This window comes from Haliotis rufescens, unplaced genomic scaffold (genome assembly GCF_023055435.1).
Source record: "Haliotis rufescens isolate VD_foot unplaced genomic scaffold, xgHalRufe1.0.p SCAF_21, whole genome shotgun sequence".
Classification (NCBI taxonomy): Eukaryota; Metazoa; Mollusca; class Gastropoda; order Lepetellida; family Haliotidae; genus Haliotis; species Haliotis rufescens.
In genome coordinates this window covers 8,089,343-8,161,431 of record NW_025963902.1, presented here as the reverse complement: position 1 = coordinate 8,161,431, position 72,089 = coordinate 8,089,343, and the positions used below count along the sequence as shown (strand labels likewise).

The 72,089-nt window shown below is 39.7% G+C and overlaps 5 protein-coding genes and 1 long non-coding RNA gene across 6 annotated transcripts in view; 4 read left to right on the top strand and 2 right to left on the bottom strand.

Moving 5' to 3' along the window:
* Window positions 1–6,131: 6,131 nt before the first annotated feature.
* Window positions 6,132–9,748, top strand: LOC124111474. Its single transcript, XM_046471195.2, has 6 exons — window positions 6,132–6,163; window positions 6,552–6,706; window positions 8,021–8,056; window positions 8,627–8,803; window positions 9,056–9,114; window positions 9,644–9,748. Exons 2-6 carry the CDS (start codon window positions 6,562–6,564, stop codon window positions 9,647–9,649), a joined length of 423 nt encoding a protein of 140 aa, XP_046327151.2. The 5' UTR covers window positions 6,132–6,163; window positions 6,552–6,561; the 3' UTR covers window positions 9,650–9,748.
* Window positions 9,749–22,486: 12,738 nt separating this feature from the next.
* On the bottom strand, window positions 22,487–24,000 carry LOC124111475. The gene is made up of 4 exons (XR_007222558.1): window positions 23,955–24,000; window positions 23,244–23,396; window positions 22,754–22,812; window positions 22,487–22,584 (listed from the first exon to the last, which is right to left on the bottom strand). It is a non-coding gene; the product is annotated as an uncharacterized LOC124111475 (long non-coding RNA).
* Window positions 24,001–30,464: 6,464 nt separating this feature from the next.
* On the bottom strand, window positions 30,465–32,366 carry LOC125382949 (guanine nucleotide-binding protein subunit gamma 4-like). The gene is made up of 2 exons (XM_048401327.1): window positions 32,353–32,366; window positions 30,465–31,290 (listed from the first exon to the last, which is right to left on the bottom strand). The coding sequence occupies exons 1-2, from the start codon at window positions 32,364–32,366 to the stop codon at window positions 30,465–30,467; spliced, it is 840 nt and encodes a 279-aa protein (XP_048257284.1).
* Window positions 32,367–32,695: 329 nt separating this feature from the next.
* On the top strand, window positions 32,696–37,147 carry LOC124111476. Its single transcript, XM_048401057.1, has 6 exons — window positions 32,696–32,767; window positions 33,834–34,012; window positions 35,309–35,344; window positions 35,975–36,148; window positions 36,680–36,738; window positions 37,033–37,147. Exons 2-6 carry the CDS (start codon window positions 33,844–33,846, stop codon window positions 37,036–37,038), a joined length of 444 nt encoding a protein of 147 aa, XP_048257014.1. The 5' UTR covers window positions 32,696–32,767; window positions 33,834–33,843; the 3' UTR covers window positions 37,039–37,147.
* A 12,181-nt stretch (window positions 37,148–49,328) lies between these two features.
* Window positions 49,329–61,154, top strand: LOC124111477 (EGF-like domain-containing protein 2). The gene is made up of 11 exons (XM_046471199.2): window positions 49,329–49,356; window positions 49,935–49,988; window positions 51,289–51,414; window positions 52,789–52,920; window positions 53,560–53,783; window positions 54,907–55,058; window positions 55,470–55,606; window positions 56,966–57,050; window positions 58,061–58,235; window positions 58,724–58,838; window positions 59,565–61,154. Exons 2-11 carry the CDS (start codon window positions 49,943–49,945, stop codon window positions 59,792–59,794), a joined length of 1,422 nt encoding a protein of 473 aa, XP_046327155.2. The 5' UTR covers window positions 49,329–49,356; window positions 49,935–49,942; the 3' UTR covers window positions 59,795–61,154.
* Window positions 61,155–68,358: 7,204 nt separating this feature from the next.
* LOC124111456 overlaps window positions 68,359–72,089 on the top strand; it is a 19,579-nt gene continuing 15,848 nt past the window's right edge. The window contains exons 1-2 of the mRNA XM_048401207.1: window positions 68,359–68,391; window positions 69,277–69,402. The gene's annotated coding sequence lies outside the window, so the exon portion shown is untranslated. The remainder of the gene's footprint in view (window positions 68,392–69,276; window positions 69,403–72,089) is intronic.

The following is a 72,089-nucleotide window of genomic DNA, read 5'->3' as shown; positions in this document are numbered from 1 at the left end:
TGTTTATCTTTTTCTTGTCTTCTTCTTCTCCTTTTTCTTGTAGTTCTTAGTAATAGTAGTAGTTGTCCCTGGTAATATTTATTGTTTATCTTTTTCTTGTCTTCTTCTTCTCCTTTTTCTTGTAGTTCTTAGTAATAGTTGTAGTTGTCACTGGTAATATTTATTGTTTTTCTTTTTCTTGTCTTCTTCTTCTTCCTCTTCTTCATTCTTCTTCCTCTTCTTTTTCTGCATCTCCTTCTTAATATGATAATAGTGATGTAAGTACTGACAGTAGTAGTAGTTGTCAGTGGTAATATTTATTCTTTTTCTTTGTATTTTCTTCTTCTTCTTGTAGTATCACTGTAATATTTATTGTCATTTCCTTTAACGGCAGATTTGACTTGAATCGATCCCTTAACGTTTAACATGGTTAAGTTTATTGAACACCATTATTATGATAAAAAAATCACTTCACGTTCTGTTCATAGTTAGTTTATGCGTAGGTATTTGACATTCTGTCAACAAATGACTTGAATCTTTATAAAATATGTGGCATTTTATGTCTGCCTGAATATTACTTCTTTTCAAAATAATACACTCAAGTAAATGATGCGGTATGTTCCCATAAACTTGATGAGTAGAAGAAAACAGCGTAGAATTATTTATATTCCAGATCAAGGATGTTAATTCTTTATGATTTTAGTATACTAGGACGTGTATTTGTAACTATTATCGGAACTTAGACTTGGACATGTTTAGGTGAGGATAATTACAATTTATAAAGCATTGAATAATATGCGAATGTATCGACCAGTAAATTTTAGAATGTGCCAGGCAGTTTGGAAACGTAACAGTAACTTCAATCAAAGACTTTCACGGAAAATTAATATTCATGACTGTACAGTGTGTATATATGTAACTAAATAAATAATGTTTGAATGAATTGGACGGGTTCTTATAAAGTTTTGTAAAGTAGAAAAGGATGCACTAAAATCAGTATGTACTGTACCTTTCTACGTACATTGCTTCATTTTATGTGAAAAAGATGTTTTTTAGCTGAAATGACGTCAAAGTGACGTCTTCATTAGTATGTCTATTGTAGAGTTTAATAACCGACTTAGGCGTCAATGCAATCTGTTTTCTGATCGACAATTACATTACATAATATTTCACAATGACGTTGAAATTTCAGAAAAAAGCCAGTCGTTCTCATTAACAATATATTAAAGGAGGCGTGAGATTTGACATGTTTGACGAATGTGTGGTTGAAAACCTGTGTGGGAATGGCTCATTGATGTCACACTGTCTGAGATTACCAAGATATCCGAAGTGCAGTGAATCAGCAGTTTGCCAGCTGCAACACACGTTAATCTTTACACACTGACAGCGGAAAAACCCCAGGTGATTCACTGCGACACACGTCGGTTACTTATTGACAATGGAAAGAATATGTAGATGTGTAGAGATGGAACTGCATGTATAAGTTATCATGTTAAATGTATTCACATAGCGAAAAGTAGCAGTCGCATTCACCAAGCAGTAACAGTAGCAGTATGAGTTGTCATGTTAAATGTATTGACATAGCGAATAGTAGCAGTCGCATTCACCAAGCAGTAACAGTAGCAGTATGAGTTGTCGTGTTAAATGTATTGACATAGCGAATAGTAGCAGTCGCATTCACCAAGCAGTAACAGTAGCAGTATGAGTTGTCGTGTTAAATGTATTGACATAGCGAATAGTAGCAGTCGCATTCACCAAGCAGTAACAGTAGCAGTATGAGTTGTCGTGTTAAATGTATTGACATAGCGAATAGTAGCAGTCGCACTCATCAAGCAGTAACAGTAGCAGTATGAGTTGTCATGTTAAATGTATTGACATAGCGAATAGTAGCAGTCGCATTCACCAAGCAGTAATGGTAGCAGTATGAGTTGTCGTGTTAAATGTATTGACATAGCGAATAGTAGCAGTCGCATTCACCAAGCAGTAATAGTAGCAGTATGAGTTGTCATGTTAAATGTATTGACATAGCGAATAGTAGCAGTCGCATTCACCAAGCAGTAATAGAAGCAGTATAAGTTGTCACGTTAAATGTATTAACATAGCGAATTGTAGCAGTCGATTTCACCAAGCAGTAACAGTAGCAGTATGAGTTGTTTTGTTAAATGTATTGACATAGCGAATAGTAGCAGTCGCATTCGCCAAGCAGTAACAATAGTAGTATGAGTTGTCATGTTTATTGTATTGACATAGCGAATAGTAGCAGTCGCACTCATCAAGCAGTAATAGTAGCAGTATGAGTTGTCGTGTTAAATGTATTGACATAGCGAATAGTAGCAGTCGCATTCACCAAGCAGTAACAGTAGCAGTATGAGTTGTCATGTTAAATGTATTGACATAGCGAATAGTAGCAGTCGCATTCACCAAGCAGTAACAGTAGCAGTATGAGTTGTCATGTTAAATGTATTGACATAGCGAATAGTAGCAGTCGCATTCACCAAGCAGTAATAGTAGCAGTATGAGTTGTCGTGTTAAATGTATTGACATAGCGAATAGTAGCAGTCGCATTCACCAAGCAGTAACAGTAGCAGTATGAGTTGTCATGTTAAATGTATTGACATAGGGAATAGTAGCAGTCGCATTCACCAAGCAGTAACAGTAGCAGTATGAGTTGTCATGTTAAATGTATTGACATAGCGAATAGTAGCAGTCGCATTCACCAAGCAGTAACAGTAGCAGTATGAGTTGTCATGTTAAATGTATTGACATAGCGAATAGTAGCAGTCGCATTCACCAAGCAGTAATAGTAGCAGTATGAGTTGTCGTGTTAAATGTATTGACATAGCGAATAGTAGCAGTCGCATTCACCAAGCAGTAATGGTAGCAGTATGAGTTGTCGTGTTAAATGTATTGACATAGCGAATAGTAGCAGTCACATTCACCAAGCAGTAATAGTAGCAGTATGAGTTGTCATGTTAAATGTATTGACATAGCGAATAGTAGCAGTCGCATTCACCAAGCAGTAATGGTAGCAGTATGAGTTGTCATGTTAAATGTATTGACATAGCGAATAGTAGCAGTCGCATTCACCAAGCAGTAACAGTAGCAGTATGAGTTGTCATGTTAAATGTATTGACATAGCGAATAGTAGCAGTCGCATTCACCAAGCAGTAACAGTAGCAGTATGAGTTGTCATGTTAAATGTATTGACATAGCGAATAGTAGCAGTCGCATTCACCAAGCAGTAACAGTAGCAGTATGAGTTGTCATGTTAAATGTATTGACATAGCGAATAGTAGCAGTCGCATTCACCAAGCAGTAATGGTAGCAGTATGAGTTGTCGTGTTAAATGTATTGACATAGCGAATAGTAGCAGTCGCATTCACCAAGCAGTAACAGTAGCAGTATGAGTTGTCATGTTAAATGTATTGACATAGCGAATAGTAGCAGTCGCATTCACCAAGCAGTAATGGTAGCAGTATGAGTTGTCGTGTTAAATGTATTGACATAGCGAATAGTAGCAGTCGCATTCACCAAGCAGTAACAGTAGCAGTATGAGTTGTCATGTTAAATGTATTGACATAGCGAATAGTAGCAGTCGCATTCACCAAGCAGTAATAGTAGCAGTATGAGTTGTCATGTTAAATGTATTGACATAGCGAATAGTAGCAGTCGCATTCACCAAGCAGTAACAGTAGCAGTATGAGTTGTCGTGTTAAATGTATTGACATAGCGAATAGTAGCAGTCGCATTCACCAAGCAGTAATGGTAGCAGTATGAGTTGTCGTGTTAAATGTATTGACATAGCGAATAGTAGCAGTCGCATTCACCAAGCAGTAATAGTAGCAGTATGAGTTGTCATGTTAAATGTATTGACATAGCGAATAGTAGCAGTCGCATTCACCAAGCAGTAATAGAAGCAGTATAAGTTGTCACGTTAAATGTATTAACATAGCGAATTGTAGCAGTCGATTTCACCAAGCAGTAACAGTAGCAGTATGAGTTGTTTTGTTAAATGTATTGACATAGCGAATAGTAGCAGTCGCATTCGCCAAGCAGTAACAATAGTAGTATGAGTTGTCATGTTTATTGTATTGACATAGCGAATAGTAGCAGTCGATTTCACCAAGCAGTAACAGTAGCAGTATGAGTTGTCGTGTTAAATGTATTGACATAGCGAATAGTAGCAGTCGCATTCGCCAAGCAGTAACAATAGTAGTATGAGTTGTCATGTTTATTGTATTGACATAGCGAATAGTAGCAGGCGCACTCATCAAGCAGTAATAGTAGCAGTATGAGTTGTCATGTTAAATGTATTGACATAGCGAATAGTAGCAGTCGCATTCACCAAGCAGTAACAGTAGCAGTATGAGTTGTCGTGTTAAATGTATTGACATAGCGAATAGTAGCAGTCGCATTCACCAAGCAGTAACAGTAGCAGTATGAGTTGTCATGTTAATGTATTGACATAGCGAATAGTAGCAGTCGCATTCACCAAGCAGTAATAGTAGCAGTATGAGTTGTCATCTCCGGTTAGCGAGACGCAGAGTGAGTCATGAAAGCTTGGAAATAAATGTCCTATTCCTTTGCGTTTTTCTTTTCTTTCCGTTATTATAAGTGATAGTGTTTACACACTTGTCTGTAGTAGCGGCAGAGGTAACTATAAAAAAAGTCAGCAGTAAATACAAAAAGACAACGCCAGAGAACGAGTCTCGATCATACACCGAAACAGATAAAAAATTATATTCAAAATATATGAAAGAGATCTCTGGACAGTAACAACAACATATTTTGTTACATGTGCAGCTGAAGTGGTACCACCAGTAGGTACAGTTATTGTGGACTGAAGCATTGGATTAGAAGTGACTGATTAGGGTTTTATTTTCATAGGATAAGTTCCCTAAAATGGGATTCCTTTATTGATTATCATCAAGATGTACAATCTTATGTTGGAAATAATAATATCGTGCCATGCCATACACATTGTAATACAGGTACTATGGACCTGTGGGGCGGTCGGGTAGCCTAGTGGTTAAAGCGTTCGCTGTGTGTGAAGCCCGTTTCTGGTGTCCCCCGCCGTGATATTGCTGGAATATTGCTAAAAGCGGCGTAAAACCATACTCACTCACTCACTCACTATGGACCTGTATCATTTCAGTACAGAGACAAAGAAAGACTCAGTGACTCATTGGTTTGTGGTCGTAACAGTAGTAATAGTAGCAGTCGCCGAAGCAGCAGAAGTAGTAATAGTAGTGAGTGAGTGAGTGAGTGAGTGAGTGTGTGAGTGAGTGAGTGAGTGAGTGAGTGAGTGAGTGAGTGAGTGAGTGAGTGAGTGAGTGAGTGAGTGAGGTGAGTGAGGTTTATCGCCGCTTTTAACAGTATTCCAGTTATATCACGGCGTCTCAGCTTAAAGCCCGAAGTGATGCTGGTCTGAGACGTTACCTCTTAAGTGAAACCCACGAGCACGGGTATGGTGCTGACAAACCTAGAAACATAATTCGAACCAGGAACCAGGATTCGAACACACAATCACATGTTCCTGGTGTGCCTAGGGATGCAACTCTGTACAGCAAATTGCGGTGGCTTAGACGACATGGCCTGGGCCACCCGTGCCCCCAGTAGAAGCTTTAGTAGTAGTAATAGTAGTAGTAGTAGTAGTAGTAGTAGTAGTAGTAGTAGTAGTAGTAGTAGTAGTAGTAGTAGTAGTAGTAGTAGCAGTTAACTTCATAAAAAAAACAAACTAGCAGTGTTAATTAGCATCAGTAATATAGGTATTGGTATCAGTATCACTAGTAGAATAGATAACTGTTTACTTGTTATGGTCAATGTCAGTTCACAATCCATTCCTGACACAGTTTACAATTACAAACAGCAATGCTTGCCTCATCGATTTGAACAAAGCAGTCACTGTATATTTAGCATTTAACAGTTGATTTCTTTCTCATCGTACATAACAGATGACACACAAAAATAGAGTTTGAAGGGATGGTTTACTTGCGAAATTCGTTGTCATTAATCCATGAGGTCACAGTAATTTGTTTTATTGGCTGTAGCTCTTAACATAAAAAATAGCAGGTAATAAGGAAATGCTGATTTCCTTGCATCAATCAATGTGTCTAGTCAATCCTATATAAGGCCCAGCTTATCACATCAGCTCTCATCCCTGGTCTTACAGCTGGATATTCTGGTAAGAGTATTCTGGTACTTACTATTTCTCACTGAAATTTATGGACAAATTGTTCTTTTACATGGGTAACATTTTTGTACTTCTTCCAAAATGAAGAGGTGTATTCTAATATTTAAAAAGGTTATTCGTTCACAACACAGGCATGGAAGAATTCAATTATTAACTTGGTAAATAAGTTGGGGGGCGGGGGCCGCCAGAAATGGGCTTCACGCATTGTACCCATGTGGACAATCGAACCCGGATCTTCGGCGTGCCAAGCGAACGCGTTAACCACTAGGGAACCCCACCGTCCAATTATCAACTTAACCTTTGTTTATTGAACCTATGTTAACATAAAAATTCAGTCAATATTATGACGATATTTAACAGAATCATGTTATATTTGCAGAATCTCAACCATGGAATCTGTCTTGTCTCTCGTTCTACTGTGCGCATGCGCTTTTGTATGTTCCGGTGCTGTGTACAACCAGTACCCATCCTACGGGCAGCAATACAGGGGCCAGTACGTCCCTAACAACTACCAGAACAACCATTACCCTGCTGGTACGTGAAGCAACGTTTGACCTTATATAAGCATGCACTTGAAGTTCTGAATATCCGAATGTTAATACTGATTGATGCATTCAACTATGCAGCTGATGAGGTTTGTTGAACAATTCAACATCTAGCATAGTCTAGTCTGACTGGATTCAATATCAAAGGGAATATTTTTCAAAAATAAAGAGGGTAAACGTCCTTTTGTTTGCAGGCGCCTCTGTATGTTCTCGTGCTGTTTATAACCGATATCCACCCTACGGTCAGTACCCGGATGTGCAATACAGGGACCAATGCCTACCTAAGAGCTACCCAAGCAACTATTACCCATATACGTATCCTGCTGGTGATTTAAGATAAAACGTCAATGCCAGAGAATAACCAGTCTCGATTATCCGCCTTGATTAGGTCTTGATTTAGTCTTGATTATGTAATTTCTGTTAAGCATCAACTTGAATTACATAATATCCAAAGTAGAAAATTATAAAAGAAATTGTCAATAGCAGTATCAATTAATAAGACTTATCGAACATAGACAACTTCGCACCCACTTTCAAGGAGTATAATTTTGACGCATCAGTGACCATGATGATGCCCGATGCATCTTTTGATTTCTATGTTTCCATACTTGTTTAGGTGAACACTTAACTTGCCTTTGCATGTATTTACGACGTAGAATGGACTCTGCTTTTAGCAGAGATTTCTTATGAGGATAAAAGGGTTAGTTGTTAAAAAGAAGACAATGCTTTCGATACTTGTATGTGTGACAGAGGTACATCGTATATCTTTCCAACGTGGACAAAACAAGGACTGGTCGGCTCGGAGTCAGGATACTGTGTCTATTTTGGGTATCTATGTTAAACTGTGGCATGCCATAGCCTTACAAAACCGGCATTAGTCCGGACTCGTACACGCAACCACACACAGACGTGCAATCACATCGCTTTATAATTATGTGTGCAATAATATTGAACGTGACGTTAAACCCCACTTCAATTTTGACTCACTAGTGTACCAATAAGTAAAATAAAAATCACTATAATGAAACTTGTTTAAAAAAATAATCTATAAACCATTATAGGCAAATGAAATACATAAGAAGTTTGTTATCAGAATGGAATAATGAATTCTACGTTTATTGCAAAGGAAGTATCAATGCAGTGTTTTCTTTGAAAACCGATATGCATACGTCTGGTGCGTTTACGACTTGTTTAACCACCCCCTTCTATATTTTTTAAATGTATGCATTCAATATATACGTACACCTTCATGTACAACGTCTTATGAAACAGATTTGTTCATGTAGACTTGTATTCCTTCCAGATGTGTGGGGAGGACACTCTCAGGGACATTATAAAAGTGAGTCTTTATTATCACATATCATTCTGTATCTGACAAAAATTAATAGTTTAGGATTCTTATATTCTTATTGTTATACGCTAAGCTTATAAACTTGTAAAGTTACTCCCCGTTTCTGGCAGTAAACTTTAAAATATACGTATTTGTCTGTAAGGCTTTTTTACTTAGCTCACTTTATTTTGTAATCCTCTCTTATGAACGTGATTTCATTTTTCAGCACAGGTTATGGCATTTACTTTATTAATACTGGATGTATCATATAAATTATACATATTCGTCGTAAGTATTTGCTTTACAATGTGGGGCGGTCGGGTAGCCTCGTGGCTAAAGCGTTCGCTCGTCATGCCGAAGACTCGGGTTCGATTCCCGACATTGGTACAATGTGTGAAGCCCATTTCTGGTGTCCCCTGCCGTGATATTGCTTGAATATTGCTAAAAGCGACATACAACCATACTCAGCCACTGCTTTACAATGTACATATTCTTTCATTTTAGACATGATGTTCATTCTAATATAAATGGCTGACGAAGAAACATGACAATAACATAATAATGTTTTAATTTGACCAGGATACCGACGATCTGTGCCGTCCCATGGCAATGGATATCCGAGTTACAGACAGACCTACCCGTCTAATGGCTACCCTACCTATCCCTCACACCAACCTTCCTACCCATCAAAACACATCCCGTCCTACCCTGACCACGTGAACACCTACCCTGGACATCAAGACAGTTACCAACAAGGTACCTAAGCCTATTTCATATACAACAACTTCTCTATTGATGTCATACCACAAATGAACATCTCGGTCAACTTTATCAGTCACAATACATACATATTTAAACACAACGACTTTTAAGACATGTCCATTTCTGTTCATTTATATTTAATGAGGTTGCAGAGTGCAAATTAAGCAACGCTGGAAGTGGTCGTAAAATATACAATTGTGTCTCTTTCACTTTTCCATGTGCAATAAAACATTTGCATATTTGCAGGTCACCGACAGAACCAGTGGGGATCACAGACGCACAACCAGAAACATGGCGCTTACCATGTAGGTGTCTTATTCCTCCCTGTGAAAACAACAAAACGTGACAGAATGTTTAGAATACTCTGACAAATGATCTTCATCTTACCCAGTTACTTGGTGATTGTTTCGGTTATGACATACTGCAAGGAGCACGGGTGGCCCGGTCGTCTAAGGTGCCGCGATTCGCTATGCAGAGTTGCGTCCCTTTGGCACGCCAGAAACCTATGGTTGTCGGTTCGAATCCCGGTTCACCCCGATTATGTTTCTAGATTTGTCAGCACCATACCCGTGCTCGTGGGTTTCACTGAAGTGGCAAACGTCTGAGGCCTGCATCACTTCGGGCTTTCTTTCCACATTAACCTGCCTCGCGGTGATATGACTGGAATATTGTTACTCACTCACTCACTTACATACTGCAATAAATATATGTATTGTACACAGAGCCAATGAAAAGTTGCCATAATGTACTTGATAATGGATTTGAATAGAGGATCATGTACCCAATTATGGTATGCATTTAGAATGTTATAAACGTAACATTCTCTATTTTCAGGGATGAAGATAATACGGATATGGCATCCATGACATCCAGGCTTGAAATCCTCACTACATAATCTGCAATGTACAAGTCTTTCAAATAAATAACGTCAAATTATAATGTGTCTTTGTTTTGGAATGTTACTGGCTTTAACCTTTATTGCAATCATATGCGATGCAGATTTATCAGAAGTGAATAAAGGATTATATAGTGTGTATGATATGGACTCATTTAGATTTGAGTACAGGATATGATAAGGATCTGCATAATTCAATAAATGAGCAAAGCTCATGAAAGCTATCAGATGTATTTATATGAGTGGGAACTTGACCATGTCCATATCAATGTTTGAATGTGGACTTATACCAGTACTATACATATAGGAAAGGCTGAACTGTGTGAATAAACGCTGATGGTGGAGGTTTTCAGGAGGCACTGTTTAAGCACATGATAATAAAACGCAAAACCATTTCCATTATCATCAGAATTCTGCTTAAAGTTGAGTCCTTTGTATGACTCCGACTTATCAGTATCAGTTAGTGATGTTATCAGGTGTTATGTAAAATGTCAGCGTGTCCTTAAAAGGTGATGGAAAAGCAGGCGTTTACCTTAAAAATATACGGGAAATGCCCTCTCGGTGTCTACCATAATACGTTTTAAAAACCTCACTGAAGTATTGAACCCTGATCAAACAACTTTTGAGCATGAGTCGCATGACTTTGACATCTTCGCAGAAAGAGCATGCTCTATTGTACAAATGTAGACAAAGGTTGGAATATTACCAGACATAAAGGGAAAGTTGACTGACTAAAAGCTGAGGCATCCTACTTGACAATGTCATTCCGTCTTGTGAAACAGATAACCTTATTTAGCAATATCAGATCATAGAAAAGTTAAACTACTTGACCAAATTTCCATGTTTTCATTTTGCCAATCCGAGCAGAAAGTAATTTCCATCTGCATAGATGGGAACTCAATTGGTGCCTGCTTTCTTGCCTATCCCGTAATCCCACATAAAAGTTATCTGTGGGGAAGTCAAGGATTTCACATATTGTTTTCTCAGTGAACTTCAGATGACATATGCTTTCATTTTGACAAATTGTCCTAAACCTTTGAAGAGAGTGACGTAGCTCTACCAATGGTCACCAAATGCTGTAGACAATGCCCCATGCATCAATGAATGACGTTTTTACTTAAACATATAGTGTGGTATAGTGATGTACAGAGTTGAAAAATCAAATGTTCGACAGACATGTACTTGGCTTATTTGTTAAAACTTTTGCACAAAAGCAACTCTTTGACCCAAGCCATTTTGCTTTGGAGATGTAGATCAAAACAGAAGAAACATACAGAAACATAAGACAAAAATCACCGGACCTACTCACAATTAGAGAAAAAGAAAAGCTTTCATTCATTTTTAAATTCAACATTTCAGTGGTAGAAAGGGCCCTTCACATACCTCGTCCTTTTAAGATTAGAGGGAACCTTCGAAAAATGTTTTATAATTTAATGAAATTGCTCAAAAGTACAAACCCAAACTACCATTTAACGTACAGAGAAAACTGTCAATGACTTGATCCAATGTGAACGTTTCACAAAATGATTGCACAGTTGCCCTGAGACACACACCGTTCTGTGGAGTCAAGGGGCGGTCGGGTAGCCTAGTGGTTAAAGCGCTCGCTCGTCACGCCGAAGACCCAGATTCTATTCCCAACATATAATGTGTGAAGACCATTTCTGGTGTTCCCTGCCGTGATATTGCTGGAATATTGTTAAAAGCGCATTAAAATCATACTCACTAACTCACTGTGCACTCAACTGGGCGATCATGGTCAAGTCTTACAACATGTTGGTCAAATCTAAAATGCCACGTGTCCACTCCAGAGGTCATCCCTACATTACACTAATTTCAACGTGTCCACTGTAATCGTTATTCAAACGTCTTACATCAACATCAACATCTTCAATGTATTGCTCATCGGAGGACCGCCTCCGTGGTCTTGTGGTAGAGCGTCCGCCCGGAGAGCGGAAGGTCCGGAGTTCGATCCCCGGCCGCGTCATACCAAAAGACGTTAAAAGATGGTACTTGTTGTGACCCTGTCTGGCGCTCGGCATTAAGGGGCTAAAACAAGGACTGGTCGGCTCGGAGTCAGTATACTGTGTCTGAGTCGGGTATTCACGTTAAACTGCAGCGTGGTATCTCAGTGAGCTAGCACTTTAAATCGGCAACAGTCCGGACTAGTACAAGCAGCCATACACACACATACACGTGCATGCACGTCGCTATATACGTGCAATAATCTTGGACGCGACGTTAAACCCAATTTCACCTCACCTCACCTCACCTCACCTCACCTCACCTCACCTCACCTCACCTCACCTCATCGGACATATAACGCTTTCCGTTTGGTCCATTCCTACATATATCACTTTCAACGTGTCTACTACCTTTCACGGGAGAGGCTAAATGTTCTGTTCCTAACTATGATGGACTGCATTGATAGAGTTGCCCCATTCCTACGATGTCCATAAACGTCTGATAATGATGCTGTGCTTGGATCCCTCTGATCCCTGTGGAATGCTTCCTCCTAACGATGTCATCATCATTAACTCAGTTCTTTCTTCACGTTTGGGGAGAGGTGGAACTCTGGTGGTGCCAAATCTTGTGAATATGAACAATGGTTAATTACACCTTCAGGACCTTGTCTACGTTTCACCCATTTTAAATGCCATTCCTTTGTCTAAACTACCCCGTGTCCACTTTAGGGGCCATTCATACGTTTCACACATTGTACATGTACAAATGAAAGGTCTTAATTGTTAATCACTTTCTTCTGAGCCACTTAAAGGTTTCTGTTCGAAACAACTTATTCATGTCTCTGTCCTACAGTTTGAACATTCCTTGTATTATATGTTGTTTGTCCTAATACAGCTTGACTATGTACATCGGGTACAATGCATATGAATACTGAAGAAGACAGTTTAGTTTACATAAGGTGTGAACTGAATATTTGGCGTACGTCTTGACAGCATTCAAAGTGATTGTAAAGTTGTGATTCCAACTAAAGCTATATGGATAGGTTCAATGGCAGGAAGCAACACCAAACTCTGTGAGGACGCAATACCAGACTGGCATGAGGGAAACTTTGAAGTCTTGAGAATAATATTGAATCCCACATAAAATGATCTATGGGTAATAAAAACAAGAAAAAGACTCGAAAAAATTATTAGATTATTTGGAAGCTGGAAAAGATTAACAGGTAAAATCACAGTTATTAAGACTCTGGCTCTTTCAACATTAGTTCATATATTTTCAGCACTTCAAACCCACCCGATGATTTTATTGGAAGATTTAATTAACTTTTTTATACATTCATTTGGAATAACAAACCAGACAAAATAATAAGATCTACTTTGATAAGGAAATATGAAGAAGGTGGTCTGAGAATGATAGATACCCGTAAATTTATCGATTCATTGAAATTATCGACTTTGTCATTATTAAAGAACTTTCACACAAAACAGATATTTCTTTTGGGTGCAAATATTGATAAGGTTATTACTTTGACAAATCCCTTTCGGAGGGATATATTGAATATTTGGGGTAATTTCTACAGAAAACATAAAGTTAACAAGCAAAGTATTGACGAAATTTTACCAGAGCCAATATGGTTCAATCACCAATTTAAAAATAATTTCGTTTTAAAACATTGGTTTAATAAGGGTATTCATAGTTTAAAAGTTTTATGTAGCAACAACAGATTTTTAATATTTGAAGAATCACAAGACAAATTTCCTTTACTTGACTACAATAGAGAAATGCTAAATAGCCCAAAATCATTGGAAAAAAACCAATAAATTGCAGATTTTGTCTCACAGTTAATTCATACAAAAATAACATTTTGAGAGACTTGTTGATAATAACAAAGGGCTCCAGAATATTTTATAAGAAACTCATAGCCACAACTAACTTTCCTCTGATGTATGATAATTGGGAAAATGACCTTAATCAATTCATTTGATGAAATAATGTTTTCACTAATTGTAAAATGTGTACCAAAGATATTAAACTGATAAATTTCCAGTACAGATTCATAAATAGAGCTCTGTATACCAAAAAGGAATTATTGAAAATGAAGTTAATGGATGATGATGTATGCTCTTTTTGTGTCTCTGAATCTGAAAATTTATACCATGTTTATGTAGAATGCGTTTGTGTCAAGGAATTTTGATTAGAAACTCGAAACTTGTGTATGATATTCATATTACCATTCTAGATGAATCTTTTCAACCATACAACTCTTCTTGCAAAAACATACATTCACCAGTCAAGCATTAAGAAAACTCCATTATGCTTTCCTTTCCTCATAAAAATATTGAAAGATGGATGTAAAATAGAAAAATAAATATCGCAATGTAAAATAGTAGTATTAATACATTCGACAGAAAATGGAAAAATTATCAGCCTAATTAATATAACTTATCAGTCAATCCAATAATTGTATAAACCCATACCTGATCATGTTTTAAGATTCTATGAATTGCTCCACTTATATACCTCATGTACCAATGTTACATTTATGTCTACTGAATTGAAATGAAAATATTTTTAAAAAAGAAGAACAAAAAGAGTTGTGATTCCAAATGATAGCAGGCTTTTCCCAATTTGGCTTTTGGGCCATATTTGAATGTTGTTGTTGTCAACAGTAAAGAGTGAGTTGGGTTTAACGCCACTTTTAACAGTATTCCAGTTATATCGCGGCGTGTTAGCTTAATGTGGGAGGAAAGCCCGAAGTGATGCAGGTCTCAGACGTTTACCACTTCGGTGAAACCCACGAGCACGGGTATGGTGCTGACAAACCTAGAAACATAATCGGGGCGAACCGGGATTCGAACCCACAATCATAGGTTTCTGGCATGCCCAAGGGACGCAACTCTGCACAGCTAATCGCAGCGCCTTGGACGACTGGGCCACCCGTGCCCCCTCAACAGTAAAGAAGTCACTTGTGACTATATGACTAACGGGTTGGTAGCAGCATGTGTTTACAGCTGCCAAGTCCACGTTCTGCAACGCGTTCCTGTGATGGATAACTGGGATTAAACAGTTTTCGTATGGGAAAACGAACCTGATGGTGGATCCTGTGAATTGAAATTTGGCAGGACATTTCAGGACATTTTTGTCTACTGAAGTTTCAAGCAACCATTCACTTGTTTGCAACTTTCATATTCAGAAACATGTGGTCTTTTCTGATTAAGTGGAATCTGGTTTGCCCAAACGTATCAAGAACTCTAGTCGATCCTGTGTGCTCTTGAAGTTTGAAGACTCGACTATCGGCAACAGTTGCTGATGTATTTTGGTTTCTTTCAACGACACAGGGTATAGTTTTGTCATTGTGCAGTCTGAAGGGAAGTATGCTTCCTTAAAACCTCGAACCTTTACACTTTTCGACACATGTTGCTATTCGGATATATATATATATATGTCGTAAAATTTTCTCAACGTTTCTTACCCCTGTACAAACCGTGGGCCCCCAAAAGGTCCGTATTATATCATGTCCTCAGTTATTGAAGAAATATTGAAAATACAAGGAATTGATTGAATATTTTCTGTTGCCTGTGTCGGTTTTAGGCGACAACACTGCTGGTTACACTGGGTTACCTTTAGTGTATAACATGTCGCAATGCCGTTGCTATGACATGATAATTCACCGTCATGGTTTTTGAAGATACATTGAAGCAGTCAAGAGAGTTGACAGTTGTTGATGACTGAGCGTATGAAACTGTTGAAAGGACGACAAGGGAAATATACAGAAAAAAGAATATGTATGTGTTTGACGTCACACGTAGCTTTGAATATCCCCTTACAAAGACACAGCTGTTTCTCTTCTAAAATGCAGATATTCATAAAGTATTCCAGCTTCAGGTATAATTTATTTGTGTTTTTTACGCCACAATAAGCAATACTCCAGCTATATGGGGAATGCATGTACAGAATCGAGTCTTCCTCAGACACGCCGTTGGGGTACGATGTCACGCAAACCAGGTGTCGGAGCCTGACCACCCGAGTTGTTTAGTCTCTCTTTCGACCAGCATAGGTTTCTGGGGACTAATTCTAACCCGGAATCGCCACGGGATATTATACGTTATTATAGTAGCAGTTGCTTGGCGGTGGCTGTAGTAACAGTAGCAGTAGCTGTAAGCAGTAACAACCCTGACAAAATAGTAACGATGGCAGTACTATGCAGTCGCCTCCTATGTGGGCATCTAGAGGGAATGTATGAAATCTGGGGATTGTTCTAGTCAGCAACATTCACGATACATCACCGTGCCTTATCAATACATAACTGCAAACCAGTGACTGACTGTATGGGCGAAAATCAACCCTACTGGCCACGATGACGTCACCGTCTGAGGAGCTTAACTTCCCATCCTCGTCAGTGTGGGGGCATGAAAAGATATGTGTAGTTTCATATACGCCGTTGGAGTACATTGAACGCCATCATCCCAGTCACTGTGCCTGACCACACGATCGATCAAGTCGCCTCTTACGACCAGCATAGGTTGCTGGGGACCAATTCTTACCCGGAATCCACATGGGGATATAGTTTATTAATAATTTACGTCATTACTTTTGGATAGCTACATAAAAATGACAAAGCATAGCAAATAGACATCTCATAACTTAATTATTTGTTCTATATGTTTTCATTTTTCTCTTTCTGTATCCAATATGATATGCAACATTTCAATAAGCAGCATCAATATCCCAAGTTCCCCAAATGTTTGGCAAATCAAATCGTGTAATCTCCCGACGGTGGGACAAGTACCGTCAAACGAGACGTGGGCGTGGCAGGCCCAAAAATCGACACCTGGACAAGATCGTCTCATCACAATAACTGCACCAAGAAATAGATTGATATTTGTTCCTTTTATCAATAGAGAATTCCGTACACTAACACAAAGGCGAATTTCAACATCTATGGTCACAAACCGACTCTATGCAGCCCACAAAGCAAGGCGTCCTGTGAAGGGTGTGACCCTAGCAGCCTACAATAGGCGGCACAGATTGGGGTGGGCTCGACAACATCAGGGGAGGGCTGTGTGCCAGTAGCTTTACACAATGTTTATAGACATATCAAAGTTCTGCCTCCGTTGGCAGAAAACATTGCTTGACTATGATGGGTATAGGGGCTGTAGTGTCATGGAGTGGGGCGGAATCACACATAACAGGCGAACTGATTTGGATATTGTGAACAGACGTTTGACTTGCCAACGATATGTAGACGAAATTTTGCGTCCTGACGATAGAATTATTGTCAGAAATTTTGGACTACAAGTTGACAATGCCAGACTACATCGTGCCCAGATCAACGATTATCTCCGATGAGAATGCATACGGACATTGGCCTGACCCGCTAAGTCCCCCGATATGCCCCGAATAAAGCATCTGTGGGATGGTGGGCATGCCAGATCTACACGCCCGAAATTAATTTTACAGATATTTATCGTCATTACATTTCACTATCATTTCATTAGTTCCCCTTTTGTTGTCGGTAGTATATACATTATGAAGGAGATTTATAGAAATAGGAGAATACATGGATCAAAAAGAGCATTTATCTTATAATATTTGCGTTTCGTGGCATATCTACTGATAGTGTAACTGATAATTACAAAACTGAAAATGAAATTACAAACAGCAATGTTTGTCTCATCGATACAACGAACACTATACTAGGTCCCTGGCACAAAGCGATCGTACCGCTACAAGTATTGTCAGCGCGTATGCTATTGTATAGTGTTGCAATGGTTCCGCTGGCTTTGTGCAAGTGGTCCCTTGTCTATAAAGAAGTTTATTTTTTTCAGGAACACGTTATTTAATTTGACAGGTGACACTCAAACAAAGAACTTGATGGATACAAAATTCGCTGTCAAGGCAAGCGTGACGTCACCAGGGAGTGTTCATTATTGGAACTTCCTGTAGGTGGTAGCAAGTAAATATAAATAAAAATGTATTTCACCATATTTTCAAATGCCGATTACAATAAACTGAAATGAAATATAGACGCCAGATATGTGTTCTGGTAATCATTATCATCACTGAGGCTGGGAAAATATCAGTAACATATTTTAACACACATTGCAATTTAGAAAGTGATCAAATGTAACAAATGTACAGAATCGCCTAATTGCCAGCACACAAAGTCAGTGATCTAGCCCCCTCAGCCATCGAGGCTTTAACAAAATGAAAGTCCGACAACTGGTCGACTGGATCACTGGGTGGGTTAGATAGCTGACTTTATGTGCTGGCGGTTAGGTGCCTCACTCTGGCAATGTGGGTTCGAGTCCCGGATGGGACTCAACCCAAAAAGGTACGAGAATCTGTACTTTACAACGAAAGTGTTATCCCAAATGTAACATTTGTTACAGTAACATATTGCTGAAATGTATGCATTTATTATACATGCATACCTTCGTGTATAACGTCTTATCTAACAGAATGTGTACTATGTAGTGTTGTCTTACTGTCAGATGTATGGGGAGGACCCACCCAGGGACATTATGGAAGTAAGCGTTAATATACGAGTACCGTGTTATCAGCTTATCTTATAAATGTGAAAGGCTATTTCAATTTGAATTTGTTTTAAATTATATTTATTGACAGTAACAATATTACATGCGTATTATTTGCAGCGATTGTTTTCCAATATACCTTGTCCTTTATTTCAAAGTTGATTCGATGACTGACGATGTTCCATTACAAAAACATTAAGAATTTATTAATTTGACCAGGATACCGACGAGCTGTTCCGTCCCATGTCAATGGATACCCGAGTTACAGACAGACCTACCCGTCTACTGGCTACTTACAACCTTCCTACCCGTCAAAACACACCCCGTCTTACCCTGAGCGCTTGAACGTCTACCCCGGACATCAAGACCGTTATCATCCAGGTACCTCAGCATTTCATTCTATTATAACTACTTTGATTGCTGAGTTAAACCATATTAACATACAGTAAGGTACGGTTATAACGAACACAAAGGGACTACTAATTTTAGTTCGTTATAACCGTAGTTCGTTATAAGCATATATACAGCATAACTAAAGCAAATAGTTGGGACCCAAAAAGTAAGTTCGTTATATCCGTCGGTTCGTTATAAGCGTGTTCGTTATAACCGTAGTTTACTGTATCTGTCAACATATACGAAATAAACATATCTGTCAATATATACGGAAGATATAGCCAATACATCATTCTCCTGACACAAAAATTATATAAAGAATGGTCGATTCGGTTCATTCATATATTACATACATAGGCGTACTAAATTATCTTTGCTAGAAGTGATAGCACATTTTTCATTGAACTCGCTCAATAACGCACCTGGGTATTTGCAGGTCAGCAATGGAATCAGTGGGGATCCCAGTCTGGCAACCAGAAATGTGGCTCATACCGGGTGAGTGTTTATTCATACTGTGAAAATGAAAAGTCATAAGTAAACAAATACTCTGATATTTAAAACACCACAATGGATAAAAGGATATGTCGTGCTTAACGGTCTCGAAACAAAAACAACGTCTAATCGACATGCATCGTTAAGCGGGTCATGTGTTATTAACGTGATCAACTTGTTAGGCACACCATGCTTTCATTTCATTTTAGATAGTTTGGTTATGATGTAATATAATGAAATATAATATAATTTATTATTTTTTGCAGGGATGTACCCGATGCTGTGACTATGACCTCCAGGCTTGAAATCCTTTCCCACAACATTGTGCAATGTACAAATCTTTTCAAATAAAATAATGATTATGAAATGGCCTTGTTATTTTGATTATTCTGCAGCATTGCAGGGAGGATCAAAGATTATCCTCGCCGCAAATAGCTGTTAGATTGCTGATGCGGGTTTAAGCAATAATTACTAACTCACTCAACGATTTTCGGAATATTATCAAGTAATAAAACTGACGTTGATCATACATCACAAACACCATGTCATCTTAAACTGTGAATGTCTACTTTCAGAGAGAGATGCATCTTTTCTACTCTAATTGATAATCTTGATGTTGAAATGTATGTTAAAATAGAGATGATGGAAGACAACGATATGTTAGCATTCTTTCTTGGTGCAGGTAACCATTACATTGATGAAATAGCGTGGCATTTCACTATTATTTAAATATTTATATCAAATTAAACATATCCTAAACAACGTGTGGTAACCTTACAAATAAAGACATTCATTCATTCATTCATTCATTCATTCATTCATTCATTCATTCACTTGTGTAACACTTGACATCATTAAGAGGCACTTGAGGTAGAGTCTAATCAGCCTTGATTTCAAATTCTACTGCTTGTCAGCTTTCCTGTACAGCAGGTGCAATATTATCTCAGAACTAACAAATACCTGCTTCATACATATGGCTAAAAAAACCTCGACTGTTTATGTTTTGCATATGATTTACATATGCATTTCAACTTCACGAGGACACACTGAGTAATACCTACGATGTACAAAAATACGCTCATAGAGATATGTCTACACATGAAGCATGAAAAGCATATACGATAGGTATGATAATCATTTCAAAATCATCTTTGAGCAAAAGTCAAAGCAACTCGCGTTTTCGCCTCCTTCCGCCCGGTTAACGGAAGGTCCGGGGCTCGATCCCCGGCCGTGTCATACCAAAAGAATTTAAAAGATGGTACTTGTTGTTACCCTGTCTGGCGCTCGGCATTAAGGGGCTAAAACAATTACTGGTCTGTTCGGAGTCAGTATACTGTGTCTGAGTTGGGTATTCATGTTAAACTGTGGCATGGCATCTCACCGGGCTAGCACTAAAAAATCGGCATCAGTCCGGACTAGTATAAGCAGCCACACACACACGTCGCGATATAAGTGCAATAATCTTGGACGCGACGTTAAACCCCATTTCACCTCACCTCACCAACAATGCTATTAAGATCCTGAGAATCTCAGATATAACCGCAACACTACATGCGAGAATAAAGACACGTACTTTAATTAATGGATTATGATGGGTGGGAACTGATGAGCACTAAGATGTGAAAATCACTGCTATAGTTGACGCGTGGACTGTGTGAGATGTAAACTTGACCTCTGCAGTCGAAACTAGGAAGTTTCAGCACATTTTAAAGAAAGAAATCGCCAGTGGACACGTAGACTGCACTGTAATATGTAAGAATGGACTCTTGGCCCCCTCAACACACTTCTCTCAGGAAGCGCTGCCTAGTCAAACCCACCCAAAATGGGTAGACTGCATAACCCAGATTGTCCGAAGGGCTCTATTCCTGGCAGCAAACCCGGGTACTCTCCCAATGTCAGTCAACAGATTGGGAGGTACCAAACCTAAGGCACCGAGACCAATGGGGAGTCGGACAACTTGGTACTTGGGATGGAAGCGTGACATTTCTAAAGCGAGGTCCACATTTTTGCCATGTTTTTTTTTCTGAATCTTGTCAATCATAGTAGTGTCAAAAGGGACAAAAAATTCAATGATATAAATGTTTTCATTGGATTTATCAAAAAGAAAAAGATCTCTTGACCTGGATAGGTCTGAGGCTGTATAAGGACCTATTCCGAAGAATTTTGTATTTATCATTTTTCATGACGCCCTCAACATATTTTTTGCATCAATCAGATAGCCTCTCCTTGAAAAACTTAGTCTGGACCGATTTGATATGGCACTTCGCTTAGTTGACACTCATTTCTGTACCATCCAGCAGTACAGAACAACACTGCCATTGTGAGTATGTCCCACATCCTTAACTCATATACGAATACTGTGGAGTGCCTTGTTTTCATCATGAATCTTGACATGCTTCACAAGAGGATCATCAGACAAATAAAAGTATTCAAAAGTGCCCCAAACAATTCTAACATAAAGAGCCCCAACATTAAGCAAACCACGCCCTCCCATTATAATTGGTAAATATAAGAGATTGACCGAATAATAATAATAATAATTATTATTATTATTATCATTGTTGTTGTTGTTGCTTGAATAGTGCTAAAAGCGGCGCATTAAATTGTTTTGGTATCCTGCTCCATTTCACGGTGTCTTAGAGGAGTTATTTCAATCTAAGAAGCATGTATGTATGTATGTATGTATGTATGTATGTATGTATGTACGTACATACGTACGTACGCACGCACGCACGCACGCACGCAAGCACGCACGCACACAAGCATGTACGTATGTATGTATGTACGTCCTGACAATGCCCTGCCCTGACACAGTGACCTCTAGGTTCAGGTCGTCGGTCTCAGAGAAGTAAAGTATTAGGTGACAGGTGAATTAATGTCACACGCCGACTCACTTAGCTGTACCATAACTCACATCCTTCACGCAAGGCTTTCGCACTCGCGATAACATGAAGTTCCATTCTTAAAACCATAGGTTACATGGGCATTTGACCTCAGATGACAGCCTACACAACACCGACATCACATTTTGCGTGTTGAAGTCAAAGGTGACAGGCATTTCGGATATAAATCTGTCAAGGAATGTCACAAATAATTATCACGGAACTGTAATTTTGCTTTTAGTGAATTATAGATAGTATAAAAATAACATATGTAATTTTTTAAAACAGCTATCGAATAAAAGTGAATATATATTAATTCATGGTCATCTGCATTGATCGGGACAACCTCATTGTGTCAGAAAAACAAAGGCTCTTATAGACTATACACGCATTGCAGTTGTCAAGGATTACTGATTGTATTATGTGGACAATATATTTTGCCGCGATGTTTTATTAAATCTGTCAGTATCCTGTCAATCCGAGTAGGATCCACACAACAAAGTCAGTTGATAATCTTACAAAGTTTATTCACAAGAATTGTAATTGCACAATGTAGTAAGGATTTCAAGCCGAGAAGTCATGCACGCAGTGTCAGTCATCTTGAGCTCTTCATCCCTGCAAAAGGAGAACGTAATATTTCATAACAATCTATATGGCATTACATACAAAATTAACCAAGTAAAGGTATGGTACATAAATATTAAATTACACGGTTGTACATATATGTACTGTATTGTGGCAAAATTTGTTTTCATGTCATGTTAATGGTATGAATAACACCTACCCGGTAAGACCCATATCCCTGGCTGCCGGAATGGGATCCCCACTGGTTCCATCGGTGACCTGCAAATACAGCAAACTACTGTTATAAGGAACATGCTTATAACGAACTGACGGATATAACGAACTTACTTTTTAGTCCCGACTATTTGCGGTAATTATGCTGAATATATGCTTATAACGAACTACGGTTATAACGAACTAAAAATAATAGTCCCTTTGAGTAAACCGTAGTTTACTGTAGTCATATGCCTTACTATGTCATATATTCCATGTGACCAGAGGTGAAATTGGGACAAAGACAGAGACACAATTGGATATTAATAGCACTTTAATTACTTCTCGCTGTTTTCCGTTCATGTAAAACCAGGCATCTGGTCATAGCTACATGACATTTACACATGTGTATAACAGAAATGTTAATATTAAGTATTACAACATTAATATTATTCATAGTATTATCAAATTATTATACATTGTGTAAATTGAGGTACCTTGTTGATAACGGTCATGATGTCCGGGGTAGGTGTTTAAGTGCTCAGGGTAGGAAGGTAGGTGTAGAGGATAGGTAGGGTAGTGACGCGACGGGTAGGTTTGTCTGTAGCTCGGGTAGCCATTGACATGGGACGGCACAGATTGTCTGTATCCTGTTCAAATGAAAGCATTTATTATGTTATTGTTGATAGATGAGAGACAAACGGTATACGCTATTGATGTTGCAGTTATGTATAAACCTACAGGTGAGATGAAATGGGGTTTAACGTCGCGTCCAAGATTATTGCACTTATATAGCGACATGCATGCACGTGTTTTGTGTGTGTGGCTGCTTGTACTAGTCCGGACTGATGCCGATTCATAGTGCTAGCTGACGGAGATACCATGCCGCAGGTTAACATGAATACCCCACTCGGACACAGCATACTGTCTCCGAGCCGACCAGTACTAGTCCTTGTTTTAGCCCCTTAATGCCGAGCGCCAGACAGGGTAACAACAAGTACCATTTTAAAACGAACCCCGGACCTTCTGCTCACCGGGCCGACGCTCTACCACTAGACCACGGAGGCGGTGTATGAACCTACAGAAAAGGTATAACAATAAAACATAATTTACAAAACCAATTCACCCAGTAGAAAGAAACAAATAGCTGGTAATATCTTACGTCATGTTTATCAGAGAGACGGTGATTTTGGAAACAAAAGACTTACTTCTATAATGTCCCTGAGCGCATCCTCCCCACAGATCTGGAAGGAATACAAGACGTGCATGTAAACAATCTAATCTGATAATATATAAGACGTTATATATTAAATTGAATAGAAACATTTAATTATGATCTTGCTGACAATACACAATGCTTTTATTCTCAGAACATTTGCAGAATATCAGATAATAAGAACATAGCAGGTTACATGTTACAGTGCAATACGCACACAGTCACACTAAATATGCCCCATCGACTGGATCATCTTATAGTAAACTAGTCCCCAAGATTGTGGGGGGCACGTGTGGCCCAGTCGTCAAAGGCGCCACGATTTGCTGCGCAGAGTTGCGTCCCTTGGGCACGCCAGAAATCTATGATTTTGGGTTCGAATCCCGGTTCGCCCCGAATATGTTTTTAGGTTTGCCAGCACCATACCCGTGCTCGTGGGTTTCACCGAAGTGGTAAACGTCCGATACCTGCATCACTTCGGGCTTTCCTCCCACATTAAGCTGACACGCCGTGATATAACTGTAATACTGTTAAAAGCGGCGTTAACCCAAACTCACTCACTCACCCCACGATTGCGATATCAACTATGATGAATTCCCTCATTTTCTGAGCAAACCTTAAAACTACCCTGGTTCATTGTAAAAAAATAGTGATATAATGATTGCGTCCAGGTAAGTAGTATTTTCAACAATGATTGAAATAAGGTTAAGTATTTCTTAACTTACCAGTAGGATACCTGTCTGGGTAATAGTTGCCGGGGTAGTTGTTAGGGACGTACTGATTCCTGTATTGCACATTCGGGTACTGCTCGTGGGGTGGATATCGGTTGTAAACAGCACCAGAACATACCAGGACGAATGCGCAAATCAGAGCAAGCGACACGATAGACACCATGGTTGAGATTCTTCGAATAACAATTGACTCAAACACACATTGTTGACAAGTGTAATATGTAATTTCGTTTTAAACGCATCAATTATATATATATATATATGTATGTATATATATCATTATTAACAATTTGACACAGCATATTGTTCTAAGCGTAAAAAATTGGATAGGCCTTGATCATGTAGGATCGAGCAAGATATTCTGGCATGAAAGTTGTTAACCCAATATTTATGAGCAATCATAGACGGATAAGCTAATAATAAAAGAATAAACAATACAAAACTATAATATTGTAATCATTATTTTGGAGAAACATTGTAGGTTTTTTTTGGCAATAGAGTCAAAGTGATTGGAAATAATCAATAATAACACACAGTCAGCAATCTATGTAAGATTCAAGGCATCATGTAAACCAAAATACGATTTCCACTTTCTGCTATTAGTACAAAGCTTATTATTAATTTTTTGCTGACAGATATTCTAAATAAATAGCATCTTTTAATACTTGTTTAAAAACGTCCATTGAGGGTTTCATTTTCTTTAAACAAGAAATAAAAATGAGTCTCTTAGCTAACATAATAATATGATTATTTGCAGATTTTGCAATTATTTTACCAAACCATACATTAAATCTTGTAAAAAGTATATGACAAGTTCCAACAGAATTAAAAAAAGACTCCAAGTTCTGACCGGGTTGTTAACGACATCAAACATGGCCATCATTTTACGAAAAGAAACCCCGAATTTGCACACTGATAGGTTAACTGAAGGACTTACTCATGTAGGGGCACCCACAAGAATAGTAATAGGTAGGCGAATGGTGATATATACTACATGTGAATTTTAAGTTGAATAGTGAGAATATACTACTGATTGTTTTAAGATTGAGAAGATAATACCAATCTCAACATAGAATAATTATTTGCTGGCGTAATGGGACTGAGGATACAAAGGCATCAATTCGATAAGGTAGATGTGTAATGCTTAACATTACACTGCAATTTCTATATTCTATGAAGAAAACAATATGATCTTACCGAATATCCAGTTATGAGTCTGACACCGGGGATGTAGATCTAATGTGAGATAGTAACGAATCAATGGTTCTTATGTAGAAGTGAATAGACCCATGATGAATCGTTTGACGCATTGAAATGGCCATTTGCTTTTGACCTACACAACTCACTACAAGCTACAGCCAATAAACGGCCCTGACTGGTTGGTCACCTCGCGTCTGAAGGGCATGTGAGAACAATGAATCTGCATGTCGTTAAGGTATATGATCATTTGTTATTGTAGTGAGAGCTTTTACATCAGCCTAAAATAATCTCATTTGTTTCGGTTAATTTCGTTTTCATGGTTTATATTAAAAGTAATGTTTTCATATTTATTTTCTTACAACTTACCACTATGCTTGTTAATTAACCCTTCAACTACATGTACTTCTGCTTATGTTCGTCCTTAGATGCGAATGGATAGATACTAGTCAGCGTTTAGTGACTGTTATTAACACTTCGTTCTAAACCTTTAAAATGAAAATATAATAGTTCTATATCCTAAACAAACAAACAAACATTTTACAAGTACATATGTAACTGTCAACCGCTATTGCAACTTCAACAAGTTATGTTGCATTAATAGTTGTTCTTCCCGTCACTGATTGCAATGTTTTCAAGTTATGTTGCATAAATAGTTGTTCTTCCCGTCACTGATGGCAATGATTTCAAGTTATGTTGCATTAATAGTTGTTCTTCCCGTCACTGATGGCAATGTTTCCAAGTTATGTTGCATTAATAGTTGTGCTTCCCGTCACTGATGGCAATGTTTTCTATTGTTACTTTCTATAATAAAACTTCTCTAATGCTGTTTTCAATTTCAGTGTTACAGATCCAGGAATATTTTTCGATAACTGAAAAACCTCACGTAACTTAGTTATGTAGTTGTATTAAACATACTGGAGACAAGTAGCCATAGTATAGAATCTTTGCGAAACCATACGACAGACTTCCCAGGATGGTACAGAAAGATCTCATATCCTAACTGTATGAGGGGCGGTCCGGTAGCCTAGTGGTTAAAGCGTTAGCTCGTCACGCCGAAGACCCGGGTTCGATTCCCGACATGGGTACAATGTGTGAAGCCCATTTCTGGTGTCCCCCGCCGTGATATTGCTGAAATATTGTTAAAAGCGGCGTAAAACCATACACACTCACTCACTAAATGTATAAAAGAGATGATCATTGATTGCTCTCATCTTGTCAATGGAATTCCTGTACTTTTTTAACAATTCGTTTTCGAACACATTATGAGTGTAGTAATACTATTAGTAGCAACAGTAATATTTTTGTGATATTGTCATCACAAGTGGAAATTCATATTGATGTTTATGAAAAAAATTATAAGTATGTTTTGCACTACTTGAAGAACTGATTAGGCACCAAGGCTTACCATTTCTTCTTTGACGATTGTTTTATTGTTACAGCTACTGCTACGACTAATGCATTTGTTGTTATACTGCAAACACGATTGTAACAATGTAGCATGTACAATATGTCATATACATACTATGCGGATCCATATACTTACATGTAGTTTATTTCGTCTGGCACTACATGCCCGTAATTGACATCATGTACTGTATTAAGAAAACCACAATGTCATAACACGTGGGTTATCTTGGTACTCTTCCTTCAACCGTGACGTCATGAGAACAAATCATCAAAGGCTTTATACATTCATTTATCAACACTTGCCAAATCCCTTGACTTCCTTATGATAAAATGGAAGACAACGATATATCGTTCTCAAATTCAACTTCATTGTGAAATATGACATAATATTGTTGATGAAGAGATTTCAGCGTATGTTGATTGTAAAAACTACAATACCAGTCCTGGTCCCATACAACCAACAAATATCTCTATGTGACTATGGACTAATCGGATATAGAATAGGGGAAGTCGTTTGACCCTGATATTCAAGAATCGTATATAGAATATGGGGAGTAGTTTAAGCCTGATACTCAAGAATCGGATATAGAATAGGGGGAGTAGTTTGAGCCTGATGCTCAAGAATTGGATGGAGGACACAGGGATTATTCTGAAAATAAGTTATAGGTTAAGAAAAGTAAAGTGATTTAAGAGAGACACCTGGAGTCCAAATAAAGTTAAATATAAAACTGTAATTAAATTTCTGGTATTAAAACATCTGACACACAATATTGGTGATTGTTCTTAACCTGACATTTCAGAATAGAAAATGAGGAAGAGATCTTTTCTGTAATCATTTTAATTCAAAACAAGGGGGTTCATTTGGGCCCAGTAGGGGAGTTAGCTGAGCCTAGAGGGAGTGTTTTGAGCCTGGCTAGGGGAGTCATGTGAGCCTTGGCCAATATGACTGTAGAGTCTTTTGAACCTAGGCTCATGAGTCTAGAGTCAAATTTAGTCATTTCAGCCTACCACACCGGCATCGTACAATTCCAGGACGTCATGTCAGTCAATACACTCCTTATTACTATTACAAGAGATAAGGAGAAACTGGGAAATCTACCTACATTACAAACTTTTATTGACAAAAACATATTGACGATTAGGGCACAATTGTTGTCTATTAAATGAAGATCTATTCATATGCAGTCTGTTAAATGATCCTTCTTGTTCTACCACTTGAAAAGTTACCATATTTATTTTGAATGTTGTAATTATGACACCATGCGATGTAATTTCTTTCAGACATTATTAAGAGACATTAGGTTCAGAAGTACTTTTTTTTATTGATCTTGACATTTTTTAATCGGGATTAATCTCCTTCACATGAATAACCTGTACCTTTTAAAAGTTGTTGTCATCCTCAACAGACTCCGAAAGGGTGCTGGAATGTAGGCAAACAAGAACACTGACAAAGACGAAATAAAAAGTATAAGTAACCAACAATATCAGAATTAATCTTCAATACATCTTTTTCTTTTCCTTGTTTTCTTTTCATCTTGCAATTTAATGGCCTGGACTTTCTGGAGTAGTTTGTGTTGGGTGAGTATTAGACATTTGCATTTTTTGTTTGTTTGTCTCGTCACGATATGGCTTAAATATTGCCGATGTGACATTAAACTTTAACTCACTGTTTGTTTGTTTAACTTCTTAATATACTTTATTACACTATACATGGGAATAGAGCAAGGTGTTTTCCTCTACATAGCTGCATATGAACACATATGCATCTTCATTTAATGTACTGCAATTGTGCCTTAAGATACAGTACTATATATTTTATAAACGTTTGCAAAGTAGGGAGTGGATTTTCAAGTTTCACGTTATCTCCTATTATAAATGAACGTTTTGATTGACATGACCTACTGGGGTTGTCATACGCCGACGCTTGCATTGAGGGGGAGTTTAAAGAAAACAACTTGTCTCTTTATCAACAATAGTTTATTAAATTCAGAATGAGACATCCTTCCGTCATTCTATTGCAGTTTATCTCAAGGAGGTACAGACTTTGACACGTGTTCATGTATGAATGAAGCATTTAATTATATGCTGTCCTTGACGTCAAAGTGACAGGACGAGCGCCAACATAGTGACATGGTGGTTGCTTTTTTACATAATTACAGTTGAAAGTACATATGTAGACACTTACATGTACGTCATAAGTTATTTCATCAATATTTATACTGGCGCTTGTGATGACTACTGTAAAAGTGTTATATTTATTTATTGTTATTTTTCAAGATGACAATTAATTTCCTATCTACATTAAAGCAATCAAGAAAACCATGATATCCTTAGTGTTGTGACACAAGTGTCTACGATACAGAACACGATGCCCATTGCATATTAACGTGAGGTTGTATAGTAACAGCATGAAATACAAGATGTGTTCCGTAAATTACCAATACACTGGATTTCAGGGCCAGTAGCAGTAGCAGTAGTAGTAGCGACAGAAACAGAAACAACAGGAGTAGCAGTCGTTGCAGTGATCACAGTAGCAGTAGCAGTAGCGACAGAAACAGAAACAACAGGAGTAGCAGTCGTTGCAGTGATCACGGTAGCAGTAGCAGTAGCAGTAGCGACAGAAACAGAGACAACAGGAGTAGCAGTCGTTGCAGTGATCACAGTAGCAGTAGCAGTAGCAGTAGCGACAGAAACAGAGACAACAGGAGTAGCAGTCGTTGCAGTGATCACAGTAGCAGTAGCAGTAGCGACAGAAACAGAGACAACAGGAGTAGCAGTTGTTGCAGTGATCACAGTAGCAGTAGCAGTAGCGACAGAAACAGAAACAATAGGAGTAGCAGTCGTTGCAGTGATCACGGTAGCAGTAGCAGTAGCGACAGAAACAGAAGCAGTAGGAGTAGCAGTCGTTGCAGTGATCACGGTAGCAGTATCAGTAGCGACAGAAACAGAAACAGTAGGAGTAGCAGTCGTTGCAGTGATCACGGTAGCAGTAGCAGTAGCAGTAGCGACAGAAACAGAAACAACAGGAGTAGCAGTCGTTGCAGTGATCACGGTAGCAGTAGCAGTAGCGACAGAAACAGAAACAGTAGGAGAAGCAGTCGTTGCAGTGATCACGGTAGCAGTAGCAGTAGCGACAGAAACAGTAGGAGTAGCAGTCGTTGCAGTGATCACGGTAGCAGGAAGCAGTAGCGACAGAAACAGAAACAATAGGAGTAGCAGTCGTTGCAGTGATCACGGTAGCAGTAGCAGTAGCGACAGAAACAGTAGGAGTAGCAGTCGTTGCAGTGATCACGGTAGCAGTAGCAGTAATGACAGACACAGAAACAATAGGAGTAGCAGTCGTTGCAGTGATCACGGTAGCAGAAGCAGTAGCGACAGAAACAGAAGCAGTAGGAGTAGCAGTCGTTGCAGTGATCACGGTAGCAGTAGCAGTAGCGACAGAAACAGAAACAACAGGAGTAGCAGTCGTTGCAGTGATCACGGTAGCAGTAGCAGAAGCGACAGAAACAGAAGCAGTAGGAGTAGCAGTCGTTGCAGTGATCACGGTAGCAGTAGCAGTAGCGACAGAAACAGAAACAATAGGAGTAGCAGTCGTTGCAGTGATCACGGTAGCAGTAGCAGTAGCGACAGAAACAGTAGGAGTAGCAGTCGTTGCAGTGATCACGGTAGCAGTAGCAGTAGCGACAGAAACAGAAGCAGTAGGAGTAGCAGTCGTTGCAGTGATCACGGTGGCAGTAGCAGAAGCGACAGAAACAGAAACAATAGGAGTAGCAGTCGTTGCAGTGATCACGGTAGCAGTAGCAGAAGCGACAGAAACAGAAACAATAGGAGTAGCAGTCGTTGCAGTGATCACGGTAGCAGTAGCAGTAGCGACAGAAACAGAAACAATAGGAGGAGCAGTCGTTGCAGTGATCACGGTAGCAGTAGCAGTAGCGACAGAAACAGTAGGAGTAGCAGTCGTTGCAGTGATCACGGTAGCAGTAGCAGTAGAAGCTGCACCATCATGAACACATGTGAAAACAATTACAATAAGGATTGGAAATGAACAAATCTTATACGCTTACAATGATTAACACCCATGGTCGATGATGAAAATGTAATACACGATCAGCCTAATTTATCACTTGCATAAATACAAACAATCGAAAATAACATACCCTTGGTTACTCCGATAAAAAACACTTATCAATTTGTTTACGGTAGTGGTTTAAAATGGGTGTTCCAACTATCCAAGACGTTTGATAAAAGCAAATATAAAATGCGTCAAAATGTGCATACAGTAATAATGCTCTTCGTACTAATAGAACAAGTGGAAGCATTAGTTATAGCAGCAACGCGTGGTGACAACGAGAAACAGCAGGAGCAATATTATGTGTTGTAATGGCCTTAGCAATGCAAAGTGGTTCATGTAGTAGTAGTAGTAGTAGTAGTAGTAGTAGTAGTAGTAGTAGTAGTAGTAGTAGTAGCAGTAGTAGTAGTAGTAGTAGCAGCAGCAGTAGTAGTAGGAGTAGCAGCAGTAGTAGTAGTTTCACTAATAAGTTATCAGTTCATGCTAGGAACTGTAGTGGCAGTAGTGGCAGTAGTAGTAGTAGTAGTAGTAGTTGATTGGTTGGTTGGTTTGTTGTTTAACGCCGTACTCAGCATTATTCCAGCTATATGACGGCTGTCTGTAAATCATCGAGTTAGGACCAGACAATCCAGTGATTAATATAATAAGCACCAATCCACGCAACTGGGATCGATGACATGAACCAACCAAGTCAACGAGCCAGACCTCCCGATCCCGTTAGACGCCTCCTACGACAAGCACAGTCGCCTTTTACAGAAAGCATGGGTTGCTGAAGACCTATTCTAACCCTGATCTTCACGGGTCAATAGTAGTAGTAGTAGTAGTAGCAGCAGCAGCAGTAGTAGTAGTAGTAGTAGTAGTAGTAGTAGTAGTAGTAGTAGTAGTAGTAGTAGTGCTATTTCTGCTACTACGACTACTACACCAACAGTTCCAAGGATAATCTGACGACCTATGATAGAAATGTATCGAAATGAGGTAAAGCTCACAACAACGTGACCATTATTTTGATAAGGATGATTGGTGATTATATTAATAATAACAAAACTAGAAACATAAACACAAATGTTGTCAGTCACCTTGTGCAATAAAAAAAGACATATTTTAAGAGTCATTGTTTTGACAGATGCTCCAAATGTCATGAAGGCGACACAGGGTTATACCCCGTGACGGATGAATGACTTAAACAATTCCTTGCCACCGGATGTCTGTCAGCTGTGGTGTTACCAACCAGTCACAGCCGTTTATTGGCTGTAGCTTGTGACGAAGTAGAAATATAGTGATAAGGAAATGCTAATTTCCATACGTCAAACGATGTTTTTATACGTCTATTCACTTCTATATAAGGCCCAGTCTCTCACCTCAGAGCAACATCAACGGTTCAGACGCACATCTGCTGTTCAGGTAAGACAATATGTTTCTATCTGCACACTAGAATGAACTGTGTAAAGTATAGCATCAGCCATGGCGAGCTCTCTTATAAAAGGGTGAGGTGAGGTGAAATGGGGTTTAATATCGCGTCCAAGATTATTGCACTTATATAGCGACGTGCATGTACGTGTGTGTGTTTGTGTGGCTGCTTGTACTAGTCCGCACTGATGCCGATTTATAGTGCTAGCTCACTGAGATGCCATGCCGCAGTTTAACATGAATACCCCACTCAGACACAGTATACTGACTCCGAGCCGACCAGTCCTTGTTTTAGCCCCTTAATGCCGAGCGCCAGACAGGATAACAACAAGTACCATCTTTTAACGTCTTTTGGTATGACGCGGCCGGGGATCGAACCCCGGACCTTACGCTGTTCGGGCGGACGCTCTACCAGTAGACCACGGAGGTGGTCCTTATAATAGGGGCATTACGGTAGCTTATATAACTCACTGATTGGTAAAGACGTGTTTGCCGTGTCGCAGACCCTGGTCCAGTACCCTATCTTGGTTCAGTGTACGAAGCTCGTTTTGGTGTTCCCTATTGGGACACTATTACTTTTCATGGAAATAGCATCACATACATATATGACGTAATACTTCCTTTAACATATTAATAGGCAAGGTTTAGTCCATACAAAAGTTTCTCTTTGTGTCTAAGGGGCGGTCGGGTAGCCTAGTGGTTAAAGCGTCAGCTCGTCACGCCGAAGACCCGGGTTCGATTCCCGACATGGGTACAATGGTTGAAGCCCATTTCTGGTGTCCCCCGCCGTGATATTGCTGGAATATTGATAAAAGTGGCGTTAAACCAAACTCACTCACTCACTCACTGACTTTGTGTGCAAAGTGAGCAGTTAGGACGAAACCATGTTCAATATTTTAGTCTATTTTTCTGCTTCCATAAAGATTGCAACACATGTACAGTCGTACAGGAGGTCTCAAACGTAAAAAGAAAGCTATCAATTCCTTTTTTATCAAATTTACGTGTACGTGTATTACGTCATTTTACAGATATCATTTTAAGAAATATGTTGTTCTTTCAGAATCTCAATCATGGAGTCTATCTTGTCCCTTGCTCTGTTGTGCGCATGCTCCTTGGTATGTTCCGGTGCTGTCTATAACCGTTATCCATCCTACGGGCAGTACCCGGATGTACAATACAGAGATCAATACTACCCTAACAACTACCCTGGTAACCAGAACCCAGACAGGTATCCTACTGGTACGTAAAGCAATAATCAGCCTCACTTTATGACCTTTGTGAAACGAAATAATTAAATTACTTTGTAGCCATATGATCGTATTAATTCAGAATCGACTTTAAACAGTGTCGGGAGTTTAGTGGAGTATGGGTATTCATAAAATGAGTGTTGAACTTGATGGACGTCAGGCCGTGGCTCGTCATTCACATACCTACAGCTGGCTGCTCTGCGATCACGTACTGAAGTAGCTACATATACTAGTGTGGGACAGGGCCGAAGATCTACAAACTCAAAGGAGTCAAGCTGCCGAACGCGGTCACTATCCAACTAGGGGGCACGGGTGGCCCAGTCGTCTAAGGCGCCGCGATTCGCTGTGCAGAGTTGCGTCTTTGGGAATGCCAGAAACCTATGGTTGTAGGTTCGAATCCCGGTTCGCCCCGATTATGTTTCTAGGTTTGTCAGCACCACACCCGTGCTCGTGGGTTTCACCGAAGTGGTAAACGTCTGAGACCTGCATCACTTCGGGCTTTCCTCCCACATTAAACTGACACGCCGCGATATAACTGGAATACTGTTAAAAGCGGCGTGAAACCAAACTCACTCACTCACTCACTATCCAACTACTCTTGCTTAACTTTAACTGATGTGTCACCTGGTGTGTGACCGCGTGTCATTATGGGCCTCATCTCATGTATTTAGGGGGCACAGGTGGCCCAGTCGTCTAAGGCGCCGCAATTCGCTGTGCAGAGTTGCGTCCCTTGGGCACTGTTGACTTTGGGTTCGAATCCGGGTTCGCCCCGAATATGTTTCTAGGTTTGTCACCACCATACCCATTCTCGTTGGTTTCACCGTAGTGGTAAACGTCTAAGTCCTGCATCCCTTCGGGCTTTCCTCCCACATTAAGCTGACACGCCGTGACATAACTGGCTTAATGTTAAAAGCGGCGTTAAACCAAACTCACTCACTCAGTCACTCACTCTCATTTATTAATATATTTATGTTATAAACGTCTTTTAATTACGGGTGTGATGACTTAAATCGAGCGGAATCATAGACAGTAAATAATTTTCGAGAGAGTGTCGTAAATAATATGCAGCTGTAATATATCTGCGTGAGGGACAAGTTGGATGTTTTCCAATGCTACTTATTCAACATCTTCCCGAGGCAAGAGACTGTAAAATTCCAGTTTCCACATGTCCAGTTAACTCCCTTTGTCTCGGGAAGATGCTTTTTCAAATGTTTAACACTTAGTAGTCTACCAATGACACATATCATCTAAAGAAGCAGATTGTGTACATGTCTTGTGTTACTTCCAGATCTGTGGGGAGGACGTTCTCAGGGACATGACAGAAGTAAGACCCAAGTATCTCAACCACGATCAGACAAACGTGATATATTTCCCTCTATACACTCATACTCATTTAAACCTCATTACCTTGGCCGCCTCCGGGGTCTAGTGGTAGAGTGTCCGCCCGGAGAGCGTCATACCAAAAGACGTTAAAGGATGGTACTTGTTGTTACGCTGCCTAGCGCTCGATATTAAGGAGCTAAACAAGGACTGGTCCGCTAGGAGTCAGTATTCTGCTTCAGACTGGGTATTCATGTTAAACTGGGGCATGGCATCACAGTGGGCTAGCACTATAAAATCGGCATAAGTGTGGACTAGTACAAGCAGCCACACACACACATGCATGCACGTCGCTGTGTAAGTGCAATAATCTTGGACGCGAAGTTAAACCCCATTTCACCCTACCTCACCTTAATACCCTCCATTTACTGAATGAGATGAGAAATTTATTCTTTCATATTTAATAAAAAAAAGGGTAAATACCATGCGAAAACATACGTATTATTGTGCAGGAATTCCTTCTGAAATATGCTTAGTATCGTGTTGAATAAATGATGTTGATGTCACCATCGATGGCTTCTATTATGTGCTTGTTACATACCATATATCATAATGAATGCTTTCATTTGACCAGGATACCGTCGATCTGTGCCGTCCCATGTCAATGGATACCCGAGTTACAAACAAACCTACCCGTCCAATGACTACCCTACGTATCCTTCACACCTACCATCCTACCCGTCAACACACACCCAAACCTACCCTGAACATGTGAACACCTACCCAGCGCATCAAGACGGTTACCAAGGTATGTGACAAATACAATGGACAATACCTTCTAGCACAGTAATTAGAAACATATCCATCATCATCATCATCATCATCATCATCATCAATTAATCTTTTTCGGTTTATGCATTCATCATTGGGAATCACAACCAAATACTACCCGTGAAGATCCGGGGTAGAATAGGTCTTCAGCAACCCATACTTGCCGTAAAAAGCGACTATGCTTGTCGTAAAAGGCGACTAACGGGATCGGGTGGTCAGGCTCGCTGACTTGGTTCATACATGTCATCGATCCCAATTGCGTGGATCGATGCTCATGATGTCAATCACTGGATTGTCTGGTCAACACGAATATTATTCTACAGACCGCCGTCATATAGCTGGAATATTGCTGAGTGCGGCGTTAAACAACAAACAAACAAACAAAAACACAACGAAATGCATTATTTTTACAGGAGTGCGAAATAATCGGTACTTGATGTGCTCGTAAAATACCAAATTTATTTTTTCTCACGCTGTATTGCACAATAATGTATGTGGATATTTGCAGGTCAGAGATGGAACCAGTGGGGAGCCCAGTCCGGCACCCAGAAATATGGCTCTTACCGGGTAGGTTTCTTATCCTTCATTGGAAATAAGTCAATCAGAATTTAAAACTTATTCAAATCTTACCTCTTACACCAACTTAATTTGGAGGTGTCCGTCAAGACATAACATGAATTAATTGATGAACATTTTATATAATAGCTTGGGTATTGGTACAAAATGATAACAATAACATCGAGTATTTGATATATGCAATAAAATGACAAACGTGTATATAGTTAATAGTGTTCAACTGACAAGCCACAATATTCTTTCTTTTCCATTTTATATGAAACAGCTTACGTTCTTTATTTGCAGGGATAAAGATATAATTGATGCTCATCCGTGACCTCCAAACTTGAAATCCTCGCTACAGATTATGCAATGTACAAGTCTTTGTGAATAAAGTTTATATTAAGATGTGCTGTTGTTATGTAGACTTTTACTTCAGACAGATATGGTAAGACAAACACCTTGTAACTGTCAACATATTTAACATTACTTGACTGACATGATGCATTCGCGATTCAGCAGCCCGCACGTCTAACTATACGACGGGATGGATTTCAACTGCTATGTCAATTTACATGTCACCTTTAATTTGTACAACATTAAAAAAACAGTCAACAATGACAATGTAAGAGACACATACGAGTACATACCTCGACGGAAGACACAAAGTTTTTTGTTTGTTTGTTTATTTGCTTGTTTGTTGTTGACCACCACCACCACCACCCCATCACAAAACCCCCACCCTCACCCCCGACCTCACCCCCACCCCCACACTCAGCAATGTTCCCGCAATCAGTGGGATCATGCCGTCCGGGGCGGTCGGGTAGCCTAGTGGTTAAAGCGTTCGCTCGTCACGCCGAAGACCCGGGTTCGATTCCCGACATGGATACAACGTGTGAAGCCCATTTCTGGTGTCCCCCGCCGTGATATTGCTGGAATATTGCTAAAAGCGGCGTAAAGCCATACTCACTCACTCACTCATGCCGTCCTTTACCCTTATTGCACGTGTGGTATCGGCTGGTCATGCAGCAGGAGCTTTTCACTTTTTCGCATTTTCTACAAATAAAACGTGCCGTGGACGTATAAAGTTTTCTTTGAAGAGCATTGTTGTGTTTGAACGATGTGTTTTGCATTGATTTAGTTTGAACTTAATTTTGTTGCATTTTCATTTTATATATATCGTCAGTTTATATATATTGCTCATATAACATGGAACGTTAACGACTGAATAATCAGTCTCGAATATTGACCGAAACAATCCCATTGTATTGAAAATGTGAATGGATCATTGAAAATCTCAAATAACACCAGGTGTTCACAAATACGGTAAACATGTCCGACTCTACCTGTTCCACCCGCTCTGTCCTGCTCTACGAGCCACCCACACACTTTACAAAAATAGGGTGAGTGTTTCCCTGTTACCCAACGCGGCACCACCCAGCAATTATACCCTTCCCGTGCCAAGGCGATCGTGTGAATCAAAATGGCTTGGTGTAATTTGGCGAAGCGTCGTACAATTACCCTGACCACAGCCTTCTTGCCAACTGTTTCTAAACAGGGATGTGATCGAGATTCTTTGGAACGCATTGTGCATTGTTACTTGTTGGTCGTTACCGGTGGGGACGAAGCGTCCGCCTAATCCAGTTTCGAATCCTTGAAACAACGTCTATCCACTTAATTAATAGTTGGGAACCTTTGATTACTCAAATATTGGTTTAAGCTGCGTAAAATCAGAGGACCTTACTTAAGCCTCATTCTTTTTCAAATACAAAAAATGCAATGTTCTGCTGTAAGGTGAGACGGACGCTCTTCCCAAGTGTCCTATGTCCTATGTCCTATGTCCTATGTGGGATAGGTGAAGAACTCTATAACTCGACGTTCTATTTAAGACGATATCACTTTATGGTCACAGAAATTCTAGTCTCTAGGGATTGGTTGGTTGGTTTGTTGTTTAACGCCGCACTCAGCAATATTCCAGCTATATGACGGCGGTCTGTAAATAATCGAGTCTGGACCAGACAATCCAGTGATTAATATCATGAGCATCGATCCACGCAATTGGGATCGATGACATGCATCAACCGGGTCTCTAGGGAGTATACAAGCTGCCTGTTAGACGTTAGAAGGTTAACAACCACATTGCCATCTCATGCTACCGGGTACCCACTCACTGCTGGGTGAACAGAGGCCCATATTCGAACATAGACACTTGCCCAAGGAGACGCCACATATGTTACAAGTGCTTCAGTGTAGGGCCCGACCGAAGCCCTAGAAACTCTCAGGAGCCAAGTTGCCGAAACGCGGTCACCCATTCAAGGGCTCTCCGCGACTGACGTTGCTTAACTTCACCTGATTTGCGCCTAACAGGCAACTTAGGTTTTGTACTCCCCAGGCCAGGGAGCTGAAAATGAAAATCTAGCGCACGCTGATCATGATCCATTGATAACAAGTAGTAAATACTCATATCCTCCGCCAATACCGCCATTTTAGCCTAAATCAAAGTCGCTGCCATGGAAACTCGAATTTTTTTTCTCGAAAAACCCAAACTATCAAAAGGCACCATTTCACCATTAGTCCTATCCATGTGCCAAGTTTGGTTAAGATATCTCTCATGGTTTTTTAGTTCTGCTCCGGAAACGACACTTGATGGACGGAAGGACGCACGGACAACACCCATTTCTATACCCGCTTCCCACTTCGTGGCGGAGGATAATAATATAGCACTCTTTAGGGTGTGGATTTGGCGAATTATAAATATGCACATTACAGTTACGATCTGTAAAGGAAAAACTGCTTCCCTGCGTCTGAGATCAAATAATCGTGGGTTTGATGTACACATTCGCCCTGACCAAGGTCACTGGTTTGTCAACACCGTGCTCGTTGTTGTCAGAGACATCATGTTTGGTTTTCGCCCGACGTTAAGCTATATCTATTACTGAAATACTCTTCAGGGTGCCATAGGAGTCAGCTGTAATGAATCGTAAAGAAACCTCTTCGGGTACAGGACTTACACAAATAACGGGTGACTATCAATATCTGAGGTTGTGCTTCATTGATATCCCAGTGTCCATTCAAGGCGTGTTCCCACAATCGACAATACAACTTCAATCTAAACACACTCATGGGGGTATATCAATATTGTGTTTCCAAATTGCTATCTGATTAAGAATGCATGTCTCTTTTTTATCCCACGAAAGGTGGATCAATAAAAATGGCAGTATACTTTTGGCGTGGGTGTGAATACAACTCACATATTATGACTGAGATGTTTAGGGGCAGACCGTTTGATATTCGGAGGGTGGGGGTGAGGTTGGGGTGGTGGTGGTGGGGGGGGATGAGGTTGTGGGGGTGGGATGGTGTGGATGAGGTGGTGGGGTTGGGGTGGTGGGGGTGGGGTGGTGGAGGTGAGGTTGTGGGGATGGGGTGGTGGGGATGGGTGTTTGGGGTGGGGTGGTGGGGATGAGTTGGTGGGGGTGAGGTTGTGGGGTTGGGGTGGTGGGGATGAGGTGGTTGGGGTGGGATGGTGGGGATGAGGTTGTGGGGGTTGGGTGGTGGGGGTGAGGTTGTGGGGGTGGGGTGGTGGGGGTGAGGTGGTGGGGGTTGGGGTGAGGATGGGTATATACAACTTATAATTTGATCTCGAGAATAGTGGAAATATTGTTAGCCTGATTCCGATCAGCTCCCCAGCTACCGAGAAACTACTTTTGAAAGACACGAGATGAAGTGAGGTTTAACGTTGCGTTCATGCATATTGCATTTATGTAACGACGCGCATGCATGTGTGGCTGTTTGTTCTAGTCAGTAATTAAGTCGGTTTTATAGTGCTAGCCCACTGAGAAACTATGCTTCAGTTTTGTTTTGCATTTTTAAACATATTTTATTCATGAAAAGAATTGGGCACAATTTATCACAACTCAGAACGACATCTCACATAGATTTACATCTAAACTTATAAAAAATGAATACAATCAACGACAGAAAGGGAAAAGAAGATATAGAGAAACGTTTGTAAACTAACATTGGTGACTCAAACTGTTTTGTTTTCTTTATATATATATATATGTAAATGTTGGTTCCTAAAGATGTGTCCGTTCACATTAGGTGAATCTGCATTGCCAACTAGCATCAAGTCAATATTACATCACACAGTTACAATAGTGAGTGACCCGTGAATATGCGGGGTAGAATAGGTCTTCAGCCACCCAAGCTTGCCGCAAAAGGTCTTTTTGTAACAGGCGACTATGCTTGCCGTAAGGGGCGACCAACGGGATCGGGTGGTTAGGCTCGCTGATTTGGTTGATGCTCATGATGTAAATCACTGGATTGTCTTGTCCAGACTTTATTATTGACAGTCCGATGTCATATAGCTGGACTATTGCTGAATGCGGCGTTAAACAACAACAGACAAACAAACATTCCAGAATGCCTTCACATATTTACACGACAGAAATAGATTTGTCCTATTTTCACTTTCATTCTCACAATAAGTGCATATATTTTTGTCATGTTTTTCATCAGTTGCAGTTCAATTTTAGAAAAGGCTATTGATCCAATCGGTAGTATTTCAGTAAAATCCTTTATTGTACGTGGAATGAAACAACATGTAGGCTAGATAGGTCTTATTTCGCAGCCAAATCTTCAGAAACATATCCGTATGAACCAAAATCACTGTGCGTAGTTAAGACGCTTTAATTTTATGCAGACATTCCAAAGGGTAAGCTTTCGGTAAACGGGCTTTCCAAATTAAAGGATTCCGGTCAACTGGGTTTTAATATACTAAAGTAATTCCAACATGTGTTGCGAGGGAAAGTGATAAACAAAGCGAGCTCACAAACACTCCCATCTTCAGAGAATGTGAGAAAATATATTCGGGCCACCCACACCCACACCCGCCATCGGTACAACGATCTTTCTCTACGGGAATCAGTTTGATGAATAATGAACAACAAAATGTGAACTGTGACATGTCTATTTTATGTTGAGCATTATCTCAAGTGATTCCGGATTTCAAACAATGGCATAACTGTATATCGAGCTCATTCTCTCCTTGCCTGAAGCCGTAACTAATGGGATCTGAACCCTCTACACTCGATATAATGGCCATGTTGACGGTAGATGTAGACAAACTAACAGGTGCAAACATCACCATTTTGCATTAGATGTAGACAAACAAGCGGGTGCAAACCTCACCATGTTACATTAGATGTAGACAAACAAGTAGGTGCAAACATCGCCATCTTCCATTAGATGTAGACAAACAAGTAGGTGCAAACATCACAATGTTACATTAGATGTAGACAAACAAGTAGGTGCAAACATCGCCATGCTACATTAGATGTTGACAAACAAGTAGGTGCAAATCTCAACATGTTACACTAGATGTAGACAAACAAGTAGGTGCAAACATCGCCATCTTCCATTAGATGTAGACAAACAAGCAGGTGCAAACATCACAATGTTACACTAGATGTAGACAAACAAGCAGGTGCAAACATCACAATGTTGCATTAGATGTAGACAAACAAGCAGGTGCAAACATCACCATGTTACACTAGATGTAGACAAACAAGCAGGTGCAAACATCACAATGTTGCATTAGATGTAGACAAACAAGCAGGTGCAAACATCACAGTATTGTATTAAATGTAGACAAACAAGCAGGTGCAAACATCACAATGTTGCATTACATGAAGACAAACAAGCAGGTGCAAACATCACAATGTTGCATTAGATGTAGACAAACAAACAGGTGCAAACATCGCAATGTTACATTAGATGAAGACAAACAAGTAGGTGCAAACATCACAATGTTGCATTAGATGTAGACAAACAAGCAGGTGCAAACATCACAGTATTGCATTAGATGTAGACAAACAAGCAGGTGCAACCATCAATATGTTGCATTAGATGAGGTCAACAAGCAGGGGCAAACATCGCCATGCTACATTAGATGTTGACAAACAAGTAGGTGCAAACATCAGCATGTATCACTAGATGTAGACAAACAAGCAGGTGCAAACATCACAATGTTGCATTAGATGTAGACAAACAAGCAGGTGCAAACATCACAGTATTGTATTAAATGTAGACAAACAAGCAGGTGCAAACGTCACAATGTTGCATTACATGAAGACAAACAAGCAGGTGCAAACATCACAATGTTACACTAGATGTAGACAATCAAGCAGGTGCAAACATCACAATGTTGCATTAGATGTAGACAAACAAGCAGGTGCAAACAACACAATGTTACATTAGATGTAGACAAACAAGCAGGTGCAAACATCACAATGTGACATTAGATGTAGACAAACAAGCAGGTGCAAACATCACAGTATTGCATTAGATGTAGACAAACAAACAGGTGCAAACATCGCAATGTTACATTAGATGAAGACAAACAAGTAGGTGCAAACATCACAATGTTGCATTAGATGTAGACAAACAAGCAGGTGCAAACATCACAGTATTGCATTAGATGTAGACAAACAAGCAGGTGCAACCATCAATATGTTGCATTAGATGAAGACAAACAAGCAGGGGCAAACATCGCCATGCTACATTAGATGTTGACAAACAAGTAGGTGCAAACATCAGCATGTATCACTAGATGTAGACAAACAAGCAGGTGCAAACATCACCATGTTACACTAGATGTAGACAAACAAGTAGGTGCAAACATCGCCATCTTCTATTAGATGTAGACAAACAAGTAGGTGCAAACATCACAATGTTGCATTGGATGTAGACAATCAAGCAGGTGCAAACATCACAATGTTGCATTAGATGTAACATGTTGAGGTTTGCACCTACTTGTTTGTCAACATCTAATGTAGCATGGCGATGTTGCATTAGATGTAGACAATCAAGCAGGTGCAAACATCACAATGTTGAATTAGATGTAGACAAAAGAGCAGGGGTAAACATCGCACTGTTACATTAGATGTAGACGAACAAGCAGGTGCAACCATCAAAATGTTACATTAGATGTAGACAAACAAGTAGGTGCAACCATCGCCATGCTATATAAGATGTTGACAAACAAGTAGGTGCAAACATCGCACTGTTACATTAGATGTAGACAATAAAGCAGGTGCAACCATCACAATGTTGCATTAGATGTAAACAAACAAGCAGGTGCAAACATCACCATGTTACATTAGATGTTGACAAACAAGTAGGTGCAAACCTCTACATGTTACAATAGATGTAGACAAACAAGTAGGTGCAAACATCGCCATCTTCCATTAGATGTAGACAAACAAGTAGGTGCAAACATCACCATGTTACATTAGATGTAGACAAACAAGGAGGTGCAAGATCCAAATGCTGCATTAAATGTAGACAATCAAGCAGGTGCAAACATCAAAATGTTGCATTAGATGTAAACAAACAAGCAGGTGCAAACATCACCATGTTACATTAGATGTAGACAAACAAGCAGGTGCAAACATCGCCATGCTACACTAGATGTAGACAAACAAGGAGGTGCAAGATCCCAATGCTGCATTAAATGTAGACAAACAAGCAGGTGCAAACATCACCATGTTACACTAGATGTAGACAAACAAGGAGGTGCAAGATCCCAATGCTGCATTAAATGTAGACAAACAAGCAGGTGCAAACATCACAATGTTAAATTAGATGTAGACAATCAAGCAGGTGCAACCATCACAATGTTGCATTAGATGTAGACAAACAAGCAGGTGCAAACATCACAATGTTAAATTAGATGTAGACAAACAAGGAGGTGCAAGATCCCAATGCTGCATTAAATGTAGACAAACAAGCAGGTGCAAACATCACCATGTTACACTAGATGTAGACAAACAAGGAGGTGCAAGATCCCAATGCTGCATTAAATGTAGACAAACAAGCAGGTGCAAACATCACAATGTTACATTAGATGTAGACAATCAAGCAGGTGCAACCATCACAATGTTGCATTAGATGTAGACAAACAAGCAGGTGCAAACACCGCAATGTTACATTAGATGTAGACAAACAAGTAGGTGTAAACATCGCCATGCTACATTAGATGTTGACAAACAAGTAGGTGCAAACCTCAACATGTTACACTAGATGTAGACAAACAAGTAGGTGCAAACATCGCCATCTTCCATTAGATGTAGACAAACAAGCAGGTGCAAACATCACAATGTTGCATTAGATGTAGACAAACAAGTAGGTGCAAACATCACATTATTGTATTTGATGTAGACAAACAAGTAGGTGCAAACATCACAATGTTGCATTAGATGTAGACAAACAAGCAGGTGCAAGCATCACCATGTTGCATTAGATGTAGACAAACAAGCAGGTGCAAACATCACCATGTTACATTAGATGTAGACAAACAAGCAGGTGCAAACATCACAATGTTGCATTAGATGTAGACAAACAAGCAGGTGCAAGCATCACAGTATTGTATTAGATGTAGACAAACAAGCAGGTGCAAACATCACCATGTTACACTAGATGTAGACAAACAAGCAGGTGCAAACATCACAGAATTGCATTAGATGTAGACAAACAAGCAGGTGCAAACATCGCAATGTTACATTAGATGAAGACAAACAAGTAGGTGCAAACATCACAATGTTACACTAGATGTAGACAAACAAGTAGGTGCAAACATCGCCATCTTCCATTAGATGTAGACAAACAAGCAGGTGCAAACATCACAATGTTACACTAGATGTAGACAAACAAGTAGGTGCAAACATCGCCATGTTACATTAGATGTAGACAGACAAGCAGGTGCAAACCTCACCATGCTATATTAGATGTAGACAAACAAGTAGCTGCAAACCTCGCCATGCTATATTAGATGTAGACAAACAAATAGGTGCAAACATCACCGTGCTATATTATATGTAGACAAACAAACAGGTTCAAGCCTCACCATGCTATATTATATGTAGACAAACAAGCAGGTGCAAACATCACCATGCCATATTATATGTAGACAAACAAATAGGTGCAAACATCACCATGCTATTTTAGATGTAGACAAACAAATAGGTGCAAACATCACCATGCTATATTATATGTAAAGAAACAAGCAGGTGCAAACCTCGCCATGTTACGTCAGATGTAGACAAACAAATAGGTGCAAACATCACCATGCTATATTATATGTAGACAAACAACCAGGTGCAAACCTCGCCATGCTATATTAGATGTAGACAAACAAATAGGTGCAAACATCACCGTGCTATATTAGATGTAGACAAACAAGCAGGTGCAAACATCACCATGCTATATTAGATGTAGAAAAACAAGCAGGTTCAAGCCTCACCATGCTCTATTATATGTAGACAAACAAGCAGGTGCAAACATCACCATGCTATATTAGATGTAGACAAACAAATGGGTGCAAACATCACCGTGCTATATTATATGTAAACAAACAAACAGGTGCAAACATCACCATGCCATATTATATGTAGACAAACAAATAGGTGCAAACATCACCATGCTATATTAGATGTAGACAAACAAGCAGGTGCAAACCTCGCCATGCTATATTATATGTAGACAAACAAGCAGGTGCAAACATCACAATGCTATATTCATCTAATAATATGTTTAGATTAAATTCAGGGAGTATCATGGTGATTTTGAGTTATAGAACGCCACATTGTAAATATTCAGCTATATTGAGGTAACCAGTTAATACTGGCGTCCGGGCCATACAGACAAGTGGTTAATATTATGAGCAACATCCGACGCCTGGGAACGATGACACATAATCAACCAAGTCCACCCGAGTATGACCACCCGATCCACTTTAATCACCCCTTACGACCAGATTTCTTATGATTATGGTGGGCAGGGGGGTAGCCTAGTGGTTAAAGCGTTCGCTCGTCACGCAGAAGACCCGGGTTCGATTCCCACATGGGTACAATGTGTGAAGCCCATTTCTGGTTTCCCCCGCCGTGATATTGCTGGAAAATTGCTAAAAGCGGCGTAAAACTATACTCACTCACATATTATTAGGGTAAGGGTTTTGTCAATTATATTTACTTGCATTTTCTTAGAACATCACGTGTTGCTAATGTTTTAAAACATCAGAGTTATAAATGAATGCTGAAGACCTGTACAACATAGAGTAAACATAATTACTCGTCACATTTTTGTGGTCAACTATTTGTGACAATGTGGTTTCACATTTACGGTGTCACGGTTGAGGTGGGAAAACGTCACGTTATTTGAGTTTTATGCGCTGGCGTACATTGTGGACGGTAAGACCGCCCGCCAGGCAGCGCACCAACTTATTAATCAAATCACGTTAGCTCGGACACTGGTTGACAGAATTATAAGTGGTCACCGAACATATAAATCACGTGGGTCACTGGGCCAAAGAGGTCACTTTGTGACTTGACCTGCGTGAAAAATATTACTAGATCATAACAACAACGTATTTTTGATCTGGTAGAATAATCAGACCTGAATATTTTATAAGCTACGAAGTGTGCTCATATATGGCTCTTTCGTCACAATATTTCAGTTTACAGCTAGTGAGTAAGTCTTAGCTTGTCTCTGTCTATCGTTATTTTCCTATATTTATAACGGATCGACCATTTGAGATTGGGAGTGGGGTGTGGGGGTGTGTTGGCGTGCATGCTGGAATTGTGTATGGATTTTATATGTTCTTTCAGCTACAGCTGCTAAACCATTATATATGTTTTTCATTAAAACTACAAGCCTAAATATTTAAAAAAAATAGAAACCTCTTCCAAAATGAACACACAATGCCAGCGAGAAAGTGGTCAAATGTAACAAGTGTTATATTTGAGACAATACTTTCTAAGTAAAGTACAGATTCTAGTACTTATTTGGGATACGTACCATCCGGGTTTCTTGTTTTTCTTGTATCTACAACTAGATACTTGGTACTAAGTGTCCAGTTGATGCTATCAGATATTTGCTACTAAGTGTCCAGTTGATGCTACTAGATTTTTGCTACTAAGTGTCTAGTTGTTTCTACCAGATATTTGCTACTAAGTGTCCAGTTGATTCCACTAGATATTTGCTACTAAGTCTCCAGTTGATGCCACTGGACAATTGCTACTAAGTGTCCAATTCATATCATTAATAAGAAGATATCATTCCGTACCAGTAACCCTAAGTTTTATTTGATTCTGGTAAAAGCAGGATACAACAAACAAACATAACACTACATTCGCCCACAACAATGAACCTTCAGTACTGGAACACACACGATGCAAATATGATAATTGGGATTAAATATTCTGGATATAAACTTTAATTCCCGAGGCCATTTACCTTCCACCAATGTATAAACAGTAAACGGTTCTTATAAATGGTAATATTATTTATAGGCAAAGGGCGTAACTTCTCTTTGACTACATCGTGTCTTTACATGTTTTAGCATACGTAGACGCCAAAATATCAATCAAACATTTTTATAACGTTTTTATCACGATCGAATTTATTTCAAATATATCTTTCCAACGACAGGGATTTATATACAATATATCAATTATGTATAAGACAACTATGGCGTCATATTGGCTTAAGTTCTCCTATTTGAATTATTAGCTTTCTATTTCTGTTGGAAGGGGGGGGGGGGGGGGGGGGGTGGGGAGGTCGCCTGGTGGTTGAACGTTGATTGATCAAGGGTTCGATTGCCAGCATCGATACAATGTGCGTACCTCATTTCTGATGTCCCCTGCCGTCATATGGCTGGCATATTTCTAAAAGCGCTGTAAAACAATACCCTTTCATTCATTCTAAGTTTAATTGTTGGCATGCGTCCTTTTCGCCCGGTGTGAAACGTTCCAGACTGTTCCTACCAACTCTCTCCCTAACGCCAAATCCATTAAGTTTGTAGCTTAGAAAAAAATCACTATCAATATCATGTTGGTCACACAAGAAATTAAAAAGTGCAATATCATTTGACAGTGTTTTCTCGTTACGCCTGTAAACTGTAAATTTGCGGTAGAAGGAAGCTAGAAGATTTCTGTTTGGTAAATAAAATGTTTAAAACATTTCTCCATCATAGAAAATCTCCAATAAAAGTAGTCTATTGTACGATTCCTACTATATCACGAGCATGTGTTTATGGTGCACTATCCAATAGTGATGATACCAGGTGTTATATTATTAAATTCTTAATAGGCATTTAAACAAAATTTACATTGGTTGTTCATGTGGAATTGTTGAATTCGCCGCCATACATGTATCTTTAGAAAATCTGTCTCTGACACCTATCACAACCTGGTTTTTATGTACATACATGCGTATCCAACTGTGAAGTGTGTTAATTGGACGCCAAGGTTGTGATGAATCATGTGCCTGAAATGAAAGAAATGCCATTCAGCATCCATCGATTTTTGAAAGAGGTCAAATTCATAAATATCTTGATAAACAAGAATACCTAACAGAGGGCGTTGGTTTCAAAATATGTGGGCGCGATTCGCTAAGATATTATTGATGCGCTGCAAGACATCTCATACAGAAATGGTCTGTAAATATTAGAATATTCACCGCATGCTGCGAATGTGCTCCACCAATGGTGTTAGATGCGGTGCCATATGTATATATATAAGGTGGCATTACCCGCCATAAAGTGCAGCTTCTGGTCCCTGTCTTGGTGAAGAGGTAAGATGTTTTACACAATTAGAGATACGGCTTGAACCGCTAATGATTCATTATGTTGTCAAATATTTTCACACGAATTCTAAATATATAGCAATTAATTTGTATGTCACATTACATTGGTTCAAATGCCAGGACGTTCTTGATATACAGTTTGCATGAAACTGTTTCAGCTGCTTTTAAATTTGTGTCAGTTTCAGACACATGATATAAGAATAGTCATTACCTGTAATAACGGAACACACTTTTGTTAACTATCAGCTAAATGATTTAAAAAATAAATTCAAATACTTTTAAACGAATTTTAAATATATATTCATGTTCATTTTTATGTCGTGTTACATTTGTCATTATTTCAAATGTCAGTATTTACTTGATAAACTGTTTGCGCGAAACTTAAATTTGCTCAGATAGTGTCTATTGCAGACAAATTATATATGGATGTACATTACGTATAATAATGGAACACACTTTTGTTAACTAAGAATTGTTTAATAATCGGTTTGTATTCCACTGAATTTTCTTCAATGGCTTGCACGTTCAGATATGCAGTTCATATGAGAAAAGCATTTTATTTTCAGATCTCATCATGACCTGTCTTAGAATTTTGGTGCTGATAGCTTCAATTGGATTTGGTAAGTATTGTTCATCTATTGGAAAATGTGGTTAAACTTTGGGAATACATGATGACTTCACAAAAAGTGAAAATAGTTACACGTTAAGCGTTATGGTAACGGAATCACCAGAAGGACTTTTATAGGACGTTCAAACAAAATAATTTGTTCGAGTTGTGATATTGCTCTGGCGCAATGTTTAGTGCAAATTGTACAAGAGGAAACCATTGATTAACATTCGTGTGTCTTTGCTCTTTGTACTTTTTTTGTTAGTTTAATTTTTAATAACAGTCAGCTATATATATTCCAGCTATATCAGTTTGGCCAGAGAGTGAGGAGTGATTGATATTATGTGCAACGTTACAATCTGTGAAGTCACCTCTCAGGTGAAACGGAGGTTACCGGGGACCTACTTTTGTCCAGAGAGTCAGAGAACGAATTTTGCTGTAATCACTTAGTTTTTAGCCAAATTGAGTGAGGGGGTTCTATCGGCATGACATATACCTGGTGTCATCAGTGATCCAGTCATTTATTTTTTGCTGCCTCGTTTGCCTTTTACGCCTCGGCGGATGACCAATACTGGTATTCTCTGGTTGATGACAAAAAGGTTCTGTTTGTTTGTTTGTTTGTTTGTTTGTTCTTCAACGCCGCACTCAGCAATATTCAGCTATAGTCGTCTTTTGAGGCAAGCGTGGGTTGCTGAAGACCCATTCTACCCCGGATCGTCACGGGTCGATGACGAGGTCTTCAGCAACCCATGCCAGCCGTAAAACGAGACTATGCTTGTCGTTAGAGGAGACTAATGGGATCGGGTGGTCAGACTCGCTGACTCAGTTGATGCATGTCATCGTATCCCACTTGCTTGGATCGATGCCCATGTAGACAATCACTGGATTGTCTGGTCCAGGCGCGACCTTTTACAGACGGCCATCATTTTGCTGGATTGTTGCTGAATGCGGCGTTAAAAACAAATAAACAAACAAACAAATGTTTCGGTCTGAATGAATCTACATGTAATTGTTTGGAAGTAGTGTCATGCTTATATTGTCTTATATTGTAGTGGAACTGAATCAAGTTTGACTTCATTTCAAGTTAATTAGACAAGTACAATAATATTTTGTCCCTTAGTATTCAAAAAGGATGAGGAATTCCCTATCAAATGTTGAGTAGTATATATCATTCAGTTGCCTTTAAATTTCTACAGAATGCATATGTATGTAGACCATCATTCATTTCTGTGTATATAATAACACTAGAAACTCCATTTAAAACATACAAGAAGTTCGAATGACCATTTAACCTTATTTTCATTGCATTTTAGCTCATGCAACGTTTGACTGTCGACGCCCTAACCAGGCCTGCATGAATGGCGGTAGCTGCACCTTCACTTCCGCCGACTGCACTTGCGACCCCGCATACGGTGGATATGACTGCGGTCTGACACTAGGTAATATAACATGTATATGAGCATAAAACTGGCTAGAAAGGTATTTTTGAGTGGTGTGATCATTTGGTCCAAAGCGTTTAAAGTTCACATTCTTAGATACTCTCAATATAACAACTACAAAAGGTTAATATTATCCAAATTTTAAAATGGTCTATAACTTCCAGAAATATACATTAATATTTCGCATATCAAATCATAATTTGCCCATTGAAACAAATGACCGTGTCTGTTCACTGTGCAAGCTATCTGCTGCTGGAGACATATTTCGACATTTTTTAAGGTGTGAAGCTCTCTCCAACAACGACTTCCTATTATCTAAAATATTTGTTGTATCTTGCGAAATATATGTAAATTACGCGAAACATTATCCCCTAAAATATATCCATTTAATGTACATTTGTATACATCATTACGTTAAAGTGTCTCAATCACTTGAGATCTGCCTTCTTGATCTATATTGAATACATAGTGTATGTTGTATGTAACACTTAACATATTGACTGGTCTATGGTAAAACTCCCGTGTTGACCTATTTCGAGACGAGCGGTATATTCAGATAATGATTATGTATGGACAATAGAGTTGTCACACACACACACACACACACACACATACTCACACATTCAAACACTCACACACACACACACACACACACACACACACACACACACACACACACACACACACACACACAACAAAAAACAAACCACACACACACAAACAAAAAACAAACCACACTAAAAAACACACACCGGACTCACACACTCAAACACTCACACACACACAAACACACACACACACACACACACACAACAAAACAAAAACACACACACACACAAACAAAAAACAAAACACACACACTCAAACACTCACACACACAAACACACACACAAACACACACACTCAAACACACACACACACACACAAACACACACACACACTCAAACACTCACACACTCAAACACTCTCTCTCACACACACACACACACACACAAACACACTCACACACTCAAACACTCACACACACACACACACACATACACACACACACACAAACACACACTCACACACTCAAACACTCACACATATATGGCGCTATGTTAACTCTTTACGCTTATTCAGTATTCGCCTCATGAAGGGACAAGGTGTAGCCGTGAACCCTTGTTACAAACAAGATAGACGTTGTTATCCATAAACTGTTTCAGGTCTTCTGGCATCACTAACTCGACTTTATGAGATATGCCCGAGATGGTAGAGATCTAATATGGCCCTGGAACCCTTAATGATGGACATTTACCTTCCATGACATTAATTAGTATAAATCTAGAGCTAATTATTTCTTCAGTTCAATTCGTTTTGAATTTTCTTTGTCAGCTGACGTTGACCAAAACAGCTGTACCTCATCTACATGTCTCAATGGAGGTACCTGCTTTGACGACGGTGTCCTCGGCGCCAAATGTTACTGCGACAGCGAATACTACGGAGATACGTGTGAAAAGAATCGATGTAAGCACTTCATACAGACCTCTTGTCTACATTTGCCTGGAAAGTAAGACAAAATGTTAATGAAACAATTTGACCAAAAACAATTGAGGCTTTTAGTCTAGACTTTGTTCAGAGATCCATCGAGACCTACATGTAATTTTAAAATTTGAGAAGAATATTTTCTCCTGCCCGCCTAGTTTTGTTTCAGTAACGAAAACTTCAAAGTAATCATAAATCATAATGAGGCAAAGTAACCTTTGATTTCAAATAAAAAAGCAACAACTTTACGATCACCTCCTGTACGGTTTTGTGGAGACAACTATAAACCAAATTTCAGCTTTGTTCCAAGTCTGTACTGAATGAAGTCCACGGGTGTGTAGTAATTCGATCCTTATAAAAGGCAAGTTCAGATGTGTGGACAGTACGCCAGTCTCTTGTAGGAATAACTTGTTCTTATTATCTATATAATCAGGAACTTATGATTTGAACTAATAATTATTGCCTTAGATACTTATGCAAGTCTAACCAAATATGTAAATAAAAGGATGCTCGAAGGTAATCTGTTAAATCCTTTTATGAACAGTTGAATAATTCGGCAAACCAGTATCCCATCCCTGAATCCCAGTAATGCTTATCTTGTATCACATATTTTTTTTACAGTTTCCCTGACCTGCGTTGCGGACTTGATGGTTATAGGGATAAACCCTTACAGTGCTAGTGGTTACGAGGCTTTCGTGGAGGACAAGAAAGGCATCACTGGCTGTGACTCCCAGTCAGTGCCGACTCCGGTAGACACGTTCGACAAGATCCCTGACAGCTGGGAGGGGCATTACATCCAAGTAGAGCATGACAGTGCAGCCTGCGGCCCCAGTGTGCCAGTCATTGTAAGTTCATGTAATTCGTATGGCAACACAGGAACTAGCATGTGTGAGTGGGTATTATTTTACGCCGCTTTCAGCAAAAGTCACGGCGGGGGACCTCTACACCTGGCTTCATGCATTCTACCTATGTAGCGAATGCTTTAATCATAAGTCTATGCCCACCACCCAACTTTTAGACACTGACATAAGTATGGTAGTGATAAATTCCCAATCCAACTGATTGTGAAATGAGAAACACAAACTTCGGAGTCGCTATTTGCTGTACGGAGTTACGACCCTTATCTGTGCCTGTATTCGTTAATCTTGTGTTCAAACCCCGATCATCACAATACACAGACGAGGAAAACGTCTACTATGTCTCTTTGAGCAAGTGGCATTGTTCGATTGAGTGAGTGAGTGAGTTGGGTTTAACGCCGCTTTTAACAATATTCCAGTTATATCACGGCGTGCCAGCTTAATGTGGGAGAAACGCCCGAAGTGATGCAGGTCTCAGACGTTTACCACTTCGGTGAAACCAGCGAGCACGGGTATGGTGCTGACAAACCTAGAAACATAATCGGGGCGAACCGGGATTCGAACCCACAATCATAGGTTTCTGGCGTGCCCAAGGAACGCAACTCTGCACAGCGAATTGCGGCGCCTTAGACGACTGGGCCACCCGTGCCCCCGGCATTGTTGGAAATAGGCCTCTGTTCATCCAGTAGTGAATGGGTACCCGGTAGGATGAGATAATAATATGACTGCTAACATGTGAGCGTAGCTCAAGCAGCTTAGGTTATGTACTCCCGAGGGAGCTGAGAATGAAAATCGAGTGAACATTGACCGGAGTAATAAGGTAGCGCTGCGAGCATACACAAAATGTTAGGTCTTATAGATGGACTAGTATTACTATTATATACAATTGCTGTACATTGGGTGTTCTTTGACCTACGGCTGATATAACTGGGATACTGCTTAACGCAGCGTAAAACCTCACCCACCCTCCCATAAATCACATCATGTGTATTAATTAACATTTACAGTCTGAAATAGTAAAAGTAGTATATGTTACCAGTGGCTTTAGATCATGATATCAAGGAAATCGACCAAATCGTTCAAAGCATTTTTATTTTTACGAATTTTGCAGACTTCCGGCAAAAAAGAATTTGACCGCGTGGTGGTTGTCAAATACAGTCCGAATATGCTGACCGACATCGACGACCGCTACTATGTTAAGTGTATCCTGGAGGACAATGTCGTCGTGGACAGCAGCGTTGTCAAGATCAACGTCAATGGCGTGTAAGTATGTGTAGAACACAACGTCACGGGCGTGTAAGTATATGTAGAACTAAACGTCACAGGCATGTAATCATATGCAGAACACAGCGTCACTAAACGTTACGGGATTTTAGTTAGATACTCGCGACGCAGACATTATTTAAAAGAATACGTCGCTGGCGTGTAACCTCAAAATTTGTGAATTTTAAAGCGTGAAATACAAATTAGATGGTTTCATAAGTTTCGCAGCTTCTCAGCTGGAAATTCCCTGCAATACCTTACAAGACATAAAAGATAAAACATCAAACTTATATTTGACGTCATTTCCTATGACATATAGAGACGTGACAACATGGAAATTATTGTTTTCCATTTTTTGCAAATAAAGAGTATAGTTACCAATGTGACGTGACTCTAATTTCAAATTCTCAGGAATAGCCAGCACGAAGTGTCTCGCGAGGATATTGCCAAGGCGGTGGACTTCTATTTGTTTGCCAATAACGTCTTCTACAACGGAGATCCCGTGGACGTCGGGACAGAGCTTCGATTCGTGTTTGGCATCCAAGGAGGTAAGCCAGTTATTATACAAAATTATACATACATCTGGCTTAGTGTTGTGACAATGTGTGTTTTCGAGGTTATTGTATTATACATATAGTGCACATAATGTTTCAACACTAGGATGTACACACAGACGGGTTCACCGGACTGACAAGTTAACGTCTTGCAGGGTTGATGGTATACCAGTTACGTTTTATGTTGAATTTTACTGAACGTGTTATTGTTTAATTAAAACCGAAAGTATCAGGTCATATGAATTAGTTTTTATAAGACCCATGGAGATCCGGGGTAGAATAGGTCTTCAGCAACCCATGTTTGCTGTATATGTCGACCATGCTTGTCTTAAGAGGCGACTAACGGGATCGGGTGGTCAGGCTCGCTGGCTTGGTTGATACATGTCATTGATCCCAATTGCGTGGATCGATGTTTATGATGTCAATCACTGCATTGTCTGTTCCAGACTCGATTATTTACAGACCGCCGTCATATAGCTGGAATATTGCTGAGTGCGGCGTTAAACAACAAACAATAACAAACAAACAGTTTGAAAACATACGAAAAGGAGGCGTTAGGAGTTTCTTGTTGTAGCTGTAAATTGGCATGTAAATGTGACAGTGTTGTGTCCGTATGAGTAATATTACTCTTTGTCAGCTTGATATAGGAGGAAAGCAAGTGATGGTATCGTAATGGCAGTATACTGGCTTATATATGCAGTAGTGTTGATTCAGTATAGCTATTAACTGTTGTGCTGTTAACTGGCATTTAAATGCAGTAGTATTGAATCGTTATGGCTGTTAACTGCAATGTGAAGGCAGTAGCTTTGAATCGTTATAGTTGTAAACTGCAGTGTGGAGGCAGTATCTTTGAATCGTAATTGCTGTACACTGCAGTGTGAAGGCTGTAGTATTGAATCGTTATGGTTGTAAACTGCAGTGTGGAGGCAGTATCTTTGAATCGTTATTGATGTACACTGCAGTGTGAAGGCGGTAGCTTTGAATCGTTATGGTTGTAAACTGCAGTGTAGAGGCAGTAGTATTGAATCCTTATGGTTGTAAACTGCAGTGTGAAGGCAGTAGCCTATCCCAATGGTTGTAAACTGCCATAGAGATGCAGTTGTATGATATCGTTACAAGAGAAAACGGAACTGGAGAGTCGGTAATTCGAATCGTTATGGTTACTTACTTTGGAGATTTAACGTGCGCTTTCCGACTGATGCGTATTTCGCACGCGGTTGTTATGGTCCAAAATAGTAATAGCTCTACTATTGAACATGTATGCACTCACTGTCGTATTACCAGTCTACAGTTAGAACAGGAAACTGAACTAAACTGTTTACTATGTCGTAATGATGAACACTGTTTCCCCAGTATACACGTCAATGCGGGTGGAGGAGGGGGAGGCCAACAACACCATCTCCAACGACACGAAGACGCTGAAGCTGATAGAAGGAAGGTAGGTAGTGTCTCCAGGACGCGATGTGATGTTGGCGATTTGCGTGATGTTTGTGAATGATTATCATTTTTGATAATATTTGTTCATAATCGGTCTTCTATGTTGCTATGTCGAGGGCGCCAGCATCACACTCGTGCCGATAGGTTTCACCAAATAGCAGACGTTTACTCATCTTCCCGAGGCAAGGGCGTTAACTGACTATAAAAGTCCAATTTTCACCCTTGCTGAACTAGGTCGGAATTTCCGGACTCGATCATAACGCCACCAGTTCTGTGGCCATTACGTGTTATGTCCCTTCCTTCCAACTGATCAATCAGATTTCACCTCTCCTATCACGTGAATTTGCTTACAAAAATTGGCGGCGCCCTGTCAAGACGATCAGATCGATAACCAAGATCTATATTGTAATAAAACGGGTTTTACCTCTTGAAGTGCATCAAATCGCTTGAGCACCTAGATTAAAAATATGAAAAGATTTGGAAAATATCTGTGGGCGCCCAGTTGGCGGCACATATGCTTTGCAAATCCTGCAGTCGACCGAAATACACGTTGCACGTTGAAATCCATGTTGTTTGCGAACCGGATGTCTATTTCGTCACGTGATTTTGATTGGACTATGCACAGACTCCTCTGTCTAGCCAAAATTTAACTCCGGAATTCCGGCCTAGTTCGGCAAGGGTGGAAACTGGACGTTTATAGTCAATTAACGCCCTTGCATCGGGAAGATGTCGTTTACTGTCTGCTCAACTTTTGGCTTTCCTAAGGCGTTAACAAGTCATGGCATTACTGAATTATTCTCAATGCGGCGCACAAACAAAATTCAGTCACTCAATTTCCTCCTAGATCTGCATTCTAATTAATCCCGTGTTGTAGCGATCGGGTTCAATGATGTACTGGGTGACAATGGCAGTGTATTACTGATTCCACGCTCACCTTATAGAAATGAGTGAGTGAAGTTTCAGTTATGTCACTGTGTGAGAGCCTTATATGAGAGTCGATCAATGTTTCAGCTGTGTGTACGCTGACGGGTTCCCTGTCATCTCAGAGGCAGTCACGCCCGACCCTTCCAACAGCAGGGAGTTCAATCTGAAAATAAGGGCTTTCCACTTCGACGGAAATGACGAAGTGATTTTCTCCTTCCGGGTCAGAGTTTGTGTGACAGCAGACAACTCGGCCTGTGACCCGGTAGGTGGCGGCTTTTATTTATCATCACTGAAAAAATCTTGGCGACTCCAGTTACACCATCCCCAAGCCACATTACTGATGAACACACGTTCAGCCATACTCATTCACCCACGCACTCTATTAATGCTTATAAATAGGCAATCCTGGGCGAAAATAAACAATCTAACAAGCAGGTGAAAATAGTGTGTTGCAAAGAAGATAAAAATTAATCACATATGGTGTTGGATTCTGGTCTTGGCTCAACTGTTTCGTGCAGAAACAATGTCATTCCCTCTGGGGGTGATATAAAGATTTAATAATATTTAGATTGTGTTTGAAATTTGAAGAAAAAGCTTCTCTTTGAAACTTAAGCTTGGAAAGAAACGGTCATTCGAGCTATGTGGGTTGAAAAGTTGGAAACTTGTGTTTAGGTCTGAAATAACATTGTATCAGGTATGGATCATTTGGACACTTTTGGAATGAAGTATGATTTTCCATGTATATTTCAGGCTACCTGTACAGCTCCAGACGGCGGTTACGGCAGAAGGAAGAGGGATGCCGGGAATGAGGTGCAGCTGCACAAGGTGGTGAAGATCCGTAGTCAGGGCGGAGGAGAATATGGAGGTAACGTAATGTCGTCCTATTGGGTGAAGATCCGTAGTCAGGGCGGAGGACAATATTGAGGTAACGTAATGTCGTCCTATTGGGTGAAGATCCGTAGTCAGGACGGAGGACAATATGGAGGTGATGTAATGTAGTCCTATTGGGTGAAGATCCGTAGTCAGGGTGGAGGACAATATGGAGGTGATGTAATGTAGTCCTATTGGGTGAAGATCCGTAGACAGAGTGGAGGACAATATGTAGGTAATGTAAAAAATATATTAATAAGTAATGTAAGATACACATAAGTTTGAAAAGTCAATTTTTCTTGAACACAGTAATCCCAGCCAATCCCCCCTTGAACTCGATCATTACTTTAATTCATTTCATGCACATTCAGGAGTATTTTACACAACGCGTGATACTGTAATATGCCACAATAACTCAGAGGCATCTTTTTGTGAACTATGGTTATTAAGTGATGCTAAATATGCGCCAGTTGCATGACAATAACGAATATTATCAAGCGTAGAAATTCATTTCAATGTTTGTGTAGAACAAACAAGTCATATGAGGTTTATCCTTAATGAAAAACTAAACATAAATTAAAAGATACTGAATGAATTTCATTTATCATATATCCTCTGCTTTTGGTGAAATATATCAATGACAATAATTGCATTGTATCCAAATTTTTACTGACGCCCTAATATCGATGAAGTTAAAATATCATTCATAATTTCTTTACAGAAAACGTCTACTCCAAACCAAATGCCACCCCCGGCGTCACTGCTACGGGCTGTGAGACATCTTGGGAGCTCACAGCAACCCTTATTGCCATGGCTGTGGCCATCTTCTTCCTTATCGTCCTCTCTGCCACCCTCATTGTCATTGTTGTCATGTTTCGTCGTCGTCGTCGCAAAAAGGAGTCCAAGATCGATGTGTACGTCGCCCCCGTCACCGCCGAGAAGCACCCATGATCAGTAAACCACGCCAGAATTATGCATATTTACCTCATATATGTAGACAGCACACACAACACCATAAATCAAATTAAGTTGCAAGTAAAGTTTATGATGTTTGGTGCGTGGAGTTTAGGTTTTGTATATCCCCCGATTTACACTGAGTATGTCATTAGTGACAGCTGGTATGAACGGAATGATTGAGTGAGTGAGTGTTGTTTAATATCGCAGTCAGTAATAAGAAATATTCAAAACGTCAACTGGAAAAAGTCAGTCTCTAATGTTGTGCCGAAACAGCTTATACAGGACGTAAAAGACGTGATTGAAAGTATTGTCATTGGACGACTGATCTAGGTGCTTGCGACAAGGGTATGCACATCCTGTTCTACCGGTAGCACGCGTCATGCACTCAATCTTCATAACAAGTAAGTGCCAGTGAGTAAGGAGTTGTGAAAACTTATCCCTGTTTTAACGACGGAGTGTAAATATTTGAGTCTGGTTCAGGCAAACAAAATCTTCCCGATAATGTCCAGTTTCCGCCCTTGCTGAACTAGGCTGCAATTTTGGAGTTATAATTTGGCTGGACTAACGAGTCTATGTATAGTCCAATCAGAAATCGATATTCTGTTCGTGAACTGCCCTGCAGATTTCGGTCGATTGCAGGATTTGCACAGCATGTGTATTGACAACTTCGCGTCGACAGATATTTTTCAAATCTTTTAATGTTTATAATCAAAGTGCTCACGTGATTTGATGCACTTCGCGAAGTAATACAAGTTTTATTTACAAAATAGATCTTGATTATCAGATCGTCGTCAATGGGTGACTATTCTATCTGAAGTGATGTGATAGGTGGAACCATTATTGGTTAATAGAAGGGACATAGAATGGACATATATAAACGCCACTGATGGCGCTACGAAACTGGAAACTGGAAAATGGACTTTTACAGTCAGTTTTACTGGCCCTACCAGTAGCACCCGCTTCGCAAACATTTCCACGAAAAAAGTATGTGTTTGTTGTCTAACGTCTCCCCCAGCAGCCAAGATATAACACACAAAGGTTAGGGGTGTATAGTGTATGTTGTACATTGTCTTGTAACATTTTATGGTTATTCACGTTATTATTTCATAATGTGGGTAACCTTTTTGAGTCGCATGTTTACACGTATTGATGATATCGTATGCATTTTGAAGCTTTGTTGCATACATGTACCTTTGTCATTCTGAAGAATTCTTTGAATACTCTTCTTGGTGCCTCTCGTAATACCCTTATATACAGGACATTAAAGGCAATAGTATTATAATTTGAGTTCACGCATGTGCCATTGACTTCACGAGATGTATGATGATTGTGAATAAAATTATTTTAGTATTTATTTGCATTAAGATTATTTTTCTCACACATGGTTATTATTGTGTGTGGTGGGCGAATTTTAAGTTTCAGCCTTCAGTGAGAGAAAGGGGGAAGGGGTTGTATTGTGTGGTGGGTGGCTGGGTTGGAAGGTGGAGAGTCATCAGTGATGATGGGTGAGTCTACCCTTTAGAGTGTTACTTTCAGTGTATGTATTGGGGATGTTTGGGATAGCCTAGTGGTTTAGGCGTTCGCTCACACGCCTGAAGGTTCGATTCCCAACATGGGTACAATGTGTGAAGCCCATTTCTGGTGTCCCCAGCCATGATAGTCCTGGAATATTGCTTAAAGCGGCGTAAAACCATACTCACTCAGTTACTCTTATCCAAGGTTTAGTTACGTTAGAGAATTTAAAAGTTTAGACTTTGGGGTCCAATAGTTGTGTGGTTAAAGTCCGAGGCCCCGTTGTCAAGCACATACTTTTTTTTGTCGTGAATGGCCATCGGGGTACGATGAAACGCACCCCAACCGATCCCCATTTACGTCAGCTCTCATGACAAGCATGGTATACAAAAGTTTATTCAAACCCGGACCCAAACAGGCCATTTCATATAGATTATATAAAGCTCAACTTATAAAACTAACTTTTGTTGTTCCCTATGTGTCAACAGAAGAGAGGAACTAACAAACAGGTTGTTCTTGAACGTAATGCATTACATAGAGGGTGTCCCGTGACGATTCCGGGTTAGAATCGGTCTTCAGCAAACCATGCTTGTGAGACGCGACTAACGGGATCGGGTGGTCAGGCTCGCTGACTTTCATATCAGCGTATCCCATTGGATCGATGCTCATGATGTCATTTATTTACAGACAGCTGTCATATAGCTGGAATATTGCTGAGTTCGGCGTTAAAAAACAACAACAACAAAACCAATACATAGAGGGTGTCGTATTCCATGTTTGGGTAGATGAATTTTTCATTCCCAAGTAATCAGACATTGAGAAATGTTATCATATGGCTGACAGTGAGATTTTCTAATCTATCATGATCAGTGATGTATATCCTATACGTGCCAGTGACGATAGACGGACGTAACACTCGTAGCTCAAGGTCGGGACCGTGATACTAATATATCATGGCAAGAAGATCCCCATTGACGTTATGTCTGACCTGTTTGTCTGACACGTCATGGTTAGAAGATACTCATTGACGTTCTGTCTGACCTATTAGTCTGACACGTCATGGCCAGCAGATACCCACTGACGTTCTGTCTGACCTGTTCGTCTGACACGTCATGGTTAGAAGATACTCATTGACATTCTGTCTGACATGTTTGTCTGACACGTCATGGCTTGAAGATACCCATTGACGTTATGTCTGACCTATTTGTCTGACACGTCATGGCTAGAAGATACCCATTGACGTTCTGTCTGATCTGTTTGTCTGACACACCAGGGCTAGAAGATACCCATTGACGTTATGTCTGACCTGTTTGTCTGACACATCATGGTTTGAAAATACCCATTGACGTTCTGTCTGACCTGTTTGTCTGACACATCATGGCTTGAGGATACCCATTGACGTTACGTCAGACGTGTTTGTTAGTTCCTCGTAATGATGCCTCCCACTGCACGTTTACAGGCGCATGATTTGCCGTTTGGAAATGTCATTTCGTAATGAATCCCTATGGACATGTCCAGAACATGTTTACGTTCGAGTACTTAGTGTGCAGTGAGGTGAAATGGGATTTAACGTCCCTTTCAAGATTATTTCACTTATATAGCGACGTGCATGCACGTGTGTGTGTGGATGCATCTACTAATAGTGCTAGTTCACTGAGATACCACGCTGCAGTTTAACATGGATACCCCACTCAGACACATTTTGCTGACTCCGAGGCATTCCTTGTTTTGTCGACTTAATTAGGGCCAGGCAAGGTAACAAAAAGTACAACAGTTTTTACGTCTCTTGGCGTGACCTGGCCAGGGGATCGAACAATCCTTCCACTCTTTCTCCTAGACACTCTATCCACTGGAGGCTGTTGTTTAGTTCGAGCAGTACAAAATTATCTCTCATATATTTCAATTTTTTGTATTTCTTGTTTGGGGTGAAGTTCAAATGTCATTATAGTCATTATTACAGGCCACTTTACAATTCTGGACGTGCACAGATAGGTTGTAGTGAGGCTTCATCTGGTGCAATTAAAGCAAAGCAATTAAAACAATGTATTCACATTATTGGCGCTTCCTTCGAATAGGTGCTGTGCTTCTTTAGGGCTAGAAAAATACATGTAGCCAGTCTTTTCAAAACATTCGATTTTCTAGAAAATAGTACTTGAAGCTTTACATGTCTGAGAGAAGTGCAAAAGTATATAGGAAGAATAAAATTCCTAAAATTAGTATAATAGACAGTCCAGGAAGACATGATATTCAGATTCAATACAAGGGATAATATAAAAGTGGTTTCGATCTTAGGATATTGTAGTCTTCCTACTTCTATTAGTAGTTTATGACTTGAACAACAAAATGGGTTGGATTATCTTGGATAACTTGGATTATATTACACAATAAATATTTCCCTATGGCTGTCAAATGTGTTGGTCTTCTTAGAAAATATCAATTCTATCAACGTCACAATATTTGTCAACCACTATTGATTATCCTATATACTTCACTCATAAGTGAGTGAGTGAGTTGGGTTTAACGCCGCTTTTAACAGTATTCCAGTTATATCGCGGCGTGTCAGCTTAATTTTGGAGGAAAGCCCGAAGTGATGCAGGTCTAAGACGTTTACCACTTCGGTGAAACCCACGAGCACGGGTATGGTGCTGACAAACCTAGAAACATAATCGGGGCGAACCGGGATTCGAACCCACAATCATAGGTTTCTGACGTGCCCAAGGGACGCAACTCTGCACGGCGAATCGCGGCGCCTTAGACGACTGGGCCACCCGTGCCCCCTCACTTATAACTTAGGGCAGGACATGTTTACCCTTTTCACGAACACCTGGTGTCATTACTAATTTTCAGTGGTCCATTCATATATTGTTCATAGATATTTGCCCTTTACGCATCAGGAATGTTTCGGCAGAAAGTTAAGGCTGGTTATTCTATTACATTGACATTTTATATTTACATGTAGGCTACCTCAATGCCAAATATGTAGTTTCTCTCATTCTGCATGTGTTATCTTTGTACAGGCCATTCAAATGTTCAAGAACCGTTATAAGGCTTTTCAAATATGAAAATTAAACATGTAAAATTATATGACAAAATTGGATGCCTAAATGTTTGTTTCCGTACAAAGAAATAACTTTCAATTACATTTTCCTTAAGTGCTACAGAACATATATCAAGCCAATGGGTGTTGTCAACTTTGTGAAAGTGTCCCATATAAAATGAACAAGAGAGCTTATGTTTGTTCAGTCGTTATTTTCCTGGATGACAGACTACTGACTTTATCTCGTTCTGAATTAGGTAAGCTCTTTGATATTTTGCATGTCTCGCCAGGACACAATTGTAGGCTTGTTTCCTATACTGGCTCTGGCCTATCTTTGTGGGTTACTTAGGCAGTTGGCAGAAACGGCATTTGTCATTCAAGACTAATTCTTTCATTCATTCATAATGTCAATTGCAACCGTGAAATATTTGACGTTGGACCAGATAGTAATTACATATCAGTACACGATAACGATTTACAAACCAGACACGTTCTTTTATGCATCAGTATGTGGTCACATCCACCAGTTTTTCTTCTTTAGGAATGTGAACCACATATTAGTTGTGCAAAATCAACTTTCGGTTTAAAAATTGGGATAAATATTGCTCAATATTTAAAGATTTTTTAAACAAAGAATATACATTGTAATACATATTTTTGTAAGCCATTTCTGTTGATAACAGGGGCGGCCTGGTAGCCTAGTGGTTAAAGCGTTCGCTCGTCACGCCGAAGACCCGGGTTCGATTCCCGACATGGGTACAATGTGTGAAGCCCATTACTGGTGTCCCCCGCCGTGATATTGCTGGAATATTGCTAAAAGCGGCGTAAAACCTCACTCACTCACTCACTCACTCACAAGATTTCAATCTTACTGATAACTGTGGAAATTTTAGAGTAATATATACCAATCTATAATCCAAAGTCAGCAGACAATAAAATATGTTTAATTCTAGACATCCAGTCTGTTTTACCTTCATTTGTTGCTTGAAATAACACAATATATGTAATAGCTTTTTGACATACATATCTTTTATCTGGCATCAGACCGCCTCCGTGGTCTAATGGTAGAGCGTCCGCCCGAAGAGCGGAAGGTCCGGGGTTCGATCCCCAGCCGCGTCATACCAAAAGTCGTTAAAAAATGGTACTTGTTGTTACCCTGTCTGGCGCTCGGCATTAAGGGGCTAAAACAAGGACTGGTCGGCTCGGAGTCAGTATACTGTGTCTGAGTGGGGTATTCATGTTTAACTGCGGCATGGTATCTCAGTGTGCTAGCACCATAAATCGGCATCAGTCCGGACTAGTACAAGCAGCCACACACAAACACATACATGTGCATGCACGTCGCCATATAAGGGCAATAATCTTGGACGCGACGTTAAACCCCATTTCACCTCACCTCACCTTTATCTGGCATCATTGAAAATCTTCACAATTGCTTTACTCCGGTATAAGAATTTAAGAATATGGGAACCTCACACTGTACTCTCCAACAAAATGATTTCACTCCAAGAAACCGTTTATAAGCTTTCATATGTGCCACTTCAATCTGTGTTATTACAGTCGTGAATACGGCTTATTTCGACACCACACAGTTGCAATAAGGGGAACTTACTGTGTCAACGAAATTAAAGAATACATTATATGGAATTAGCTATATCAAATATACAGATTTTACGATACAAAAAAAGTTTATTCTTCGCAAACAGGTATCTTTGGCAGGATACGCTCACCTTTTCGCAAACACCTGGTATCATCACCATTTGGGAGTGATTGATAAACACATGCCGATGACATAGTCGGAGTTGTACAATGGACTATACTTTTAGCACAGATTTCTCATGATTACGGTTACGTTTTGTTCAGTGCTGTCCATGTGGCTACTATGCTGTGGACTTCATGTTCAGGTATGGGGGCTCTTCTGTTGGAGAAAACGTGAATGCTGACTTCCTTTGAATAACGAGGATTGTCCGGTGTGGCGTGCTCTAACCTATTTATTAAAAATATACCTTCCTTGAAATAGCCTTCTTATAGTCGCCATTATGTCTTTATAGTGTCTATGTGTGTTTGGGGTAGATCATTTGATATTCCATTGCCACTCTTCTTCAGACCCTCCTTCTTCGTCCCGGGGACCATAATTTGCCAGACACTAATGTGTGAGCTGTCACTAGTGCATCGATGCTGATAGGTGTATTCTTCTCTTCGTCACCATTAGGTACATCACACACAAGTTTGCACACTTGTGTAGATTTCCTAGAGAGTCCATAAAGAATGACATTATTTCGACGACCATTTTGCTCTTGTGTCCCAATAGGCTCTCGTAGATAAATCAGTTTATTTGTCATTTCAGGAACAAAATGATATTTGATTCAGATGTTGTTCTATATGTTCTGCAATTTCAGGTCCGTCAGCCATATCGTTAATATCACTTTCTTTACAGACCGTTTGGCTCCAAATGAGAACGATGATTTGCAAAATAACTCAAAATCGGGAATAGTCCATTAAACTTCAATACGGCACATAAATACCCCGTACCCATCAATATATGCATGTTATTTTTATTCCCACTACTGGGAATTTGTTTAAGGAACTATCATTTTGTTAAGTGTACAAGTTGACATCTTGAACGGACGGGGCACAACTGCAGGAGGAAGAGCGCAAACACGTACTGCACGTGCTACATAACGGTACAGGGAATGACAGCATAAGAGGGGCCGTCTCATGATAATTTTTAATCGCAATCTGACTCGATCATGTCATAGCCCTCGTCGTCGGAATCGCTTGTGTCACTGCTGATGAGACCGTCTCCGTGGTCTAGTGGTAGAGCGTCCGCCCGGAGAGTGGAAGGTCCGGGGTTCGATCCCCGACCGCGTCATACCAAAAGACGTAAAAAGATGGTACTTGTTGTTACCCTGTCTGGCGCTTGGCATTATGGGGCTAAAACAAGGACTGGTCGGCTCAGAGTCAGTATACTGTGTCTGAGTGAGGTATTCATGTTAAACTGCGGCATGGTATCTCAGTGAGCTAGCACTATAAATCGGCATCAGTCCGGACTAGTACAAGCAGCCACACAAACACACACACGTACATGCACGTCGCTATATAAGTGCAATATTCTTGGACGCGACGTTAAACCCCATTTCACCTCACCTCACCTCACTGCTGATGATCACAACTGTAGGTGGGACTGTTGCTTGCTGAAGTCCACCACATGACCAGTATATTGGCTCTTTCTCGTTGACGGCTTTGGTGAGGCAACCCTGCCATGTCTCCACTGTTACAAGACCAAGGGATTCATTAACTAGCTTGTCAACACCCCGCAAGATGTTGGAGCTAGACGGACTGTAGTCTATGATGTCCTGCTTCGTGCTCCAGATTACACGGTTTTCAGGCGTTGAACATGAACCCCTTTAATGGGAATACTTAAATGTCGTGTTTATTGTCAACAATATCAAGCATGAAACGTCCTCGAGTTGACAGGGGCGTTGTCTCACGAACGGATAGCTTCCAAACAGCCTTGATGAGACGCTGACGATTGCATCCATGCATCCATGTATCAGAGCGCATGGTCGTAACACGTGGTATTGATAAGAAGATGGTATCATTATTGTCGCTGCAACCATGCAACAGAGCGAATGATGGTCACACACGTTTTTCACAAGATCATCGTGTTATTAATGTCCCTGCATCCGTACATGGTATTGACAAGATTGGACCATAGTGTCATTCCTGTCCCTGACATGAAGGTCACTCAGTGTTTTGTATTTCATAGTGTCAATCTGTCAAACCCATAACAATCGTTTGGCACGAAATCCTGACTACTATATGCTCAATGTCTGTATGAGTTATACAGTGGGTATATATGGATATACATCAGGTGTTTCTTTTATGAAATGTTTTGTTTCATTTAATAGTTGGAAAGCCTTTATATATGTTTTTGTGTTGCTGGTCATTTATCATATGAATAAATGAATATTTCGTCTGTTTCTAGTTATCAGCATGACCAGTCTTCCTATTTTAGTTCTGATATTATCACTCAGCCTTGGTGAGTTATTGAGTTATGTTGTCTCTATTATTGCTGACATTTAAATAACGTAATGACATGTAATTATTTTTCAAACAAATTAAAGTTCCTTTAATGGATTTGTTGTAGTTTTCCAAAATGTCATTCGTGATAAGGAGACACGGGTAGCCCAGTTGTCTTAGGCGCCGCGATTCGCTGTGCCGAGTTGCGCCCCTTGGGAAGCCAGAAACCTATGATAGGTGGGTTCGAATCCCGGTTTGCCCAATTATGTTTCTAGGTTTGTCAGCACCATACCCGTGCTCGCTGGTTTCACCGAAGTGGTAAACGTCTGAGACCTGCATCACTTCGGGCTTTCCTCCCACATTAAGCTGGCACGCCGTGATATAACTGGAATAATGTTAAAAGCGGCGTTAAAACCCAACTCACTCACTCATTCGTGATTTATAGGTGCATAATTATTGATTCAGAGACATACATCTGTACAATTCTCTTTTTTCTAAATTTGTGTCCGTATGTAAAGGGTCATTCCTATCCTTTATCAAATGTTGTTTTCTTTTGAGGGAATTCAAATGTACAAAATAGATAACATTTCGCCTGCAAAATGCGAAAAATACAACGAAACAAGAATCAAACTCCATAACGTATGGGTGAGTGAGTGAGTATGGTTTTACGCCGCTTTTAGAAATATTCCAGCAATATCACGGCGGGGGACACTAGAAATGGGCTTCACACATTTTACCCATGTCGGGAATCGAACACGGGTCTTCAGCGTGACGAGCGAACGCTTTAACCACGATGCTACCCGACCGCCCCCATAACGTATGTAGATAATTCACAAATTAATAATTACTTAAATAGCGTATATTGCCTTTTTTGACAAACATTTACTTCACTTTCACTTTGTAGCTCATGCCACTTTTGACTGCCGACGCCCTAACCAGGCCTGTCTGAATAGTGGGACCTGCACCTTCACTTCCGCGGACTGCCTCTGTACCACGGAATACAGTGGCTATGACTGTGGTCTTGAATTACGTGAGCGCTCAAGTGTTTATCTGTACATACTTTCTTCAAGTGAATGTTTTCGTAAAAACACGTCCCATTTTAATTCTGGAAACCCAAAAGTCCAGAAACTCTACGGTCTTTGCCCAGTCTCGGTTAAAGTAGGCCCATGGGCAGGCCCATGCATATGGGCGAGAATATGTTCCTTTACTTAAAACTCATGTTTTTGATTCGCAAATACATTTAATGTATTCATCCAAGTATCATGACACAAAATTTAATTCATTTTAACTTAATTCAACGATTTTATAACGATATTGAAATATTTCGCCCATGGGCGAGAAAAAGGTTTGGCCCATGGGCGAGAATATGTTCCTTTACTTAAAACTCATGATTTTGTTTCGCAAATACATTAAATGTATTTATTGAAGTATCATGACACAAAATTTACCTCATTTTAACTTATTTCAACGATTTTATAGCGATATTGAAATATTTCGCCCATGGGCGAGAAAAAGGTTTGGCCCATGGGTAGGCCCATGGGCAGGCCCATGGGCGAGAATATGTTCCTTTACTTAAAACTCATGTTTTTGTTTCGCAAATACATTTAATGTATTCATTCAAGTATCATGACACAAAATTTAACTCATTTTAACTGAATTCAACGATTTTATAGCGATATTGAAATATTTCGCCCATGGGCGAGAAAAAGGTTTGGCCCATGGGTAGGCCCATGGGCAGGCCCATGGGCGAGAATATGTTCCTTTACTTAAAACTCATGTTTTTGTTTCGCAAATACATTTAATGTATTCATTCAAGTATCATGACACAAAATTTAACTCATTTTAACTTAATTCAACGATTTTATAGCGATATTGAAATATTTCGCCCATGGGCGAGAAAAAGGGTTTGGCCCATGGGTAGGCCCATGGGTAGGCCCATGGGCAGGCCCATGGGCGAGAATATGTTCCTTTACTTAAAACTCATGTTTTTGTTTCGCAAATACATTTAATGTATTCATTCAAGTATCATGACACAAAATTTAACTCATTTTAACTGAATTCAACGATTTTATAGCGATATTGAAATATTTCGCCCATGGGCGAGAAAAAGGTTTGGCCCATGGGTAGGCCCATGGGCAGGCCCATGGGCGAGAATATGTTCCTTTACTTAAAACTCATGTTTTTGTTTCGCAAATACATTTAATGTATTCATTCAAGTATCATGACACAAAATTTAACTCATTTTAACTTAATTCAACGATTTTATAGCGATATTGAAATATTTCGCCCATGGGCGAGAAAAAGGGTTTGGCCCATGGGTAGGCCCATGGGTAGGCCCATGGGCAGGCCCATGGGCGAGAATATGTTCCTTTACTTAAAACTCATGTTTTTGTTTCGCAAATACATTAAATGTATTTATTCAAGTATCATGACACAAAATTTAACTAATTTTTACTTAATTCAACTATTTTACGGCGTTATTAAAATATTTCGCCCATGTTTACGTCAGTCCCTTTCAAGCATCAACTAACTGTTTGCAAAGTATATTGTATCGTGTGAAATATACTTTATATTATATCATTACATTACTATTTAAAAAGGGCATTTGGTTGGATGTTTCCTTTAGTTCTACAAATTTCACCTGTTTTACATATTGTAGCGATCTTTAATGAACCCGGCCTTACCTCTCAAAACGTTTTGACAGTTTATCATACGAATTCATGTGCGTGTCCTCCAATTCATTGGAGTTATTTTCCACAACATTAAATTTTAGTTAGTTTCTATTTCATTTCCCATTTAATGTCCCGTTGATACATCACACTGGGCAATTACGTGACACCAGGTATGCAATATACAGGTACGCGTGCGCGAATTTTAATGAAAAAAACTATTCGTCTTTTATTGCATAACGTTTGGCTGAATATCTTACATTCTAACGAAATCTCGAAATAATTATTTAATTACATGCGGTTTCGAACTGACCAGTGGGAATTATGTTTCAATGCGATTGAGGAAAACGTGAGTGAATATTGTGACACTAAAGCAACTCTTAACTGCATTGTCACTTTTGGTATGAAAATGGTAACAGTTCAGAAAAAACAACAGCCTTCTTATGATAATTCTCATTAGTACGTTGTATCTAATTACTGTGTCGGCCTTATTTACAGGTGATTCTACAATACCTGCTCTCGGTCAATTACGATCTACCACACCACGCGTGAATAAACAGTTATGCAGGTGTTGCTGTGGGCAAATACCTAGCCTGAAAATGTTTATCTTTTTTAGGATACATGTTTTACAAATGTTCGTTGATATGTGGATATATTAAGCACAAAGACAAAAAAATGTTTATGAAAGATGAATTAGTGCCTTGATATATTCATCGAGATGTGTATCGTCGTTTAATGGAGTCATTCAATAAACGTATGTTTGGAGGAGATATCAAAGGAGCCGCCCAATATACACAGTGTCGTCCGGTGAACTACCACCCCACCCTGTCCATTAGAGTTATGTAATCGGTACACAAATATATTTGATGCGGTGTCAGTGCGGAAGGAGTTTGAATTACGTCCGCCAGTTGTCACAGAAATCCTCAAAGTATAGAAACAATAAACAAGGTCAATCCGTACTAATTACCTAGTGACGCACGTAACAACGACTGTCAATAGGGAAAATGGTGAAAACAAATTGAAATAGATTTTAATAAAACATTACTGT

Excerpts from the sequence above, each read along its gene's own strand:
- LOC124111477 (XM_046471199.2), top strand. The coding sequence starts at position 49,943 with ATGACCTGTCTTAGAATTTTGGTGCTGATAGCTTCAATTGGATTTG. Across the intron at positions 53,784-54,906 it reads GCCCCAGTGTGCCAGTCATT|ACTTCCGGCAAAAAAGAATT; the intron begins GTAAGTTCATGT and ends CGAATTTTGCAG. Across the intron at positions 57,051-58,060 it reads CTGAAGCTGATAGAAGGAAG|CTGTGTGTACGCTGACGGGT; the intron begins GTAGGTAGTGTC and ends TCAATGTTTCAG.
- LOC124111474 (XM_046471195.2), top strand. The coding sequence starts at position 6,562 with ATGGAATCTGTCTTGTCTCTCGTTCTACTGTGCGCATGCGCTTTTGTA. Across the intron at positions 8,057-8,626 it reads CTCTCAGGGACATTATAAAA|GATACCGACGATCTGTGCCG; the intron begins GTGAGTCTTTAT and ends TAATTTGACCAG. Across the intron at positions 8,804-9,055 it reads TCAAGACAGTTACCAACAAG|GTCACCGACAGAACCAGTGG; the intron begins GTACCTAAGCCT and ends GCATATTTGCAG.
- LOC124111476 (XM_048401057.1), top strand. The coding sequence starts at position 33,844 with ATGGAGTCTATCTTGTCCCTTGCTCTGTTGTGCGCATGCTCCTTGGTA. Across the intron at positions 35,345-35,974 it reads TTCTCAGGGACATGACAGAA|GATACCGTCGATCTGTGCCG; the intron begins GTAAGACCCAAG and ends TCATTTGACCAG. Across the intron at positions 36,149-36,679 it reads GCATCAAGACGGTTACCAAG|GTCAGAGATGGAACCAGTGG; the intron begins GTATGTGACAAA and ends GGATATTTGCAG.